General features: G+C 43.2%; 1 protein-coding gene across 1 annotated transcript; it reads left to right on the top strand.

The window, feature by feature from the left end:
• The first annotated feature begins 51,547 nt into the window (after window positions 1-51,547).
• On the top strand, window positions 51,548-69,800 carry mchr2b (melanin concentrating hormone receptor 2b). Its single transcript, XM_034092121.1, has 2 exons — window positions 51,548-51,951; window positions 69,161-69,800. Exons 1-2 carry the CDS (start codon window positions 51,548-51,550, stop codon window positions 69,798-69,800), a joined length of 1,044 nt encoding a protein of 347 aa, XP_033948012.1.
• Window positions 69,801-72,089: the final 2,289 nt, after the last annotated feature.

Genomic DNA, 72,089 nt, shown 5'->3' with positions numbered 1-72,089 from the left:
GTGTACAGATTCACAATGAAAGTATTATCCTACAGAACAGTACGGCTTCAGAGAAGAGATACAATTTGATAATTTTACAACAAGCACTATCTGCTCTTTTTAGGTTTTGAATAAGATTGTAATCCTGAGTTTCCCTATTATTAGAAAAGTCAAACTAATGCGATTACATCTCTTCCTATGTATCTAAGGATTACACTTCCCTTTTTCTCTATACGATCTTGATTCGTGTTCGATGTAATCCATTACTATCTAAGCCAATACAAGTCATCACTTTTGGAAAATGGTCTCAAGTTATAAATGATGCCTTCAATGTCTTTCACGTGGAGAAGACATCCCATTGGCCGAGGCGTTGCAACTTCCCTCAAGCGTCCTACATGAAAGAAAGATCACATGTTAGAAATGTGTGCACAAACTATTCAGTATGACCCGTCTTAGTTTAAAGCCCAAGTGTAAGAGTGAACAGAGGCAGAGTCTGTTTGTTGGCTGCTGCTACCCAAACCAACATCATTACGCTCCACATGTGGAACAACAAAGGCTTCTTCAGGTGTGCCTTGTATCATAATGATATTGCTCTGATCAGCAGCAAGACTGTTTTCACCACTACCATGGTCTACATCTGCAACCTCCTCCTCCTTGCTGTTAACAGTCGAACTAGGAGTGTCACTGACCTCGTCATTGCTACTCACCTGCTTCTCCTTCCAGGCTGTTGTTCTTTGGTGAAATAGAAAATGGTGGGCACTGCAGTGTTTTTCAGGCATCTCCTTCCCTAATAAAAATAATAAACAAAAACACATAAAATAACTTTTTGAGGTCTGTAGATATTCAACTTTCTTTTGAATAATGTTGTTTTAAATGTAAGAGTGCATTATAAAAGACAATAGAGGGCCAACATGTTAACTATGCAGTTAATCTATTCAACAATTACGTGTTTCCAAGATTCAGATTCAAAGGATTGATGTCATAGCACATAGGCTACAGTGTAGGAATGACAATGAAAATCATCTGTCCCGAGCTCCTCCAACAATGCAACATAGTTATATAAGACATAAAACAATAACAGAAATTCAAAATTAAATTAAGAATAATAAATTAGTGCAGGCAGAAATCTATATACACGTAAATATAATAAGACATATGCAAGAACAGAATGTAAAGATAAATATTGTATAGTAAAATTAAATTAAATCTTTTTTTTTTTACAGTGATAGCTGTTAAGATAAATAAGTTATAAGATGACAACAGATGAATGAATGTTGCTATTAAAATAATGTAAAAAAGGTAATATAATTCATCTGTTTTTAACATAGAGTATGTGGGGGAAATGTCAATTCTCTACCTATGATAAAGAGTCTTTGCATAAATTGAAGAGAAATGTGATGGTTTGCAAAAAAAATTCGATTTTTATGTTTCTATACTTAACTGGCAAAATCTTAATTTGGCCTTTAATCAAAAGAACATTACTCATCACTGATGTGCAAGCTGTGCCATAACAATTATTTAGCATTGTATGATGTATAACATGTATTTAATTAGTAACAACAATTTACACTCACAAATGGAACCAAGTTATTATTTTTTTTTTAAGGATCTGTACCCAGGAGTCCGTGCTGAAGGGATGACTCTCAAAGTGTGCACTGCACAGGCGAGAAGAAACGTTGGGGGTCCATGTATTCCTCTGGATGTTCAGCACCCACTGGTCCAGCCTGTCTGGATCACCTAAAGGAAACCTTTATTCAAAAATACATGAAAACCGACCCAAAGACAACAGGAGGGTTAATGCCATATTCACTTAATAACGCATGAACAACTTTTACAAATATTTCTATATAGTCTGTGTTGGTAAATGTAATCTAGGTTGCACATTTCCTGCTGCAATACATGCATGGGCCTACCAAGTTACTGCGGGGCACTTTGGTTTTGATAAAACGTCGGGTTACGTAGTGTAACCCTTGTCATATTAGCACAGGCGGAGCCCTCTACTGGACTCTATGGGTACTCTCTTACCCCGCAAGCATTCTCCCACTGAGACTTCTATAGACGTAGCCGGCCCTGGGCGGGCCTACCTGAATGTGCGCGCATCACATCCTATAAAAGGAGGCCTCGCCTCCTGACCATCATCCTATACTTCTCTTCAGCGAGCGGAATAGGACTGACAGTGCCCCGAGTAGAGGGCTCCGTCTGTGCTAATATAACAAGGGTTACACTACGTAACCCGACGTTATATCTCTCACAGGCTCCGCCCTCTACTGGACTCTATGGGTACAGTGGGTGGAGCCACGATATATACGCGCACTGTCGTCCAACAATATTCCACCCTACTGCCCCTGACCGGCTATTATGGTCAGCAGCTGCTGCCCCACCTTCTCCTTTAACCCGGTTGTAACCGAGGAGAAATCTGGGCTGTGGCTGACAGAGCACACCCTGCTGCGCTTACCTCGCAAAAAGTGTGCTCAAAAAACAGTGCCGGGGGACCCCCCCACCCTGGATGGGGAGAGCCCCCTCGGCCCCGAAAAGGCTAACTACACGCCTGCCTCCCTGAATCCCTAAGGATAACAGGGAGAGCGCCAGAGCCCCTGCCCCACACTCAAACACTGACCCCGTGTCGAGTGTGTGGACTAAAGTGTGGAGGGCTCCCCCCCTCCTGCTCTCGGCAGGAGGAGAGCAGCCCTCCAGCCCTGTAAGGGCCCAGCGCGCCCCTCGCCCATCCCGGGACCCTCAGAGGGCCCGAGAACAGCGAAGGCGCATTACGTCCGGGGAGGGGGTCAGATGCCAACTGACCCACAACCCCCCTCCCCCCTACCAGTCCTGTGTTGCCCCCGCAAGTACAGACGAGGAGAAAGAGCCCGACATGTCCAAGAGATAAAACCTTATGAAGGGGCCTGGCGTCGACCAAGACGCCGCTGTGCATATATCCACACTCCACACTCACACCGTCGAATAAGGCTGTTGACGCAGCCACAGCCCGTGTGGAGTGTGCACGAACCCCCGTGGGGCAGGCTCTCCCTGCCTGTCCATAGGCATGTGCAATGCACTCGCAGAGCCAGCCTGCCAGGCGTTTCTTGGACAGAGCTTTCCCGATCACCCCGCCCCCGAAGCACACGAACAGCTGTTCGGTGCGTCTAAGGGCAGCCGTGCGCTCTACATAACATGCTAGCGCACGCACCGGGCAGAGGAGGTGCAGTTTAGCTTCCCTGGTCCCACATGGAGGGGAAGCCTAAAACCCCCTAACTGAATAGCCCTTGACCTGAACGCACTCCTTAGGCTCTTGGGCACAAAGGAGTGGTTCGGTCTGAGTGTCGCGCCGCTCCGGTCACCCCGAATCTGTAAACAGCTCGGGTGCACCGACAGAGCAGTTAACTCGGACACTCTTTTGGCTGACGTTAAGGCAAGAAGCAAAGCTGTTTTCCACGACAATGCTTTCAGAGAGGAGAGCTCCAGAGGCTCAAATGGCCCCGAGGCCAGAGCCTCGAGCACTAGGGGCAGGTCCCACTGTGGGGTGGAGGCGTGCACTACTGGGCGCAGCCTCCTGACCCCCTGTAAAAACCGCGATATCAGTGGTTGACTAAAGGCTGACCTGCCGCAAATCCCTCATGGCAGGACGAGATGGCTGCTGCATACACCTTCACTGTTGAATGCGCAAGCCCTCTGTCCCCCAGTAACTGTAAGAAGGATCAAATAGAGCCTAACTCACAAAATAGGGGCTCTATTCTCCGCTCCTCACACCATCGCTGGAATCCTAGCCACTTTGGCCTGTAACAGGCTGTGGTGGATCCAGCTGTAGCTGCCTGGATAGACTGCATAACACTATCAGACAATCCACCCTGTCTCAACCTGTCCCTCTCAGGAGCCAAACCTGGAGAGGACGGCCGAGAGTTGGTAACGCCCCGATTGCACCTGCCTCTTGAGACATCGCCCCCCAGAACTGGGGAACCGCCCAGGGCTGGCCCACCTTCATCTGTGTCATCTCTGAGTACCACGGCGCCCCACGCGATCCGGAGCCACTAGGATGACTGACAGACGTTCTCGCCTCACTCTCCTCAGGAGGGGGAGAATGAGACGCGGTGGTGGAAAGGCGTATAGCAGCTTCCTTGGCCATGGCTCGTGTGCAAACGCGTCCACCCCCAAGGGTGGGTCGTCGCTCCGAGCCACGGAGAACCACAGGGCACAGTGGCTGTTTCGCCGGCTGGCGAACAGATCCACTTCGGGTGAAGCACTCACTCGCCTGGCAGGGGACCGCCCCTCGACATGAGGTCGGCTCCCCCGTTCTCCAGTCCCGGGATATGGAGGGCTCTCAGAGATAACACCACCTCTGAAGCCCATAACCACAGCCTCTCCGCTGTGGTCAACAAGGCGGCGGAGCGGACTCCGCTCTGCCTGTTGATATAAGCCACTGTGGTGCTGTTGTCGCTCCTGACCATTACATGCCTCCCTTGAATTAGGGGCCTGAAATGCCAGAGGACTAACACTACCGCCCGTAGCTCTAGGAGGTTGCTGTGTCGAGACTCTGTTAGAGCCCAGCGCCCACCTATAGCCCTTTTCAGGCAGGTCCCTCCCCATCCTGTTCCGGATGCATCCGTGAACACTGTGATGTAGGAGGTCACCCGTCCCAGTGGAGACCCCCTCCGGAGGTGATCCGGGGACCCCCAAAACCGGAGGTTGCCCCTCACTGAGGGGGGGGATGGTCACCAGCCGCCGCTTGTGCCTCTTGGGATCCAAGCGCAGGCTGGAGAACCACCTCTGCAGGCGGCGCATATGTAGTAACCCTAACGGGACCCTCATGTGATCAGCCGCCATGAGACCCAGCGTCTGCATGACAGTAAAAGCTGTCACTGTTGCCCCCTGTCGCAGTCTGCGTACCCCCTGAAGAAGGGACGCACGTCTGCTCTCTGACAGGGTGGCGCGCAATGTGCCTGCATCGAGCACCACACCCAAATACAACGCCCGTTGGTGAGGTATGGGGGTGCTCTTTTTCCAATTGATCGCGAAGCCTAATCTGGTTAGGTGTGTGATCAATTGTGCTGTGCAAAACATTGCCTGTTCCCGTGACCCAGCCATGACTATGAGGTTGTCTATGTAAAAGAAAACTCTCATGCCGTGTGCGCAGCGGTTGAAGCGCTGTGGCCACACATTTGCTGAATGTGCGTGGGGATAGGGAATAGCCGAACGGCAGCCTGTTGTACTCGTAGGCTATTCCCTGGAAGGCAAAACGGAGATACTTTCTGTGCTTTGGAGCAATTTCTACATGAAAGTACGCGTCTTTCAGGTCGATGGTGGTGAACCAATCGCCTGGCTGCACAAGCCCCAGTAACTGTTTCATAGTTAGCATGCAGAATTTCCTGCGGGAAATGTGGCCATTCAGGCCGCGGAGATCTAGAATAGGTCTGAATTCCCCTGTCTTCTTGGGAACCAGGAAGTATATGGAAAAAAGACCCTCTTCCCTGTGCTGAGAGTGCACAACAGACACAGCCTGTTTCTGCACCAGAGCCTGAATCTCTGCTGAGAGGAAACTCATCCCCTCTCGAGAGGATAGCTTCACCTCTCGCATGCCCATAAAAGGGGGTGGGACGCTGCAGAACTGGAGTGAATAGCGCCGTTTCAGCATCCTGTCCATCCACCCTGATAGTACACATTTACCTCTCGCATGCCCATAAAAAGAGGTGAGTGTGGGTCGGACACCCACAAGACAGTGGTCCATGTGATACAGTGGTACAGTGTATAGACATGTGGTACAGTGGGACGCTGCGTCCTCCTGTCCCTCCACCTTGTTAGCACACAGCTGAGTTTCCATTCCCCAGAACATTGTGTTAATGGACAGGCCCTCAGCTGTGGGGCAGCAGCTATGAAGCTGTGATACTCTCTGGTGACCCGTTCCACCGCAAAAAACTCCCCGCGAAGGGAAGATTTGCCCCTGGAGGGTTGACACAGAAAGGGCCGATTATTTACTGAGGACCCTGAACGCACCGCGCTCCACCCTAATGCTGTTCTCACCACTACGGTAAACAGCATTAATCGGAGTCTTTATAGGCGTAGTGTGTTTTACTAAGGTCCCTGAACGCACCGCCACGCGCTCTTGTGTGAGTGCGGACTCCGCCATAATGCAGCCTTTACCACTACGGGTAAACTGCATTGGAGTCTTTGCTCTAGGCGTAGTGTGTTCTCTGACAGCAATACGCCGGCCATAATGTTCCTGTACTCGCATAGCGCTCTCCTTTAGATAGCACTCCCTGCGGTTCATCCCTCTCTGCGCACGCCCATTAGCCACCTCCTTTACAGGAGCTACAGCTGGGGCAGCGAATGGGGAATTTGTATGGTTAACATTGTGTGTAGGCCTAAGTGTAGCCTTTGTGGAAACAATATACACTTAGATTTGGATACAGATCAACCTCATTCTTATTAGAAAACGTAGTGATCTGTGCATTATACAGGGAGGAGGCGGGATTCGCCCCCTCGTCCCGGGCGGAGAGATGTTCTCCACCCGCCAGCCAGATCCGTAAAGACGGAAAACCCGTCCCCGTGAGTGCCGGCACGCCGGTTCCACGGGGTGGGCCGAAGAGGTGGAGGGCGCCGCGGGCACGGGATCTCCGTGCCTGCACCTCTCCCTTCGTCTCACCTCTCTACTGAGATCTTTGAACGCACCGTGGCCCGCCCTCGGGGGAGGGGGGCCGCGCGCGCCTTCACAATGCCGTCTCTTTGAACCGGACATTATGGGGGAAAGTGGAATTGTGGAGAGAAATGACTCTTACTCTGGGATAAATGCAATAGTCTTTACTGAATGCATTTTTCCCACACACACACACCTCCCTCCAGAACTAGAGTTTACAAACGTGAACCACCGTTCTCCTGCGGGGGTTCCTGGACGCACCGCGGGCCACTCTCACGAGGGCCGCGCGCCCACGTATTAACGCTGTATTTCCCATTGCAACGGTGAAATGCATTAATCGGAGCCATTATACTAGGCAAAGTGTGTTTTCTGACAACAGCACGCCGGCAATAGCGTCTCTTGAACCCGCACAGTGCTTTGACAGCACTCGGTTTATTCCACTCACGTGCACACGTCCCACCTGCTGGCTCCCTATACTGGGGTTTACAGCAGGTGCGGGGAGTGTAGGACAGTGTTTCTTCCTCTGGGAATGGGCAAGAAGCAGCTATGCTGCGACTAATCCTCATCCCGTGAGCAAAGAGCCCTTCCGTAAACACGGGGGCTCCCAGGAGATCAACACGATCCTCTTTGGAAAGTGTCACGCGGCGTGATATCCCAGGGACATCACACGGCGGGCAGCGGTGGCGGCCTGTGATGAAGTAGGGGCGACCCTATATCACGTGAAGCCACCGAGCACCAGTCCCTGGGGAACCGGGCCTGGGGCAAGTCCCGTGGACCAAGCTACTTATTCGGCCTTGCGGCCCAATAATCGCTCTGACCTGGTGAGGCGGGGGCATCTCTCGCAATAAGTGAGTAGCCCACACATCCGCCGCCACGATCATCATCCAGGGAGAGTACAGCCCTGGGCGGTGGACTTCCATGGACGCCAGACCCGGAAGGAATGGCGAACGTGAATGGCACCGCCTCAGCCATATCCTGGTCCCCCAACCACTCGAAGCAAGGTGGTGGGGATCGGCGCCCGCTATTTCAACCAGGGCACGAAGGACAGGCCCGGGTCTCTAGCAGTGGCGACTCCCTGGAGGTATGATAACTCTTTCTTCTTCTTTCAAACGTCTGCAGTCTCTCGTGGAATCACTTCCGCTGCTGAAGAGAAAAGGATGATGGTCAGGAGGCGAGGCCTCCTTTTATAGGGTGTGATGCGCGCGCATTCAGGTAGGCCCGCCCAGGGACGGCTACGTCTATAGAGAGGCGAAGTCCCTCCCTTTCCGGGAGCCTCCATGGGACCCCGGAAGCGTAAAATTATACATTGAAGTCAATGGAGAGAGAAAGGTTATCTTTTGATCCCGTTTGAATTGTGCCACGAATGACACATATGATGTTTGTCAATTTAAAAGAATATTTTGCAAGTCAAAAAAATTAAAATGTGTTTTGTTTCAGTAACTAGTGTTCTCCTTTAGAACTTCGTGGTCTGTGTGTATGCTGTGGATAACATTAGTGTTCACAAGAACAAGGTAAACTCCCGTGTTTTGTTTTAGTTGCTCTTCAGATTGAAGCGGCCAGTTTTATATCGACTATACTGTATGTGTGATCTCGTTGTGTCATTTGAGTTTATTTGCTGTGTGTAGATTCAAGGGTTTTGGTTATCTTGTCAATTTGTTTGGTTATCCAGGCACAGCTGTGCGGGACTCCCTCGGGTACACTGGTATGTGTTTTCCTAATGTAGAGAGCATTGATTAATTAATAAACTACACACTGAGTCTAGATCCTGACCAAATCCTTTTTTATTGTTGATCAAATGTTTTTAAAAAATGTATTCATACACATTTAGAAAAATACAATGTACAATCACAACCAGTACAACACACATTACAAAAAATACAGAAAAAACAAACAATAACAACAATCAGACAAAACTATGGAAAAATAACCCCTCCCACCCCCAGATCCGGACCATCCTTGTATTATTGCTCATTCAATCTATTATAGCATGCTAACAAACATAGTACTTACTTTATTTGTACAGATCTGCATGGGAGACGATGGCGCGATGCAGAGCGCTGTCTGTGATTGTGCACGGGGGATGTACAAATGCAGCCACGCTGCAGCATTGGCAATGTTTGCCATGTGGCAGATCGCTCCACAGATGTTGAGTGCCAGTGGAGGAAGCCTGGCACTTCCAAAGTAGTCCAGCCGGTGTCTCAACTCTACCAACAGTGAGAGGAGACATACAACCCACTGGCCAGAGACATCGCCACTCAGGATGTAGACTGGTTCAGGTCTGTACTGAGGGGCGCACAGTGTGGCGCACAGTGTGGCATGGCATGGCTTTTGTCACCTGAGCCAGAGCCGCGGCCACAACATCAGGCCATTGTCACCGTGCCGGAGCTGGTGAAGGGGCATGGGGGTCGGGGGCTTGAGGCAATTCTTGCCTCAATGCGACTGAGCAGAGACCAGCAAGCTGCCATCCAGACAGCCACCGGAGGACAGCGGACAAAGTGGCAGTTACACAGGCGGGGCAGGTTGACAGCCAGCAAGTTTGGTGCTGTGCTGCGGTCGGGACTTTCATCCACTCCATGCGTGTCCCTCATGAAGAGGGTGCTCGGGGGGTACAACTTGGACGGAGTCATGGCTGTCAACTGGGGGGTTGTAAACGAGGCCGAAGGGGTGAAGGCTTTTGTGCAGGCCTATCAGGAGACAGTGTTCGAGTCTGGTCTCTTTGTGAGTGAGTCGGTGTTTTGGGAGCATCCCACGATGGACTTGTGCAGCCATCTGCCCTGCTGGAGGTGAAGTGTCCACCATCATTATATAGGATATATATATATATTTGTATACATATCTGTAAATTGTATAATTTTATTTGATTTAAAAGTATTTTTGATCTCTGTCTATAAACACAAACTGAGTAAGATTGACAATAAAGTTGACTTTGAAAAATATATATATTCTTTATGAAAATAGTTGACTGTTGGAGAAATGAATCCAAATGAAACGTTGGACTGAACTACAACTACGCCTTTAAATCTCTACGGACTGTTTTTCAGTGGGATGGCAAGTTCCTATCTTTAAACATTTATTATTTTTTTCTCAGAACAGATTTGATTTTCTGAAGTTAATTTAACTTAACCATGTAAGGTCATTATTAAAAAGGTACAATCAATTTGTTTAGGGTTGAATAAAATAATGATAAACATTTCATTTGGATAATTTACTGACAGAATAAGAAACTCATTGATGCTCTACTCACCTGTTCCTTTTTATAAAGTGAAACAGTTGAAACGATAGATTTTAGTAAACTTAAAAACAACCTTCTCCAAAAGCTATCAAGGAATATACCGAATACTTGTTTTAGAACTTTATTTTTATATAAATAGTTTGAATGATCCATAATTGACAGAAGCTGGTGTTTACACTGACCTGTTACTCATATATTAATGTCTTTGTAACTTCTTTAAACCACTACCTCACTAATTTCTTTCATTCATCACGGTTCAGTAAACTAAGTGATACATGAACCAGTTTAATAATTATAATAACGTAGGATTGCAACTCTTTGAAACTGTAGGTGGCTCTTAAAAGAGCCGTTGTGTTTGGGTGTGCTGGTCTCAGGTCAGTCTAAGCCCTCTCTCCGCGGATGCGGCGCGCCAGCTGGATGTCCTTGGGCATGATGGCGACCCTCTTTGCTTGGTTCATCTTACTGGGAGGGCAGCTACATGGATGTCGGTGCAGTCCACAATCATTGTGCAGTTGAAGGCAGAATGAATTTATTATTGACTCCGAATGAAGCACAACTTCATGTCATACAATACATTGACTTTGTTTGTAATTGTGTACAAAAATAAAGCATTGATTAGCAAGCAGGACCTGCAGGAACAGAGCATGGTGATGGATGGAGCTGGGAAGAGAGAAGAATAAAGAAAACAGATCAACTTCATTATCGGATATTAAAAATTCTATTTCAAAACAAGTTGCCACTCCTACAGTTTTCTAGTATGTAAAGATGATTTCACTTGACCTATGCACAATATCACACTCGATACATGTGTGTCTCTGGGGGGTGCATTGTGCCTTTGATGTATATAAATAATATACCATAACCAAATACTATTACGTACAGTGGAAGTCAGGTTGCCAGAGCAGGTCAGTGTGCATGTTCCTCAGGGTCTCAGCAGTTACAGGTGAGGTAAAGAAAATAAAAGAGAAAAAGGTCAGTAACAACACTTTAAAGTAACAACACTTTGAATAATTATCTCTTTTAATAATGTTCTATCAGTAATCACTCAACTACTGTCTTTCCAACAAACAGATTGACTCACTATCATCACAAGGAAACACGTCCAGAAGAATGGACCACAGATGGAAATTAGCTATTAGCTATAATCTGGCATATTGCATCTCTTCTCTTTGCTGAGATTAATGTTTTTGTATGCATGGTCCTTCTATAAATAAATAAATGTCATGCAAAGCTGCCTGCCTGCCTTCCTTCCTTCGACTCTCCCTGAACTGCCTGATCTTTTAATGTTCAATGTTAACCATTTGAGCAGATAGCATTAAGTAGAAAAGATCGCAGATGCTAATGTGCCGTTAGCCTACCTCCCGCCCCCTTAGCACCTGGTGGAGGGGGCGATAGGCTCCTCTTCAAATGTTTCACAAAATACTTACCATCATGACTACTCTTACTGTTTAACATTTGGGTTCACTTCATGTTAAGGCTAATACAAATGACAAGGCTAAGTAATGTGATGCTAACTAACGTGCTCGCTACTAGCTATGTAGCTAGCTTGACTGTGTTCCATGCACAACATGTGTATTACCTGATATGTTTGGTCCAACGACTCCTGGTCCTTTCATCAGACGGGAAGCGATAGAACGAGCTATGATCTATAAGTATGATCACTTATGTGATTACAACCTGGTACAAAGCACACAGGCATCTTGTAAAAGTGAATTTATTTTTAGCAATCTCTTATTTATTGGAGGGAATAAATCAGTTATGAGATCTTCTTCTTCTTCTTCTTCGCTTTAATTACGAGTCGCAACCACTTGGAGCATTATCGCCTGTGACATCACTTACGCGAGCCAGAATGGGATTTGGGATTTGTAGTCTTTGTAGTCGCGTATTTTTCATAGTCTTATATTTCAACAGTTTTACGACAAAATGTGACTTTTTTGACATGGAACTTATTGTTTAAGATTGACAAACATCATATGTGTAGTTCGTGGCACAATTCAAACGGGATCAAAAGATACGTTTTCTCTCTCCATTGAATTCAATGTTAATTTTTCGCTTCCGGGGTCCCATGGGCCGGAAGTAGATGGGCGTGACTTCGCCTCTCTATAGAAGTCTCAGTGGGAGAATGCTTGCGGGGTAAGAGAGTACCCATAGAGTCCAGTAGAGGGCGGAGCCTGTGAGAGATATAACAGTGTAGTTCCACTATATAAGCGTTACATTCATAATCAAACGAGACAATATGCAAGATAAATAGCTATTTGTTGTTATTCTTAATGCTTGTCATTCACACGTTAAGAAAATAAAATAAGTACCGATACATAGCAGAACAATTGTGGCGATGTTCAGCTTAATAAGCCTTGTTCAACATAATTTCTTTAGCTAATACTATAGCGGGCTGCAGGCGAACCAAGTCCGCGTTTCGCTGCATTCCTTGATCTCCAGTTATAACGCCGGCCTCCGCCGCTGGCCGAAGCTAATGGAGCTGCAAAGGGCTAGCTACGGCTCCGGTTAGCTTCTGCGGCGGACTCCGGCGGCCACCACTGGGATAATTGGGTCCTCTTTTAACATTTGCTCCCATTTAGCATTATGGGTGTCATAGCCATAGACTATAAAAGTCTTACCCAAGGCTGAATCATAAACTAAACTGTATATATATATACACATGTATAAAAGGTTACGTCCTTAGCTGGCTAATAAGCTACATAACAAGCTAAGCTAACAAGCACACAAACACCTGCGAACGGGGTTAACATGTATAATATTATCATTTTACTCACCGAAAAAAGCTGAGAGTAGACTTCTTGGAAGTTCTGTTAGTACATTCAAGTGCACAGCACGACATCTTAATTGTCTGGTATATCACCACGAACACGGCTAAAGCTAAAGGGTCAAGTACAGTACTATGACTAACTAACGTTGTAGCCTCTATGGTTGTAGCCTAGCAGAGTGGACAAGTTGCTGTTAGCTGACAGTGAGGCATGTACGTGTCCATCAACGTGACCACGCCCTAATTAATGCAAAAACTTTAAGACCTAATATAAATAAAAGGGTCGTGTTAGAAAACAATTCACTCACAGATCCATAATCATGAAGGTGGAATCTAACTATATCGATAATAAAAATGTATGGAGCCAGGGACAGAAATATGTTTTTTTCTGCTGTAAAGTTGGGCATTTTAACATGGGGGTCTATGGAAATTGCTCCTTTCTGCAGCCATCGCCTATCGGCCAATATATGAACTGCAGTGTGTGGCACTTCCGTATTGGCTTCCCGGCTGTTCCCCAGAGTTTGCCGCTTGGTCCCGACCAATCAGAGCACACAGTGCTCACAGGGAGGGTGGGGGCTGGAGCTATTGGAGCTACAACGAGCCGTTAAAGGCAGAGATTAGGCTTGTTTGAGACACACTGCGGCTCGCCTCGAAAGTAGACGAGAGTAGCCGATCGCAGCCGGGGGAGGTGTCAAAAAGCTCGTCTTAGGTCGGACAGCTCGGACTCGGAGTCGGCTTGACTGGCTGGGTTTGCAATGGCGGAAATTCCATTTTACCCACTGTCGACAAAGGTGATCTCCATTGCTTTATATAGGTTTGTTAATTCAGTCATGATGATGAACCACACCAGTGACCGGGTTCCATAATTAGAAATGCTCCTCCCTCTTAATTTTTGCAAAACTGATAGGTGGACAGACTACAAATGATCAGTCCCTTCAGATCCGCACACATGAAGCTTCATGAGCATGAATTGAACAGACCTGCTGCTGTGTTAATTCTTTAGCTGCCACTTAAGCTTTATGATGTGTACAACATGGATGTAATTTGATTTAATCTTGCCATTTTAAATGATGTATTCAATAAATAAGGTTAAACCAAATCATTACATTACAATAGATTTTATTTTAATGATTTGGTTTAACTTAAGAGAAACTTCATTGTTATTGCACATATTACAGGTACTGAGACAACGAAATGCAGTTTAGCTTCTAACCAGGTGCAACAAGCAGTGAAGTGGAAGTAATGTACACAATCTACAGAATAACATATAGAATGAATTGAATGATGAATAAACAGTGGGGTATGAATACACTAGATATCAGCCTGTGAGCAGTATGAACAGTGTGTATGAATATGCTAAGATATATAAAGTATGAAACGGTAAGCAGTATAGTATAAATATATAGATATTAATTCATGATGATAAACATTGTGGAACAATGATGAAAAATGGGAATGGACTGTGGCGACGTAAACTGACACAAACAACAAACTTTTGCCAGCCAATTGGAGAGTTTCATCAGCAGCACGTGGTAAAAACCACCAATGAGCGCTCAGCTCGAGATACCAGCGAGCCGTTTCCCATCAAGCATTTCGCTTCCGCAGCTCGTGGAGAGCAACTGCGCCAACTCGCCTCGCCTCGCTCTCAAGGCTGCGGGCGTCTTTGTCCCGCGAGATTTCAAAGTCTCATGTGGGCGAGCCTCCAGAGCAAGTCGGACCAAAATGGACTAACCATCATGCAAACGCCAGTGGCGAGCCGTGACTTTTCTACCTAGGCCCTCTGACCCCACCCCCCTCTTCCCTTGAAAAAAAAAAATGTTATTACGTCACAGCCTATAGTATACTTCTTCAGCGGAATATCAAAACAGCGGCCCAGGGGGCAATACGCAAATGTAACGCGTGCGCACCCACACACACACACACACACACACACACACACACACACACACACACACACACACACACACACACACACACACACACACACACACACACACACCACACACACACACACACACCACAACACACACACACCCACACACACCACACACACACACGCACACACGCACACACACACAGCCTTCTACTTGCTACAAACTTAAAAAAAAGACGACGCACACAACACATCATCTCGGCTCGCGCAGCACACACACAGACAGACATAGATTGCGCAATAATGTATTGCGCACCTTGGAGGTGCAGCGCAGGCATATTGTCACTCAAGAGATGCGTAGTTCATTTGGAAAACATGTTTTCTTTTAGCCTATTTACCTCGTTAACGTAAATAATTACTCTTTCATGTATCCGTCATTACACTTGCGACAGCACTGATCAGGTCATTCTGAATCCTTGAAGATGTGCCAGTAAAGACTGTTGATGTGGGCGAGGTGTGTGTGCAGGTCGCTGTCATATTCTGCCACTAAATCCAGGCAACTCTATGTAATTCCCCTTGTTTGATGAAGTTACACTCTCATCGTGACCTCGGAACGGCAACTCCTGCTTGCCCAAGTACACCACACAATTTATGAGGCGTTTCAAAATTCCTCGGTTCCTCTTCACCTTTTCATTATGAATGATGACACCCCGGCGTTGTTGCTCATCCAGCTGGAGCTCTATCCTGGTGTCCCCAATGTTTTAAGCCGAATAGTAGCTCTGAGGTGACCTGAAGCATTCTGATGGCGATGTGCTGATTTGGATAAACTTCCTAAATCAGAATATAAATCTTTGGCCCATGACCCACTGTCCGCTCCAAACAGCAAGCAATCCCAGCAGTACAGCTTTTGTTCCCTGGTTGATCCGGTCATCCAGTTGTATCTGGCGTAATTGCCGATATTAAAATGCCTCTCGAACCGTTTGGTTTTTTGAACCAACAATAAGCTGTGGTGTTGGTCGCCCTTTGGTAATTAACTCCAATTTATCGTGTAACTCATTCTTGAAAAAGACTCAGTTAGTAGTTTCGCAACGATGTCATCACTATCACTAACGTGAGCCATCGTGAATGAACGTATGCTAATTATCTAATTCCTAGCTTGACCCGTTGATATATCACATGCATAAACTTGGCAGCGCAGCGGGCGGAACCTGTCATAAAGTCCGCGATAATAAAGCCCTCCCATTTAGAGGGGAGATATGATTGGTCAATTGGACTGTCACTTGACATTACTCTCTCGTTGAGTTTACTATAGCGGGCCCTCTGTGAATCGCAGAGAGGGCCAGACGAGCTTTTTTCATGTAACGGTTAAGCTAACCCTTCACATTCAAACAGAAACTGAACAGGCAGATTCGAAGGATTTATTTCTTTGGAAATGTTATTTTAAATACAATTAAATCAAGTTTTTTTCGGTAAAACTAATGAAAAATATAACAAAAATAATATTTAAAAAATATATATTTAAAAAAAAGATATATTTTTTAAATGTTTTTAAATATTATTTTTTAGAATATCTTAGGCCCTCACAGAGGGCCTAGAGGGCCCTGACCGCTCGCCACTGTGCAACGCACTAGCAAGACGTTGATCGCAACTGCACAGGTCTGCGCAGGTCTTGCTTGTCTCAAACAAGCCTAGTGAAATTCAGTGAATACACGTAGTTTACAGAGATGCTGTTTGAGAAACCAATGTGAGTTGCGTTTCTCTTTACCCATGGATGCACAATAAGAACGGACCCATATTGTCTTACTGCCAGCCCACGGAGCTGTAATAATGGATATATTGCACATGTTTGCTGTAATTCATTATCATACTACATGGGCTGTATGATTAAATCTTGTACCGTAAATGTTGTATTAAATAAAGTTAATATTACTTATTATTATTATAAGTATATATTATTATATATTATATATATACAGTGCAATCATTCTTTCATGCTAAATGAAGCTCTGTTGCTAGATCCTGTTACAGCGTAATAGTACATAACGATTGATGCGTACATTAGCATAATTACTAGCTAGCCGCTAGCTGCTAACTGCCGCCTCGTTAATATCAAATCCATCATAATAACAAATCATTACCATGCTGTCATGAACGCACGGTGCTGTTACGTGTATGCAAATTGACGTGCTTGATGTGAACGAGCATTTTGGTTAAAGTTGCGCATGCGCTATGAGCGCACATACGGGTACTTCTCAGGCATGCCGGGTAATGTGTGACGTTTCGCTCTCTCAAAAGTTGGGCCATTTTATCATCATGCGCCAATGAGCAACTCTCATAGGAATGAATGAGGCCCCGCCTCCCACGCTGTATCCAGTTCTTAGGCCCATTCCCAAACCGCCCCCTACACCCTACCCACACCCTACCCCTCCGTTTGCTCGTTCACGCGGAGGGCCCGCCATATTGAGGGCTGTTCCAAAGCAACGAGTGTGGAGGGGGAGTGGGCTATCAATCCCTCAAACAGCGAGTCTGCAGCATGGATGTATAATAAGAACTGGATACAGCGTGGGAGGCGGGGCCTCATTCATTCCTATGAGAGTTGCTCATTAGCGCATGATGACAAAATGGCCCAACTTTTGAGAGAGCGAAACGTCACAGATTACCCGGCATGCCTGAGAAGTACCCGTATGTGCACTCATAGAGCATGCGCAACTTTAACCACGCCGCCCAAAAGGCTCGTTCACATTAAGCACGTGAATTTGCGTACACGTAACAGCACCGCGCATTTATGACAGCATGGTACTGGATTTATATTAACGAGGCGGCAGTTAGCAGCTAGCGGCTAGCTAGTAAATTATGCTAAATTACACATCAATCGTATGTACTTTTATATTACGCTGACATCAGGATCTAGTGATATCCAAGCAACATAGCTTCATTTAGCATGATACTTGTGTGGGTTGTATGAAACCACTTGGTAATATATAAAAATGTATATGTTGAAGCCTGTTATGATCAATTGTGAGTTCAAACTTTATCTAAAAAGTAAAGCTGATGATGGATTACTGTAGTGGAGTTAAAATAACAATAGCCTATTTCTTTTTTAAATGTGATGGAGTAAATGGATAGTAACTGTGATTATTCATGTTAAGTAGCCCACAAGTAACTAAAACAATTGCAAGTGCAATATGAAGCTACAGAAACGTTAATCTACGTCGGTAATAATAACTTTATTTAATACAACATTTACGGTACAAGATTTACATACAGCCCATGTAGTATAATATTTTACAAATGATGAATTACAGCAAACATGTGCAATATATATCCATTATTACAGCTCCGTGGGCTGGCAGTAAGGCGATATGGGTCCGTTGTTATTGTGCATCCATGGGTAAAGATAAACGCATGTAGTAATGAACACGTAACATGAACGTGCCGGGCAGCGCGGTCCCGTGGGTTAGATGCGCGCTCATAATGCAGAGGGAAATAACTCTCAGAATAACATTATTAGCACATTTTTACAACTTGAGGAACGAATGTTTTTAATAAGGGCTATACAAGTGTTCATACTGGGTAGTTTATTTAGTTGAAAAAAAATTATCCAGCGATTTATAGACCACTCTTTCCCCATGTAAGTCAATGGGAAAAAGTGTTTCCGGGCCCAGCAACCTAAAGGAAGTGTAGTACCGCCGTTTGACCAGCAGGAATATTCTCATCAGACTCCGGCGCACTTCCTGGGGGCTTGGTCTGCAGCGGTGCTGACTTGAGACCGGTCTCCATAGCTATATATATAAACCTTTATATATACAGGCTGAAGTCGAATAGTCCATTTAGCTTAGGAACCTTCCTAAAGGAGTGAAATGACCCGAAAGTCCCTCAGTGGCAGCCATGATAAGTGCCGTTCGAATTCTCTAGAATGATGAGAATGATAGGAAAGGAGGTTTCAAACTTCCTTTATAACCTCCTTTAGCTTAGGAACCACTGGACCTCCCTAACTGACAGGAGAAGCGAAAATGCTGCCCCACAATGCCTTGCAGCCGCAGCATTTGCCGCCACTCAACAGTCGGCCGTTCACGGAAACAACCGATTATGACCGAGAAATGATATCATGAAAGTTACGGTGCTTATTAAGCTTTTTAAAACATAGGTGGTAAGTTGCCAAAGTGCTTTGTTTTGAACGTTCATCAGTATTATAATCAAAAAGAGAAATATGAACGTTAGTTTTTTACTGAAATTATCAAATAAAGTCAACATTTCACTGAGCTGTGTGGGTTTGTTCAACTTTTAAAAGATGTTTGAATGGTGATATACACAGTGATAGATGTTAAGGACTAACGTTTATAATAAATACATCTGTATTGATTTTAAGATCTTTAGTTCATACAATCATACGTATTGGGATCATTAGTATTAATGTGGACCGGAGGGAGAGGGTGATGAGCATAAGTTTCACTTTCCTTTTTTATTTCAATTCCAACTTTGGTCATGAAGAATATGTTTCTCTGTTGTCCACGTTCATAAAGCAAAGCAGCAGCATCAGAGCACGGTGCAGAGTCTCTAGATGAGTCCGTCGTTCTTATTAAACATCCATGTTGTAGTCCGCTGTATAGAAAACTGTGGTTTCCATAGTTTCCCCACAGCAGCAGACGCACACAATGACGTCCGCTGGCGCATCATATACACGTCGGATAGTGAAAGTGCATAGAGAGGCGAAGTCACGCCCATCTACTTCCGGCCCATGGGACCCCGGAAGCGAAAAATTAACATTGTATTCAATGGAGAGAGACCACGTATCTTTTGATCCCGTTTCAATTGTGCCACGAACTACACATGATGTTTGTCAATCTTAAACAATAAGTTCCATGTCAAAAAAGTCACATTTTGTCGTAAAACTGTTGAAATATAAGACTATGAAAAATACGCGACTACAAAGACTACAAATCCCAAATCCCATTCTGGCTCGCGTAAGTGATGTCACAGGAGATAATGCTCCAAGTGGTTGCGACTCGTAATTAAAGCGAAGAAGAAGAAGATCTCATAACTGATTTATTCCCTCCAATAAATAAGAGATTGCTAAAAATAAATTCACTTTTACAATATGCCTGTGTGCTTTGTACCAGGTTGTAATCACATAAGTGATCATACTTATAGATCATAGCTCGTTCTATCGCTTCCCGTCTGATGAAAGGACCAGGAGTCGTTGGACCAAACATATCAGGTAATACACATGTTGTGCATGGAACACAGTCAAGCTAGCTACATAGCTAGTAGCGAGCACGTTAGTTAGCATCACATTACTTAGCCTTGTCATTTGTATTAGCCTTAACATGAAGTGAACCCAAATGTTAAACAGTAAGAGTAGTCATGATGCTAAGTATTTTGTGAAACATTTGAAGAGTGTTACGGTTATCTGAGAGAACCCAAACGCAGGACACGGCAGTGTGTTATAAAGGTTTTATTTGGAGGAGATAATCCGGCTGGAGAGTATCCACTGGAGCGTAATCCACTGAAGAGTATCCTCCGGAGTTTTAATCCACTGGAACGTAATCCACTGAAGCGTAATCCTGGAGCACAAGAAGAACAGGTAAGAATAAATTCAGGTGTAGCGAAAATAGTCACTATACTATAAGAAGGCTGAGAAGGCTAAGAGTTTTACCACTGGGGTTTAACAACAATCTGGCGCTGACAGGTTGTGGAGCCTCCGCTGATATACCATCTGTAATGGCTGATGGGAATCAGGTGTGTTGCAGTGGAGAGTGCTCAACTGTTTGCAGCTGGTGGAGATTTGAGCCGGGAGCCAGGAGTGACAGGCACCACGCCCACACAGACAGGGAAAGGGAAAACACACACACAAGGAAGGTGGCTGGAGAATGCAACCACCACAGTACCCCCCCCTTAAGGGACGCCTCCAGGCGGTCTACCAGGTTTACCAGGTCTTCCAGGGTTATCCCGGTGGAAGTCCCGTATCAGAGATGCGCCCACGATGTCTCGCCGGGGAACCCAACACCTCTCCTCTAGACCATAGCCCTCCCAATCCACCAGATATTGGAATCCCCTTCCACGGCGACGAACGTCCAACAATCGCCTGACGGTGTACGTTGGATGATTATTGATGATGCGGGGGGGTGGGGGAACACTCACTGGAGGAGACAAAGGACTGCTGGCAACAGGTTTCAACAGAGATACATGAAATGTTGGATGAACCTTCATGTGTGAGGGAAGTTTGAGTTTGACTGCAGATGGATTAATAATGGAGTCGATGATGAAGGGACCGACATACCGTGGGGTACGTTTTTTTGACTCTGTCTTGAGTGGGAGATCTTTGGATGAAAGCCAAACACTCTGACCTGGTAAGTAGTTGGGGGCCTGGGTCCTGTGGCGGTCTGCGATGAGGCGGTTGCGGGCAGCGGAGCGGAGCAGGGCTGCTCGGGTGTCCCTCCACACCTTACGACAGCGACGAAGGTGGGTCTGAACGGAGGGAACAGCAACTTCCTCTTCCTGGGCTGGAAACAGAGGTGGTTGGAAACCCATGGCACAATGAAAAGGTGAAATACCTGTGGCTGCACTTGGCAGGGAGTTGTGGGCATACTCGATCCATGGCAGATGTGGGACCCATGACGAAGGGTTCTTGAAAGCCACACAACGAAGGGCCGACCCCAGATCCTGGTTGGCCCGTTCTGTTTGCCCGTTCGTCTGAGGATGATAGCCAGATGACAGGCTCACCGATGCTCCCAGAGCCTGACAGAAGGCCTTCCAAACGTGGGAAATGAACTGGGGGCCCCGGTCAGAGACGATGTCGGTGGGGATCCCATGAAGTCGAACTACATGGTTGACCAGAAGATCTGCAGTCTCTCGGGCAGTGGGAAGTTTGGAAAGAGCCACAAAGTGTACCATCTTTGAGAATCTGTCCACAATAGTTAGGATGATGGTATTTCCTTGTGAAAGTGGAAGTCCAGTAACAAAATCCAATGCCACATGCGACCAAGGGCGACTAGGTACTGGCAGTGGGCGAAGCAGGCCAGCGGGAGGCTGGTGGGAGGACTTGGCGCGGGCACACACTGTACAGGCAGCAACAAAGGCCCTGGTGTCTTGAGCCATGGAAGGCCACCAGAAGCGTTGTTTGAGAACGAACAGTGTGCGATGGACACCAGGATGACATGAGAAACGAGAGGTGTGTGCCCACTGCAGGACCTTGGAGCGAACAGGGGTAGGCACAAAAAGACAATTAGCTGGGCAGTTACCTGGGCTAGGCTGCGCTCGCTGGGCCTCCCTGACCAATGACTCAATCTCCAAGGTAACAGCCCCTACCACGCAGGAGGCAGGCAGGATAGTGTCTGGACTGGCAGCTGGTCCATCGGAAGCGAACTGGCGAGAGAGGGCGTCAGGGTTGAGGTTCCGTGACCCTGGACGGTAGGTGAGGGTGAATGAGAAGCGGCCGAAATACAGGGCCCATCGAGCCTGACGGGAGTTAAGGCGCTTGGCAGATTGGATGTACGCCAGGTTCTTGTGGTCCGTCCATACAATAAAAGGGAGTTCAGCTCCCTCCAGCCAGTGCCTCCACTCCTCTAGGGCAAGTTTGACAGCCAGCAGCTCTCTGTTACCCACGTCATAGTTCTTCTCAGCTGGGGTGAGGCGGCGAGAGAAAAATGCACAAGGATGCAATTTTTGGTCTCGTTCCGAGCGCTGGGAAAGAACTGCTCCTACCCCGGTGTTGGAGGCATCGACCTCCACAACGAACTGGCGAGAGGAATCAGGGTGGATGAGCACAGGGGCAGTGGTGAAGAGTCTCTTTAGCTCTGAAAAGGCTGCATCGCACTCTGGGGTCCAGGAAAAGCCAGTTGTGGGGGAAGTGAGTCTGGTTAAAGGACCCACCACTCTGCTGTAGTCCCTGATGAAGCGCCGATAGAAATTGGCGAAACCAAGAAACTGTTGAAGCAGTTTGACTGAGGTTGGTTTGGGCCACCCCACCACCGCTTGGATCTTCTCAGGGTCGGACCTAAGCTTTCCTTCTTCAACGATGTAGCCCAGGAATGAGACTGTGTTGACATGGAATTCGCATTTCTCCGCCTTTACAAAGAGTCTGTTCTCCCGGAGTCTCTGCAGCACCTGCCTGACATGGATAATGTGCTCCTCCTTGTTACGAGAGAATATGAGGATGTCATCCAGGTAGACAAAGACTGATCGGTTGAGGAGGTCACGGAGCACATCGTTCACCATTGACTGAAAGACTGCATGGGGCATTCGTCAGTCCAAAAGGCATCACCAGATACTCGAAGTGACCGAGTGGTGTGTTAAAGGCCGTCTTCCACTCGTCTCCTTCTCGGATTCTGACGAGGTGGTAGGCATTGCGGAGGTCCAGTTTGGAAAAAATGGTGGCTTCCTGGAGGGGTTCAAAGGCGGAGTTAATGAGGGGTAGTGGGTATTTGTTTTTTACAGTAATGGCATTGAGACCCCTGTAATCAATGCAGGGCCGCAGTGAGCGGTCCTTCTTGGAGACGAAGAAAAACCCAGCACCGACCGGGGAGGAGGATGGCCGAATGACACCAGCAGCCAGGGAGTCATGGATGTAATTTTCCATGGATTTTCTCTCAGGGCGAGATAGGTTGAACAGACGTGAGGAAGGCAGAGGGGCCCCGGGAAGGAGGTCAATGGGACAGTCTTAGGGTCGATGAGGAGGAAGAGAAAGAGCTCGCTGTTTACTGAACATCTCTCCTAGGTTATGATATTCAGTGGGGACAGATGACAGGTCAGGCGGCTCGATCTTGAGTGGTGGAGAGGCGGCCTCTGCTGGCGGTAGGGCAGACTGCAGGCATGAGGATAAGCAAAAAGAACTCCAACTAATGATCTTGCCAGTTACCCAATCAATCTGGGGGTTGTGAGTTCTTAACCAGGGATGGCCCAACACTATGGGGGCCTGAGGTGAGGAAATTAGGTGAAACTGAATAAACTCACGATGGTTTCCAGACAGAATGAGGTTTACTGGCTTGGTGCGGTGAGTGACTTGGGCCAGGAATTTTCCATTTAGAGCATTAGCACTAAGAGGTGAATCTAACACTTCGCAGGAAATTCCTGCCTGAGCTGCAATGTCAATGTCCAAAAAATTCTCATCCGCCCCCGAGTCCACTAAGGCGAGCAGGGGTAGGGACTGTTGGTTGCAGCAAAGCATGGCTTCTAGCTGCGTTCTGGGTCGGGGGTTGAGAGAGGAGGAAGGGCTCGCCAGAATCCCCACAGCTACTGACGAGCCTGACCTTTTGGCAGACTAGGACAGGAGGAAACGAGATGACTGGTTTGGCTGCAATAAACACATTCCCCAGCATGGATCCTTCTAGCACGCTCAGATGGTGAGAGGCGGGCCCTTCCCACTTGCATGGGCTCATCTCCATGGGATGAGGCTGAGTAAGGAGTCGGGAAAGATCGGGGAATAGGGGTAGTGGCGGTTCCAATTTGGGGATCAAGTGAGAAGTCGCTGGGATTGGAGTGACGACTAGTCCTATCCCTACGTCTCTCTCTGAGGCGATTATCAATCTTAATGGCTGTGGCTATTAAATTATCCAAGCTACCTGGATCATCCCTAGCCGCTAGCTCGTCTTTAATTGCTTCGTTCAGCCCCTGAAGAAAAGCATCCTGTAGTGACTCGTTATTCCAGCGTGAGTCGGAAGCCACTGTTCTAAACTCCACTGAAAATTCGGCTACACTACGGGAGCCCTGCCGGAGAGAAAGAAGGCGCCTAGCAGCATCCCTCCCCCGTACCGGGTGATCAAAAACTTTTTTCATTTCGGAAATGAAAATATCATATGACCAGCAAATGTGTGGCTGGCTCTCCCTAACAGCTGTAGCCCAATCTAAAGCTCTCCCCCTCAACAGGCTCATTACATATGCTACCCTAGCCCCATCTGTGTGATAAGTACTAGGCTGCTGCTCAAAAACGTACACTGGAACAAAAAGGCTCTACAATTACTCAAATCTCCAGCGTATCGTTCAGGTGTGGGAATGACAGCCTCTCGTAGCTGATGGAGGAGTGCGGCAGGAGGGGGGGGAGGGGCTGTCGGCTGTGCAGCGTGCTGCGGAGGAAAAGCCTGTGAAGTGAGCAGTTCTACCTGCGTGCCGATTCTTTGCACATTAACGGAGAGGTTCCGGAGAGTCTCCAATGCCTCACGGAGAACTGTATCATGATGCCCCACGAGAGCGCCTTGACTGGCCAGGGCTTGGCAGAGTTCGTCCGTAGTTTTGGCCTGGTAGCCGGTGTCCGCTGGGTCCATACTGGCCAGATCGTTCTGTTACGGTTATCTGAGAGAACCCAAACGCAGGACACGGCAGTGTGTTATAAAGGTTTTATCTGGAGGAGATAATCCGGCTGGAGAGTATCCACTGGAGCGTAATCCATTGAAGAGTATCCTCCGGAGTTTTAATCCACTGGAACGTAATCCACTGAAGCGTAATCCTGGAGCACAAGAAGAACAGGTAAGAATAAATTCAGGTGTAGCGAAAATAGTCACTATACTATAAGAAGGCTGAGAAGGCTAAGAGTTTACCACTGGGGTTTAACAACGATCTGGCGCTGACAGGTTGTGGAGCCTCCGCTGATATACCATCTGTAATGGCTGATGGGAATCAGGTGTGTTGCAGTGGAGAGTGCTCAACTGTTTGCAGCTGGTGGAGATTTGAGCCGGGAGCCAGGAGTGACAGGCACCACGCCCACACAGACAGGGAAAGGGAAAACACACACACAAGGAAGGTGGCTGGAGAATGCAACCACCACAAAGAGGAGCCTATCGCCCCCTCCACCAGGTGCTAAAGGGGCGGGAGGTAGGCTAACGGCAGATTAGCATCTGCGATCTTTTCTACTTAATGCTATCTGCTCAAATGGTTAACATTGAACATTAAAAATCAGGCAGTTCAGGGAGAGTCGAAGGAAGGAAGGCAGCTTTGCATGACATTTATTTATTTATAGAAGGACCATGCATACAAAAACATTAATCTCAGCAAAGAGAAGAGATGCAATATGCCAGATTATAGCTAATAGCTAATTTCCATCTGTGGTCCATTCTTCTGGACGTGTTTCATTGTGATGATAGTGAGTCAATCTGTTTGTTGGAAAGACAGTAGTTGAGTGATTACTGAGAGAACATTATTAAAAGAGATAATTATTCAAAGTGTTGTTACTTCAAAGTGTTGTTACTGACCTTTTTCTCTTTTATTTTATTTACCTCACCTGTAACTGCTGAGACCCTGAGGAACATGCACACTGGACTGACCTGCTCTGGCAACCTGACTTCCACTGTACGTAATAGTATTTGGTTATGGTATATTATTTATATACATCAAAGGCACAATGCACCCCCCAGAGACACACATGTATTGAGTGTGATATTGTGCATAGGTCAAGTGAAATCATCTTTACACACGAGGAAACTGTAGGAGCGGCAACTTGTTTTGAAATTGAATTTTTAATATCCGATAATGAAGTTGATCTGTTTTCTTTATTCTTCTCTCTTCCCAGCTCCATCCATCACCGTGCTCTGTTCCTGCAGGTCCTGCTTGCTAATCAATGCTCATATTTTTGTACACAATTACAAATAAAGTCAATGTATTGTATGACATGAAGTTGTGCTTCATTCGGAGTCAATAATAAATTCATTCTGCCTTCAACTGCACAATGATTGTGGACTGCACCGACATCCATGTAGCTGCCCCCCAGTAAGATGAACCAAGCAAAGAGGGTCACTATCATGCCCAAGGACATCCCGCTGCATCCGCGGAGAGAGGGCTTAGACTGACCTGAGACCAGCACACCCAAACACAACGGCTCTTTTAAGAGCCACCTACAGTTTCAAAGAGTTGCAATCCTACGTTATTATAATGATTAAACTGGTTCATGTGTCACTTAGTTTACTGAACCGTGATGAATGAAAGAAATTAGTGAGGTAGTGGTTTAAATAAGTTACAAAGACATTACTATATGAGTAACAGGTCAGTGTAAACACAAGCTTCTGTCAATTATGGATCACTCAAACTATATACAAATAATATGTAATAAAGTTCTAAAACAAGTATTCGGTATATTCCGTGATAGCTTTTGGAGAAGGTTGTTTTTAAGTTTACTAAAATCTATCGTTTCAACTGTTTCACTTTATAAAAAGGAACAGGTGAGTAGAGCATCATTGAGTTTCTTATTCTGTCAGTAAATTATCCAAATGAAATGTTTATCATTATTTTATTCAACCCTAAACAAATTGATTGTACCTTTTTAATAATGAGCTTACTTGGTTAAGTTAAATTAACTTCAGAAAATCAAATCTGTTCTGAGAAAAAACTATTAAATGTTTAAAGATAGGAACTTGCCATCCCACTGAAAAACAGTCCGTAGAGATTTAAAGGCGTAGTTGTAGTTCAGTCCAACGTTTCATTTGGATTCATTTCTCCAACAGTCAACTATTTTCATAAAGAATATATATATTTTTCAAAGTCAACTTTATTGTCAATCTTACTCAGTTTGTGTTTATAGACAGAGATCAAAAATACTTTTAAATCAAATAAAATTATACAATTTACAGATATGTATACAAATATATATATATATATATATATCCTATATAATGATGGTGGACACTTCACCTCCAGCAGGGCAGATGGCTGCACAAGTCCATCGGGGGATGCTCCCAAAACACCGACTCACTCACAAAGAGACCAGACTCGAACACTGTCTCCTGATAGGCCCAGTGATGTAGTGGGCGTTGGACGCGGGGGTACGCCGTACCCCCACTTATTTGGAGCATGATCTTTTTTGTAATAGTCTAATACATATAAAATCATTGCCAGTCTTATCAGTTGCAAGTGTGTATTTGTTGTAATAATGACAAAAACATAATACATTTCACAGTAATTATAATAAAAAATAAAAACGATTTCCTTAAAGAATTATGATTAGTCATCACGCTCATGACCCCGCGGCGAGCTGGGGGTGTGTCAGTGACACACCCACGGCCAGTTTACCGCCCGCCGATTTTGCGGCAGCTCTTTCCCTCAAGAACGCTAACGAAAAAGCTCTATAATGGCAGGCAAACATTTTTTACTTGACTTCTTTTCTAAAAAGAATATAATTCACAAGAAGAAAGAGTCTAGCAGCACCGAAGCTACAAGTGAAGCTGCTACTAGTACTACAGTACATCATCAGAAGAGCCGCCTAAAGACGTGGATAATGCTAGCTAACGTGCACGTTAGCTGCGCTAGCAACGTTCCCCTGGCTAGCTCAAGCTCACCTTTCCCAGAGGTATGGACGGAGGAGATGTGGCGGAGGAAACAAGAGACATACCCGTGGATAGACTGCAAAGCTGGGAAACTGGGCTGCAAAGTTTGTTCATCCATATCTGATGTATCAGTCTTCAAAACGCAAGGTGTGTGTGTGTGTGTGTGTGTGTGTGTGTGTGTGTGTGTGTGTGTGTGTGTGTGTGTGTGTGTGTGTGTGTGTGTGTGTGTGTGTGTGTGTGTGTGTGTGTGTGTGTGTGTGTGTGTGTGTGTGTGTGTGTGTGTGTGTGAGTGAAAAAGCAGCGCTGTCTGCTTATTTGCAATGTAGACTAGGCCTAATCAGAATAATTTCCAGTCCAGATTCAATGTTTGCATTAGTAGGCTATATATATTTTTCGTTTTGTTTATTTAATAAGTTAATTTCAGGACAACTTTGGGAATTTTGTTTGTTTGTTATGAGTTTTAAATAGATTTTGAAAGTGGAGATAGAGAGAGAGAAAAGCAGCGCTGTCTGCTTAGTTGCAATACTGTAGTTTATGCAATTTAGGCCTATACATTGTTTATGTAACGTATGTGCCAGCGTGTCCATGGTTTTGAGTCTGTGTGTGTCTGTTGAGCACAGCGCCGTCTGCTTTTTGCAGTACAGTAAGTAAAGTAGGACTAAGCATACCGGTAGTTTCTGTGGACCTGTCTGCCCGTTTTGTGAGTGCACTGCGCGCGTGCGTACTTGTTTGGCATTGTTTGGGATGACCTAATTTAAAATAGCGTCCCCCCAGTAAAAAAATCCCCACTACAACACTGGATAGGCCTGCACAAAAGCCTTCACCCCTTCGGGGTGAACCCCCCTGTCAACCCCCCAGTTGACAGCCATGACTCCGTCCAAGTTGTACCCCCCGAGCACCCTCTTCATGAGAGACGCGCATGGAGTGGATGAAAGTCCCGACCGCAGCACAGCACCAAACTTGCTGGCTGTCAACCTGCCCCGCCTGTGTAACTGCCACTTTGTCCGCTGTCCTCCGGTGGCTGTCTGGATGGCAGCTTGCTGGTCTCTGCTCAGTCGCATTGAGGCCCCTCAAGCCCCCGACCCCCATGCCCCTTCACCAGCTCCGGCACGGTGACAATGGCCTGATGTTGAGGCCGCGGCTCTGGCTCAGGTGACAAAAGCCATGCCATGCCACACTTCGCGCCCCTCAGTGCAGACCTGAACCAGTCTACATCCTGAGTGGCGATGTCTCTGGCCAGTGGGTTGTATGTCTCCTCTCACTGTTGGTAAAGTTGAGACACCGGCTGGACTACTTTGGAAGTGCCAGGCTTCCTCCACTGGCACTCAACATCTGTGGAGCTGATCTGCCACATGGCACATATTGCCAATGCTGCAGCGTGGCTGCATTTGTACATCCCCCGTGCACAATCACAGACAGCGCTCTGCATCGCGCCATCGTCTCCCATGCAGATCTGTACAAATAAAGTAAGTACCATGTTTGTTAGCATGCTATAATAGATTGAATGAGCAATAATACAAGGATGGTCCAGATCTGGGGGTGGGAGGGGTTATTTTTCCATAGTTTTGTCTGATTGTTGTTATTGTTTGTTTTTTCTGTATTTGTTGTAATGTGTGTTGTACTGGTTGTGATTGTACATTGTATTTTTCTAAATGTGTATGAATACATTTTTGAAAAACATTTGATCAACAATAAAAAAGGACTTGGTCAGGATCTAGACTCAGTGTGTAGTTAATTAATTAATCAATGCTCTCTACATTAGGAAAACACATACCAGTGTACCCGAGGGAGTCACACACAGCTGTGCCTAGATAACCAAACAAATTGACAAGATAACCAAAACCCTTGACTCTTCACACAGCAAATAAACTCAAATGACACAACGAGATGTAAAAGGAGATCACACATACAGTATAGGCGATATAAAACTGGCCGCTTCAATCTGAAGAGCAACTAAAACAAAACACGGGAGTTTACCTTGTTCTGGTGAACACTAATGTTATCCACAGCACACACAGACCACGAAGTTCTAAAGGAGAACACTAGTTACTGAAACAAAACACGTTAGTGTACCTTGTTAGCTAATGTTAGCTAGCTGACATTAACCTTACACATTGCACTCATATTACTCACCAACACCTTGTAAAGCCGGTCCCGCTGCTCTTACAGAACCGACTAACTCCCCTTTCGTGTATGTACAGCTCTCAACGTGTCCAGACTTGTAGTAACCTCGTTTTATACTTTTATTCTCATTCTGAAAGAAACAGGTGAAATTTGCTAACGTGACGGCCATCTTTGTGATGGTGACGCGTATTGTGCGAGACCAAGAGACCTGTAGTTCACTCAGCGGTTTCACACAAAAAAATGTGTAACTTCACAGTTTTACGACACATTTTAATTTTTTTGACTTGCAAAATATTCTTTTAAATTGACAAACATCATATGTGTCATTCGTGGCACAATTCAAACGGGATCAAAAGATAACCTTTCTCTCTCCATTGACTTCAATGTATAATGTTACGCTTCCGGGGTCCCATGGAGGCTCCCGGAAAGGGAGGGACTTCGCCTCTCTATTCGGATTCTCTAAAGTACCGCAGTCTCTTCTCCTAAGTCCTTTTGAATTCTCCTATCCACTATCCCTTAACCCCGTGACGTTTCACTCAGAGGTCAAGGAATAGACGATAGGGTTAGAATTTAGGAGCTGATTTTTAAACTATCCGACTGCAGCCACAGTCTATGATATAAACACTAGATGACTCACCCGCGCTGCTGGCCAATGGAGACCGACGTTGCCACTTGGCCGCCATCTTGCTACAGGCAGTGCTCTCATTCATAACATTATGGTTTACTATTTACATAACCATAGCTTGCTCAATTTTCAACCAATTTTCAAACGTTTGTTTTTTATAAACATCAAAGATGTAGTTATGATACTGCATACTTAATACATAATCATGGACTTTCATATGAAAATAACATTAATCAGATAAAGCAATAGCTATACACACACACACACAAGGTATTTATATTAAATATTTGCCGGTGTATATATTTCCATTTATTTTATTATATTGTTAATATTTAAAATAAATTATAAATAAATTGTAAAATTAAAATACATTTATATTTTATATATAAAAATCGGTCTCATGTTACCACTCTGTAAGCCAAGAGTTGTTAATTTAGCAATGCCTTAGCTTTAAGAACAGGGACACAACTAATGACAATAGCATATGTTGGTATATTATTTAGATATTCACACCTTTATCAGAAGAACCAAACCAACATAAAATGTGCTCACAGACAGGCCAGTTCTGTCTAATTTATCACAATTATTTTTGACATGAGATCTTCATATCATCCTAGTTTTGTATTTAGTTTCTAGATTTGTAAACAAATCCAGAACCTTTGAAATATGTTAATGAAAAAAGACCAAGAATAATATAAACTGTACCATGTGTCCTTTTTTGTGTCCTTCTGTAGTCCATTTGTGGTTTGTCTTGTCTCACCCCGGCTGATATATCACTGGGTGTACCCCAGGGATCTATCCTGGGCCCAATACTATTCAGCCTTTATATAAATGACTTGCCTTCAGGTGCAAATGTACGCTGATGACACTGTCATTTATGTCCATGCAAAAACCAAGGCCCAAGCTGCGGCCAAATTAAATGATGCAATGGTTCATGTAAATCAATGGCTTACTGACTCACAGCTATATCTGAATGTTAAGAAGACAGTCTGTATGTTCTTTAGCAAGACCAATACTGTATCACACTGTGAACCCAAGGTCTATGTGTCTGGGGAGGTCATTCAAACAGTTACACATTTCAAATATCTAGGCATTATCCTTGACACTACTTTATCCTTCAAAAAACAAGTGAGAAAGGTAACACAAATAACTAAATACAATCTAGCAAATTTTAGATATATAAGGAACTGTTTGACAACACCTGTTGCAAAACTCTATATGACTGCCATGATCCTTCCCCACCTAACATACTGTATGACCAGCTGGACCCAGGAGAATAGCACAACATTAAGGCCTATCCTGTCACTTTACAAGCAAGCTCTCAAAGTTTTTGACAAAAAACCAAAGCTATACCACCATTGCAAAATCCTGGACAAACATAACCTGCTCAGCTGGGAAAATATATTAAAACACACTGATGCATGTCTCATTTTTAAAATTCTAAACGGCAAGGCACAACAGTTCAATCAGGAGAGACATGATGTATGGAATACATATTTATTATCGGTCACATTATATCAATGGAACATAATGATGACAGTTCATCACAAATGAATGAATGTTGTTTTGGCGATTAGGCCCAAGTTTTAGTAGGATATCAATCGGGAAGGGAAGAACCATTTCCGATGAACCCCCAAAAGAATGCAGGATGAAGTACTGAATGTGAATCTTACCTTGCGGGATGCGGCGGAAATCTATGGATGAAAAGGAGGTTAATACATGTGAGGATATAAGCGACTGATGCCTCCCGGGCATCCTTCCTGGACGTACAGGGCTTCCCGGCCGTACGGGGCATCCCGGACAGACGGGGCAACCCGGAGGGGGCTTCCTGGACATACAGGGCGTCCCGGAAGTACGGGGCATCCCGGAGGGGGCATCCTGGCCGTACAGGGCGTCCCGGACGTACGGGGCATCCCGGGTGAGCGGGGACTACCCGGACGCACCGAGCGACCCGACCAGTGCCCCGGGTGCCCGGAACGTGCAAGGCTTCCCGAATGTGCGGGGTAACCTGACTTTAGCAGGGAAACATAATACGGACCGGAGGTTTCACGACCCGGACATACGGGGCTTCCCGGAAGAACGGGGCATCCTGGACATACAGGGCAACCCGGACATACGGGCTTCCTGGCCGTACAGGGCATCCTGGATCGTACAGGGCATCCACACAGGGCTTCCCGGACGTACGGGGCATCCCGGAGGGGGCATCCTGGCCGTACAGGGCGTCCCGGACGTACGGGGCATCCCGGGTGAGCGGGGACTACCCGGACGCACCGAGCGACCCGACCAGTGCCCCGGGTGCCCGGAACGTGCGAGGCTTCCCGAACATTTTTTGCGGGGCAACCTGCTTTAGCAGGGACACATTATACAACCCGAAGGTTTTACAGCCTGGACATGCAGGTTTAAATATGCAGAATTGAACATGAGCCGTAGGGCAACATACGTGCTGACATGCTAAGAACCACCACCAGTTATATGCATACGTACCAATTTGTTTAAGGTTGGAGAGACCTTTGGATAGCCAGCACGGCATTGAGGTCAGGGCGGATGTAGGATGAGAAAGCGGAGGAGGACCACCGTCCGAGTTGTTGCAGGGATGAGGACGAGACGCCTTGATTGGCAGCGGAAGTAGCTGCGCCTATTCTGAAGGAGTGCCCCGTGTGTAGAAGGGGTGATAACCCGGATTTAATTAGGACTTGTTTTAAATAGATGTTGAACTGTCTTTGTGTTAAAGGAAAATTCCCTGAGATGAGGAATAATGGCGAGAGGGGGTTCGAGGTAGGTCTAAGCCGTAGAAACTTGATCATGGCTTTATAAGGGCAGAATTGAGAATCGATGCGGGCGGCGATGATGGAGCAGGCGCCGCCGCATTTGGAGTGTTTAAGATATAAACTAAGATGGCTGGCGTGAAAGGATAAGTCAGAAAAGCTGACGTCTCTATTGGAATTGAAAGTGAGGGAAGCGGTGGTAAATTCGCCTGGTCTAAGAAAGGCATAAAAAGCTAGGAGAAATAGAGCGTCGAGTAGTGCATCGATGTAAGGGGAGAATACCCCGCTTCTAAGCTTGGAGAGCATGAGGTGTAAAGTGGAGAGTGTAATAGGGCGTCTCCGGTCTGAAACGGGGGGGTAAGTTTTAATGAGACCTTTGAGGACGAGTTTGACAGACTGGTTTGTGAACAGGCTGGGAAAGCCGGGATCGGAACAGCGAACGTTAAACTGGATTCCCGCTAAGAGGCCCCGGATGTATTGAGGTTTGAGGTGGCGATCAGTGGCGCAGTAGCACATGAAGGCACACACGGTGGAGATGAGAACGGGTTTAAGAGTGATGCCTAAGGAAAAGCAAAACATCGCAAACGTTCTCCAAGCGAAATCGTATGTTTTAAGGGTGGAAGTGGCTAAGCCTTTCCTCATGAAGAATCTGGCTGATTCGAGGTGCCTTTCTAGGGGGCTACTATCTAGGAGAGAGAGAGGAGGTGCAGGGGAGGAATCTTGACGGGTTGAGCGCTGGCTCCTGGGCAGAGATTCCGGAACTTCTGAATTTTGGAAGCGAGAGAGGGAATCAGCCACTGGGTTAAGGTGGCCGGGAACGTGACGTGCGGAGATGAGGAAATTGTGGGTGATGGAAGACCACGTGATGCTTCTCATGAACGGCATGATGTCACGGCACGGGGAGCGTGCTTTGTTAATAATCCCGACCACTGATTGGTTGTCGCAGAGTACTGAGATCCGCTTCCGGGGCCAGAGGTGCCCCCACGCGTGGCAGGCAACAGCGATCGGAAAGATCTCATGCAGAGCGGAGGAAGAGGCATGGCTGGGAAATGTCGGAGGCCACGAGCCTGCGAACCACTCTCCCTGAAAAAACCCCCCAAAACCCACGGATGGGGCAGCGTCCGTGAAGAATCTCATGGAGTCGGAGGAGTACATGAGGTCGTCGTAGAAGAAGGTGACGCCATTCCAGTGTGCGAGCAGGAGGGACCAAAATCGTAGGTCAGAGCGGCAGCCTTCGTCTAGGAAGACGTGGTCATGGAGGTTTTCTGCAGCCGACGCTGTATCCAGGAGCCGGGAGATAAAAGAGCGCCCCTGAGGGATGATACGCATGGCGAAATTGAGGTGCCCGAGCAAGGAGAGAAGCTGCTGCTTGGTGATAACTTGTTGCTCGCAGAAGGCTTTTGAGATGTCGCGAATGCGCTGCAGTTTGTCCGTGGGGAGAGATGCTTCCATGTCTACGGAGTCGAGTGTAATGCCTAAAAAGCCCAGGCGTGTGTTGGGGCCTAGCGTTTTCTCTACTGAGAGGGGAACACCTAACTCCTGAAAGCATGTTTGGAGTTTTGCTAAAGAGTCGCCTGAGTTGTCCCGAGGGGGATCTATGAGGAGGAAGTCGTCCAATAAGTGAAGAACGGAGGGGATTCTAACGACGTTCAGGAGGATCCAGCAGAGGGCTTCGGAAAAAGAATTAAAGATACAGGGGCTACTTCTGCACCCGAAGGTTAGGCGGACAGCAAAGTAGAATTTTGATTCCCACCTGATACCGAACATGTGCCACTGAGATGGGTGAATGGGAATTATTTTGAATGCGTCCGTGATATCCGCTTTGGAGAGCCACGCTCCTTGCCCTGCAAATTTGATAAGCTTAATGGCATTATCGACTGAAGCGTAGTGAAGTGAAAAATACTCGGGGGGAATAAGGCTATTGATGCTGCAGAACGGCCCAGCGCGAGGAGCGGACAGATCGAAGATGAGCCTTTTCTTCTCGGAATATTTGCGTGTAGCGACCCCTATTGGGCTTGTTCGGAACACCGGGAACGGAGAGGACTGGAAAGGACCGATTAAATATCCTTTGTTGAGCTCTTTTTTTATGAGCTGAGAGACTATAGTGGGTTCTTAGGCGGCTGACTGCATGTTTTTTGCCACTAGAGTCACTGAGGGGGGAGAGAGAACCCCTACCCTGAACCCTTGAGAGAGCCCTGACAGCAGATAGTCAACGAACACGGGATTTGGGTGAGTCGAAAGTGCAGCTGCTAAATGTGTGGTGTTAATGGGAGTCGATGGGTGATGTTTTAAAAGGTTTTTCCACCACGTTGATTCTGGCGCGGGAAAATGAGCCGGCGCCTGGGGCAGACTGACCTCGGGTGGGCCTCCCTGCACGTACTGACGGTTTGTTTTGATGTTCCCAGGATACTGCGTGGGGAAAACGCTAGACCCGGGCGGAAGTCAGGGTGTAAACGGGAGCTATCGCGCCGGTTGTAAAATCCTGGCCCGGCGGGGCCGCCAGAGAGGTTGAAGCTCCGGCCTGATTTTTCTCCATGGACTGGAGGCGAGCGTCTATTAATAGCATGGAGCTTGCCAAAGATTGCAGCGTATTGGCTAGTCTACTGTCGAACGGGGGCTGAGTGCCGGAGCTCCCGGGCTGAGCGGTGCTGGGCTGCTGAGCCCCGCTGGAGTGAACCTGGAGAGTGTGGGATTTTTTGGCCGGGCGAGCTCCTGGAGGACTCGCTTTTTTAAGCCTTTTGCCCCCGCGGCCGCGAGCGCGCCCTCGCCCTCTTCCGGGGGGGCTGGCTGGGGCTGCTGGCCTGGGTTGAGAGACCGCGCCGGAGGCTTGGTCCGCCAGATCACGGAGCTGAGACAGCAGGAGATCTGGGGCTGGGGTGATGCCCTGCTTCTGGAGGTGGGCGATGAGGAATTCTGCTTCTGCTGAGCGAGAGCCGCTGCGGGCGCTCAGACGGGAGCTGGAGCGACGATGAGTTACAGAGTTGGATGCTGCCTCTGAAAGGGTATCGGAGATGGGATCGAGATCCTTCGAAAAAGGTAAGTCCTCTGAAGAGTCTGAATTAGGCATGTTTGAGCGTTTGTTTTGTTTTTTGTATCCAGTGTTTAAAGGCGTAAGAGGAGTATAAACTACCAGCTTTGCGCATTGACACCTGGAAGACAGCTGATAGAACAGGGGAGAGCATATATAGAGGGGTTAACAGGTGCGATGATTAGCCCTGTAATGAAGGGGCGTGATAGGTTTAGCTGAGGAGAGGCGCTCCCTGTCATTTAGATGCAGGGAGCAAGTATTGCCATGACGCGCAATACGGAGTGTTAGGTCTTCCTGTCTGAACTTGCGCTAAGCTTCATCAGAACCACAAGGTCTGCCCTAAAAGGGGACTGTGTAGTCCCTCTTAGGTCCAGTTCCTTTGGCAAACACTGTTTCTCTGTGAGGGAACCTACACTCTGGAACACAATACCAATACAGATCAGGAATAACACCTCTTATCATACATTTAACCACAATCATAAGAACTGGCTTTTAAACAATCAAAAATGTGAACACTTTTAACTGAATCAAGGTATGATGATATTTCATCTGTTTGCATGTTTGTTTGTTCCTCTCTATTGTTGTACTACTGTTCCTATTTATTGGTGTACTGATGTTGTCTGCTGTACTCTATTTAATTATGTTTTTATTTTCTAGTCTTGTTGTGGTCAGTTAACATCTTGCCAAGGACAACAGTTGAAAATTAGCTTGCTGGCTAATACTGGCTCATTTACAGCAATGTGAATTAATGTGCACTGTCCTTTAAATAAAATAAACAAACAAACAAACAAAATCCATTGTTTAAATTGTTCCCTATATTGCCGCTATGGCCCTGTAAGGTGTCCTTGGGTGTTATGAAAGGCGGCCCCCCAACATAAATGTATTATTATTATTAAGAAGAACAACTTGGTGTGGTGTGGAGGGGATGTAGGAAGCAGGAGCAGGTGGGGAGAGATGGGGTTTCAAGGTTCAAGGTTATTTGTTTTAAATGTGTCTTGGAGATAAGGACCAGCTGCACACAATAAAATACAGTATAACACAAAACCAATAAGACACACAGTGACACATGGCACACCAACAATCAATCATCGTCCAGCCTCAGCTTTGGTATTCTTTCACAACCATGTTATGGGTTTATTAGACTGAGCAAACATAAACATATGTGGTGATCCCACGGGTTCTTGTTTGCAGACAGCGGTGATTGGAGAATCCGTAGGCTGCACAAAAGTCCGGCATAGTCAGGTACTTCTGTAAACACAAAGCCAGCAAATTCCTGTATCATAATGCAAGATGTTTTTAACAAGCCAAACCACTTGGAATAAATCATGTGTAACTTAAGTTGTGTTGAAAAGAAAGAGCAGTTCTGCCTCTCCCACTGGTGGAAAGTTGCTGGGTGAACTTTGTAATACTAGGTCTCACTCACAGCCTCTTGTTAGTAGCCAGCTAATAAATACAACCACATACACAAAGAAAAGCTGCAATTTCAACATGTCCAAGCATCCTGTATCATAGCCATGCTAATAATGTTTATAATAAACCAAACCGTTTGTAAATCAGTCAAGATTTCAGCGAGTTAAGAGTATTTTTGTGCAGATCACTCACCTTACAACAGCTACCATAACGCAAATCAGAGTAACTGTTGACTGTAGCAAGATGGCGGCCGGTCAGCTACGCTGGGAAATCTCCCAAGCCCCCAGGAAGTGCGCCGGAGTCTGATGAAAATATTCGTGCTGGTCAAACGGCGGTACTACACTTCCTTTAGGTTGCTGGGCCCGGAAACACTTTTTCCCATTGACTTACATGGGGAAAGAGTGGTCGGTAACTTGTTGGATAATTTTTTTTAAATTAAATAAACTACCCAGTATGAACGTTTGTATAGCCCTTATTAAAAACATTCGTTCCTCAAGTTGTAAAAATGTGCTAATAACGTTATTCTGAGAGTTATTTCCCTCTGCATTATGAACGCACATCTAACCCACGGGACCGCGCTGCCCGGCACGTTCATGTTACGTGTTCAGTACTACATGAGTTTCTCTTTACCCATGGATGCACAATAACAACGGACCATATCGCCTTACTGCCAGCCCACGGAGCTGTAATAATGGATATTGCACATGTTTGCTGTAATTCATCATTTGTAAAATATTATACTACATGGGCTGTATGATGTAAATCTTGTACCGTAAATGTTGTATTAAATAAAGTTAATATTACCGACGTAGATTAACGTTCCTGTAGCTTCTTATTGCACTTGCAATTGTTTTAGTTACTTGTGGGCTACTTAACATGAATAATCACAGTTACTATCCTTTTACTCCATCACATTTCAAAAAGAAATAGGCTATTGTTATTTTAACTCCACCACAGTAATCCATCATCAGCTTTACTTTTTAGATAAAGTTTTAACTCACAATTGATCATAACAGGCTTCAACATATACATTTTTATATATTACCAAGTGGTGTTATGTACAACCCACACAAGTATCATGCTAAATGAAGCTCTGTTGCTTGGATATCACTAGATCCTGATGTCAGCGTAATATAAAAGTACATAACGATTGATGTGTAATTTAGCATAATTTACTAGCTAGCCGCTAGCTGCTAACTGCCGCCTCGTTAATATAAATCCAGTACTATGCTGTCATGAACGCGCGGTGCTGTTACGTGTACGCAAATTCACGTGCTTAATGTGAACGAGCCTTTTGGGCGGCGTGGTTAAAGTTGCGCATGCTCTGAGTGCACATACGGGTACTTCTCAGGCATGCCGGGTAATCTGTGACGTTTTGCTCTCTCAAAAGTTGGGCCATTTTGTCATCATGCGCCATTGAGCAACTCTCATAGGAATGAATGAGGCCCCGCCTCCCACGCTGTATCCAGTTCTTACCCCGGAAGCGAAAAATTATACATTGAATTCAATGGAGAGAGAAAACGTATCTTTTGATCCCGTTTGAATTGTGCCATGAATGACACATATGATGTTTGTCAATCTTAAACAATCATTTCCATGTAAAAAAAGTCACAGTTTGTCATAAAACTGTTGAGATATAAGACTATGAAAAATACGCAACTAGAAAGACTACAAATCCCAAATCCCATTCTGGGTCGCGTAAGTGATGTCATAGGCGATAATGCTCCAAGACTGGTTGCGACTCGCAATTAAAGCAAAGAAGAAGAAGAAGATTTCATAACTGATTTATTCCCTCCAATAAATATAAGAGATTGCTCCAATAAATTCACTTTTACAAGATGCCTGTGTGCTTTGTACCAGGTTGGAATCACAAAAGTGACCATACCACTTGCTCGTTCTATCGCTTCCCGTCTGATGAAAGGACCAGGAGTCGTTGGACCAAACATATCAGGTAATATACATGTTTTGCATGGAACATAGTCAAGTTAGCTACATAGCTAGTAGCGAGCACGTTAGTTAGCATCACATTACTTAGCCTTGTCATTTGTATTAGCCTTAACATGAAGTAAACCCAAATGTTAAACAGTAAGAGTAGTCATGATGGTAAGTATTTTGTGAAACATTTGAAGAGTAGCCTATCGCCCCCTCCACCAGGTGCTAAGGGGGCGGGAGGTAGGCTAACGGCACATTAGCATCGGCGATCTTTTCTACTTAATGCTATCTGCTCAAATGGTTAACATTGAACATTAAAAGATCAGGCAGTTCAGGGAGAGTCGAAGGAAGGAAGGCAGGCAGGCAGCTTTGCATGACATTCTTCTGGACGTGTTTCATTGTGATGATAGTGAGTCAATCTGTTTGTTGGAAAGACAGTAGTTGAGTGATTACTGATAGAAAATTATTAAAAGAGATAATTATTCAAAGTGTTGTTACTTTAAAGTGTTGTTACTGACCTTTTTCTCTTTTATTTTCTTTACCTCACCTGTAACTGCTGAGACCCTGAGGAACATGCACACTGGACTGACCTGCTCTGGCAACCTGATTTCCACTGTACGTAATAGTATTTGGTTATGGTATATTATTTATATACATCAAAGGCACAATGCACCCCCCAGAGACACACATGTATTGAGTGTGATATTTTGCATAGGTCATGTGAAATCATCTTTACATACTAGAAAACTGTAGGAGCGGCAACTTGTTTTGAAATTGAATTTTTAATATCCGATAATAAAGTTGATCTGTTTTCTTTATTCTTCTCTCTTCCCAGCTCCATCCATCACCATGCTCTGTTCCTGCAGGTCCTGCTTGCTAATCAATGCTCATATGTTTTTACACAATTACAAATAAAGTCAATGTATTGTATGACATGAAGTTGTGCTTCATTCGGAGTCAATAATAAATTAATTCTGCCTTCATCCATTCTGCCTTCAACTGCACAATGATTGTGGACTGCACCGACATCCATGTAGCTGCCCCCAGTAAGATGAACCAAGCAAAGAGGGTCACCATCATGCCCAAGGACATCCAGCTGGCCCGCTGCATCCGCGAGAGAGGGCTTAAACTGACCTGAGACCAGCACACTCAAACACAACGGCTCTTTTAAGAGCCACCTACAGTTTCAAAGAGTTGCAATCCTACGTTAGTATAATTATTAAACTGGTTCATGTATCACTTAGTTTACTGAACCGTGATGAATGAAAGAAATTAGTGAGGTAGTGGTTTACTGAAGTTACAAAGACATTAATATATGAGTAACAGGTCAGTGTAAACACAAACTTCTGTCAATTATGGATAATTCAAACTATTTATATAAAAATATGTAATAAAGTTCTAAAACAAGTATTCGGTATATTCCTTGATAGCTTTTGGAGAAGGTTGTTTTTAAGTTTACTAAAATCTATCGTTTCAACTGTTTCACTTTATAAAAAGGGAACAGGTGAGTAGAGCATCATTGAGTTTCTTATTCTGTCAGTAAATTATCCAAATGAAATGTTTATCATTATTTTATTCAACCCTAAAGAAATTGATTGTACCCTTTTAATAATGACCTTACATGGTCGGCAAAGTTAAATTAACTTCAGAAAATCAAATCTGTTCTGAGAAAAAACTAATAAATGTTTAAAGATAGGAACTTGCCATCCCACTGAAAAACAGTCCGTAGAGATTTAAAGGCGTAGTTGTAGTTCAGTCCAACGTTTCATTTGGATTCATTTATCCAACAGTCAACTATTTTCATAAAGAATATATATATTTTTCAAAGTCAACTTTATTGTCAATCTTACTCAGTTTGTGTTTATAGACAGAGAGATCAAAAAGACGTTTAAATAAAATTATACAATTTACAGATATGTATACAAATATATATATCCTATATACACCATCATGTATAATGATGGTGTATGATGTAGAAGGAAGTGTGGTAGATAACAATTAAATATAGAGTTACATACAGATCCATGTTACAGAAAAATATGGAATAACTAAGAAGCACGCAGTATAATAATTACATGCAACAATTAAATAACTGCTCAGCATCTCCACCACAATCCCAATCTGCTGTGTCCTGTTTTCCTCCCCTCTGCATAACACCCCATCACACATACGGAACACAACGCAGAGTCTGAGGGTGTTAAGAGTATGTTTATTTAAATGTCCTCCTCTCTACTGGCCAACACAGGGAGCATATGCTGGGTGTAGAATTTTTCCAGGAGGAGGAGATTTCCATGCCATGCAGGGTCTTTGGGGATGAGGATAATGATCGCCTCCTTCGTGGTCCACACAACAAAGTAGCAGAGACTCCGGTCTGTGATGTGCAGCTGCCCTTGGACCTGGTGCCAGTATGGGTGATTCTCCTTGAGAATATATGACCCACCCTCCTCACGGAGACAGAAGGATGGTAACTGGACTGCCTCCGCGATGGTCATGTTCATGTCACCAAAATCCTTGAATCTACACACAGCAAATAAACTCAAATGACACAACGAGATGTAAAAGGAGATCACACATACAGTATACTATAGACTATACTGTATTGTCGATATAAAACTGGCCATCTGAAGAGCAACTAAAACAAAACACGGGAGTGTACCTTGTTCTTGTGAACACTAATGTTATCCACAGCATACACAGAGACCACGAAGTTCTTAAGGAGAAAACTAGTTACTAAAACAAAACACGTTAGTGTACCTTGTTAGCTAATGTTAGCTAGCTGACATTAACGTTACACATTGCACTCATATTACTCACCGAAACCTTGTAAAGCCGGTCCCGCATGCTGGCTCTTACAGAACCGACTAACTCCCCTTTCGTCTATGTACAGCTCTCAACATGCCCAGACATGTAGTGATTTTCACCTCATTTTATACTTTTCGCCTCATTCTGAAAGAAACAGGTGAAAGTTGCTAACGTGACGGCCGTCTTTGTGATGGTGACGCGTATTGTGCGAGACCAGAGACCTGTAGTTCACTGAGCGGTTTCACACACAAATTACGACACATTTTAATTTTTTTGACTTGCAAAATATTCTTTTAAATTGACAAACATCATATGTGTCATTCGTGGCACAATTCAAACGGGATCAAAAGATAACTTTTCTCTCAATGTATAATTTTCCGCTTCCGGGGTCCCATTGAGGCTCCCGGAAAGGGAGGGACTTCGCCTCTCTATATATATCTATGCCGGGCTGAAGTCGAATAGTCCATTTAGCTTAGGAACCTTCCTAAAGGAGTGAAATGACCCGGAAGTCCCTCAGTGGCAGCCATGATAAGTGCCGTTCGAATTCTCTAGAATGATGAGAATGATAGGAAAGGAGGTTTCAAACTTCCTTTATAACCTCCTTTAGCTTAGGAACCACTGGACCTCCCTAACCGACAGGAGAAGCGAAAATGCTGCCCCACAATGCCTTGCAGCCGCAGCATTTGCCGTCACTCAACAGTCGGCCGTTCACGGAAACAACCGATTATGACCGAGAAATGATATCATGAAAGTTACGGTGCTTATTAAGCATTTTAAAACATAGGTGGTAAGTTGCCAAAGTGCTTTGTTTTGAACGTTCATCAGTATTATAATCAAAGAGAGAAATATGAACGTTAGTTTTTACTGAAATTATCAAATAAAGTCAACATTTCAGTCTTTACTGAGCTGTGTGGAGTTTGTTCAACTTTTAAAAGATGTTTGAATGGTGTTATACACAGTGATAGATGTTAAGGACTAACGTTTATAATAAATACATCTGTATTGATTTTAAGATCTTTAGTTCATACAATCATACGTATTGGGATCATTGGTATTAATGTGGACCGGAGGGAGAGGGTGACGAGCATAAGTTTCACTTTCCTTTTTTATTTCAATTCCAACTTTGGTCATGAAGAATATGTTTCTCTGTTGTCCACGTTCATAAAGCAAAGCAGCAGCATCAGAGCACGGTGCAGAGTCTCTAGATGAGTCCCTCGTTCTTATTAAACATCCATGTTGTAGTCCGCTGTATAGAAAACTGTAGTTTCCATAGTTTCCCCACAGCAGCAGACGCACATTCATGACGTCCGCTGGCGCATCATAAACACGTCGGATAGTGAAAGTGCATTCGGATTCTCTAAAGTACCGCAGTCTCTTCTCCTAAGTCCTTTTGAATTCTCCTGTCCACTATCCCTTAACCCTGTGACGTTTCACTCAGAGGTCAAGGAATAGACGATAGGGTTAGAACTTAGGAGCTGATCTTTGGACTATTCGACTGCAGCCCCGGTCTCTACCTGACCGGAGTCATGCTGTGTGTGTCCGTCAGGAAACACGCTGTTTACAAGTAGTTCCAGCAAACATCCACTGATAAACTGCGATGTTAACAACCTCATGATAACCTCATATGTTTTTAACTTGGGATCAAACCTGTGTTTAGTCTAGAAAAAGGTAAATGTGTGCATTTTATTATAAAGTTGTGTATATTTACAGACCGTTGCAAAAACTAAGAAGCTTATAAACATCAGGTTTAAAACTAAAAGAGCTTTGAAACACAATGAAAGATGTTTGGAGTTTTATTTGAGTTATTAATTTAAACTTGTTGTCTAAGAGATGCTGATTTGAAACCGTTGTTACATACAGTTACGGCATTTCCTGTTTCTGCCGGAGAGAGGGGAGGCCGTCCCAAAGCTTGCTGCTGTATTTCCTCCCTCCATCTGACAGGAGGGAGCCTCGTTGAGCTGCGAGTGTGGCTACAGACGGAGTTCACTCCATCACGGAGGGGTAGGGTCGAGGGAGTGGTTTGGGATTGGGCCTTATTATACATCCATGCTTGGGACACTGCGTGTGACGTCATATTGCGGGCGCATGCGTGTTACATACAATGCCGAGGCTGACTCATGTTATCAATTTAATGCAACGGATTATTCTGAGTTTACAAATTTACAAAAAGTTGAAGTTTTTGTAACTCGTCTTAATGAGTTGTAATGGGCAGTGGGTTCACTCAGCATGATAACATTTGCCCATCTGACTAAAAACCAATATCCTTTTTAACAGTGTGGTGCTGCAAAGATTTCATAAAGTGAAGGAGGTTTTCCTTCTATAAAACAGCTGTGGGTCACGGACAAGAATCCCTCAATTTAAATAAAACGAGGCCACACTTTATTAACTCGTGCGCACGCTTTATTAACTCGTGCGAACAAGAAAGTAAAACGTGGCCACGTTTTATTTATTTTTCTCTCAATGAACCCTCCAGGGCTCCGTACATAACAATTGTGTCCAAAATAAAATAACATGCATTTTGGCAGTCTTTACGGTATGTTCAGTTGGAAAAACCAACATGTATGGCACACAAAGCTATCTTTAACATTAAAAACATCAGTCGTAGCACAAAAACATTTAAACAAAAGAAAACAGGACATGTTCGGAAAAATGTTAATTCTAATGCAGGTGTGTATATGCTCATTGGTGAGGTGATGGAAACAGGGCAAAGCTCTGTAGACCAGGGAACAGTGAGAGATACGGTCTGTAGACAGAGAGTATCACTTTCTGTCATCTCTCACATCTTTCACTCTGTCACTCTCTGCAGCGGACTGTCGTGGTTGACAATAGATCTGATCTGAATCTATTGAGTGAAGCTACTGTGTAACCTAAGCTTCTCACCAAAGATGGCATTTCTGCCATCATTAGAATTCAGCTTGCGAGGAGAGTTAGTCAGAGTTTGATCCAACTCAACTTTGAGAGCTCTGCTGGGATCTGACCACAGGTGAGTGAGCTTTCCCCTGACTGTAACTGTTTATTCATTCCTTATGATGCTCTCTCCCAACTGATGTTCAAAGTGGACCATAATATAATTTTTTTAACTCAGCCACTTTGAGCTATTATTTCTGCTTCAGGACAATAGCTGACCTGCTTTAATTAGCCTGTTGAGCTCTATTGGCTACTTACAGCAAAAGAAAAACACAACCCTGAATCAAAATCACATAATTAATTTATAGTACTGTAGGCTATATCATTTTTCCTCCCTTTCGTTTTTTATGAGTTATAACCAGTGTTGGGCAAGTTACTTTTAAAAAAGTAACTAGTAATAGCTATAGTTACTGCTCTCAAGTTACTTTATTAGTTACTAAATTATAAAGGAACTAGTAACAAGTTACTTTACTTTACTTTAAAAATAACAACAATAAAAATACAAGTTTTTGTGTTGTTCTGTGGCACAGTAAGAGAAAAGACAACTCCCCATCGTTGTAGCAATTATCATTATGAAATGTAGTGGAACAATAAAACACAAAATATATTTTTGGACATTTTGACAGGCATCTTTATTATAGCCTCAACAATCAAGTGGACAATGCTTTCTGTCCTGCACACAGTTTACATTTGACCGTAATATTTGGTGCGTCCTTTATCCCCACAAATTGAAAATAGTGGTTATATCTCCAAGTTGTAAATGCGCTGCTGCTCTCGCTGATACTTGCATCTGCCATTGTGTGTGTGCGTGTGTGTGTGTGTGTGTGTGTGTGTGTGTGTGTGTGTGTGCTCAGCTCCGCTCTGTGTGCGTGTTCGTGTGTGTCCGACACCACCGGCTAGGGGTGTAACGATATCCGTATTCGTCCCGTACCGTTACGGTTCGGACGTCACGGTTCGGCACATGCAGTCACACGACGAATACGCCTTTTATTTTTACGAGTGGGAAAAACGTCTGTCATTCAGGGCAGTATCCACAACACTATTTATAATCCAGGGGGCGGTATTGCGCCTAAAAGCTGTTTGCCAGCCGCCCTTAAACAACAAATGAAGAACAAGAAGAAACAACAACAAAACAAACTAAATACAAGAACAAGAAAAGTTAGTATGGCGATTTCAGATAACACACAGGAGCTAGAACCCACCTGTTTCTTTTCAATCAGCTGTGTGGGAACATTTCGGGTTCCCTGTGGACTACAATAACGATGAGGTGTGCGAGTGGTGGATCGGAAGAGGACGGTGTGTCGGCGTTGTTCGATAGCGGTGCGGTATGCTAATGGAAACACACGCCAAACATGATAAATTATATCCGAAGGCATCACCCAGATTTGCCAATCACCGCAGCCGGCAAAAGACAACAGCAGTTCAACAGCTGATCCCCGCTGTTTTTAAGAAGCCAAGAGACATGAGAGCCGAGAGACCAAAAATAAATAACGGAAGCTTTTGGCATATGTTTTTCAACGACTTTGCGCTCTTGAAACACTTTCTTATTATTTATGATATATTTTCAAGACATTCTTTTTAGTTTTACAGCTTGATGAAACCTTTTTGTTTGACATCAGCCATTATAGATAATATGGCCACCTGAGTGTACTGTGTATGGTTTGTTTTTAACTGTTTATTACAGTTAATTATTCAAAATGTCAGAGTTCCTTATTTTTAAACTGAAACTTGCACTACTGTTCAAAAATAAATAACAACAAACCTGGAATTATGCATTTGGGACTTTTTTTTGCTTTTTCTTGTTGTCCCGAATTGTACCGAACCGTGACCCCCAAACCGAGGTACGAACCGAACCGTGACTTCTGTGAACCGTTACACCCCTACCACCGGCATTTGTTTTCAAATGACCACGAACAGTACTTTACACAAATCTGGTTCTCCATAGTTAAGTGTATTCCCAAGTGAAAGAAATTTGTTTAATCTTAATCTCGATGTAGTCCTGCCGGAGTGCACCGGAACGAACGATACTATCATAAACAAATGCCCCCCCCCCCCCCACACACACACACACACACACACACACACACAAAACAAGGCCACGCTTTATTAATTTGTGCACATGCTTTAGTAACTCGCGCGCACGCTTTAGTAACTCATGCGCACGAGTTACTAAAGCATGCGCACGAGAAGGTATCTCGTGCGAACGAGAAAGTAAAACGTGGCCACGTTTTATTTATTTTTCTCTCTATGAACCCTCCAGGGGCCTGTACTACGAAGCTGGTTCGACCTAACCTGGATATGTTTGAGTTAGCCAGTTGGCCTAATCCAAAACATACGCGCTCTCGCTAAACGGTACTACGACGCGGGTTATCAAGTGGATCGCTCAAGCCAGCCGTGTCCTATCTAGTTAGGTGCGCGTTCACATGAAAAGGGTGGTATTTGGAGCATTCGACCAATCACAAACATGGAGAAGCATACTGACAGCGCAGCGTCATAGGCTACTTCCTGAATGAAAAGTCAACTATAATATTAGACATATGAAGAAGTTAAACTTTAAACATCCATGACTTAAACACTTTATCCAGGATAAAAGCCACATAGCTGCACCTGCAAGGTGAACACAGCTGGTAAAAGAAAAAGTGTTTGAATGCATACATTAACAGGTTTATGATATCACTGCCCCGTCTAAAACCAACCCGGTATCATGGCAAGACGTGAACATGTGACGATTTACCATGCTGGGAGACGTGAAGATGTCACGATTTCAAACGTGACAGTTACACGGGATTGTTAACCCATGTTAACCAGTGCAGAAATAACCGGAAATACCAACCAAATGCTACTCCGACGTAATGATTTATTTTGTAATAGTCACACTCGATTACGCCGATTTTCTTGTTGCCCCAGCTGGTCCACACCTCTTTTAGCAGAAACAAAGGCTACATTAATGTATTAAATCGATGTTAATCCGTGGGTGTGAATGTGGAATTAACGGACTTGACGTTGTGCGATTGAGTTGCCAGGCAACAGCTTCAGTTCATGTTTATTTACAAACTCTTCAACTACAACCGCAGTTATATTTAAAAACATGTTAGAAGGCCTCACAAAATACCTTAATGCAAATTAAAATGTAAATGTGAAGGAATGTGTGTATAACAAAATACATCGGTCATAAACGAAACCAGAAACAGACGTAGGCAAGATCCTCAGCTCGATGATTGGATGGTTTAGCCGCAATGCATGCTGGGATTTGGTGTTTATGTGATGTGAAATCTGAAAACGTTTTTTAAAAATACAATACTACTTTATTCCGAGTGTGCTTGCTTTTCTCTTTGAAAGTCATCACATAACGGCATTGTAATACACGGTTCGGCTGCATTAAATATTACATATCTGCCGTAATTCTCTATTTATAGAGCCCTGCTGAGAAGACTTCTAGACAAACAGGAGAACTGCCGCCAAAACTGAAGATGTAACGTGGATCATAAATATATAAGCAATTAAACAACATCTTACATTTCTTTTCACACAATACGTCTCCTTGCAGTATCAACACTAATTCGGCTCACTTTTATATTTGATCCAATTGGTAGATAGGCTGTATTTACACCATAAAGGTGCACAGCTGATATAAAGGGACACCTGGTGGTTAAAGCATGTTATTGAATTTAATTATTTGTATTATTAGATATTAATACGATCCCTATAAAGTATATTCATTACTCGTTATTCTCTACTAATAGTTAATTAAAGACTGTATGTAATGACTATTTTGCACATCCCTTTCAAGATTTAAAGATTTTCTAAGGTTTATTGACATATCATATAGGCCTACACAACTGTGGTGTAGTTCTGCACTGAATGAAAAACTTGGGTTGCAGGTTCCTCAATAGTGCATTACAAGACATCTATCAATATTTGTGCATACCTCCAGCAATGTTAACTATGTTGAAGCACTTATTTTAACTGATATTATACATAATGTATTATACTCTTATAAGATGTATGTAGATATTTCATCTCCGGCCTTGTCAGGTATTGAACAATCAATAAATAAAGAACACAGAATTGTTGAATATAAAACACAGAATTTGTGTGATTATACTAAATGATTTTCAAATAAACACAACTGCATATTTAACTGTTACACATGCTGATGTAACGCAAATGTTCCAACTTGGGATCAATAAAGTATATCTTATCTTAAGCTGATCGATGGCTACTGCCATATATGCAAAATGTGCCTCTGAACCTTGACAAGTGCATGTTTCAGACTTATCAATTAATGTAATGTAATGTTATCACAGGGGTCACACACATAAGACCAGCTGTTAAATAAAGCTCTTCTGACCTTAGCTGGCATGTGGGTATATATATTAATACTGCCCATAATGGGTACAAGCCATTTTCACCCATTTATTAATTATATGTTTTAAATGTGAGTGTTTCCTGTCCCCTAAACCTCCAGGGATGTACACAGTTTAATACTGGCAACTTCTTATTATGGGAAATACGAAAACGTCTTTTAAAACTACAACTCCCAGTAGAGACGTGCCATAGAGAACATGTTGCGAAACAGAATAGCCAGCATGTGTAGTTCTGGGGACTGGGTGGGGGAGGGGGGACGCGGTGGACCCGTTCAAATCCAGTTTTGGACAGTCTGCCGTGGTTCCATCCCATTTCAAGTGCTGTTCGAGAATCGGCTTAACCCTCGGAGCACACTCTCCAATCACAGAGCTTGAGGACTATCACAGGGTTTGTCAAACAGAGCACATGGTGTAGTCCAAACGATAGCTGGGGATTCTGGGTAGTGTAGTGTCTTCTGCCATCCTTTACTCCTGGGAATGGACGCTCACATTACCTTTAAGGGCAGCCGACATAAACGAATGCCGTGCTTCCATGAGCGTCAAATCCCGACGCAGATGGGAATACATTGCAATCAGTTGAAAGCTATTTGCGTCCCTTTATGACGCTGAAGGAGCCTAGGAGCGTCACAATTGGACGCCACGGACACTGACCAAACGTCGCTATTGGACGCTTAGGGAGTGAGAGTGTGTTGTTCATACAGTCGGTGATGTTTGCCGGCCGTCTTTCCTGCAACGGCAGCTTTTCTGTATTTCCTTTCTCCTGTAATATGACTTGATCGCCTTAAACTCTGCACACTCTGATTGGTCAGCAGGCAGTGCTTTCACTGAGTTGAGCTCTTAGCCTGCAATCTAACCTGGTCCCGACCAGGTTAGCCGCTAAGCATAAGTTACCATGGAGATCTAGCCTGCTAAAAAGAGAACCAGCTTCGTAGGACCGGAAAGCCGGAGTTTTCCCTGAATTTAGCCGGCTAAGCGAAAATCCTGCTTCGTAGTATACCCCCCAGGGCTCCGTAGTTATGCACTCAGTAATTAAACAAATTCAAAATAAAATAAATACTAGGGACCTGGTAAAAAAAAAAACGTGGAATATTTAAAAGCTTTTTGGCCATGTGCAGTTTGATTAAAATTCAATAAACACACATCTTTATTTAAAAGTAATAATTAAACTCAATTGTGCAGGTATTTTCTGTCGAAGAGTCCCTTAGATTTCTGTTTCATCCGATTGCCTCAAGTAACCCTAAAGATAGCTGTTATTGATGCTTCCATTTGACTAACTTTAACATGAAATACTTGTCATATTTAAAGAATGAACATTAACGCTCATTCAGTTATTAAATAAACGTCTAGCAGAGAGTGAATTATGGGGATGCACGAAAAGAGGAGTTTGTTTTACTCTCCTTAATGATTTAAATGTGTGATACAAGGGGCAAACAATTACAATATTTCAGGGAATCAGTTTGAAGTAGCTTTTTTTTTTTTAGATGTGCTTGTCTTGTTACAAGACAGAGTGAATTATCTTTGAAGGGAGGGACTATAGTGTCCCCTGAGGCGCAAGCTGCGTTTGGTAAAGCGCACAGCGGATGCGCACAGTTAATGGTCAAATCAGTTATTTTCTTACAGAGCTAAACATGTGCCATGGACCATCGCTCTTCGTGGATTGAGAATTAATTATATTTCACGTTTTCCAGTTTTAAATCACATAATATGTGTTAGGGACTTAAGGAGTGAATACGTGCTTTTGGAGAGTGCGCGAGTTTGGTTCCCAAGTTTGGAGACCAGACGCCAGCTGGAGAGTGTCGAGTGCCTCCATCACAACAAAAACAACGTCAACAACTACTAAAACATCTAGGCTTTTTAAACGGATCTCAAGATGAATGACACGGACGATTTTTGCAAAAACAACCAAACAGGGAACATGACCGACCCGTCATGTGTAAAACCAGCTCCCGCGTCCCACAGCCAGTTCGACCTCGTCACTTTCATGCACATATTGCCTTTAATTTACGGCATCCTGTGTTCAGTGGGAGTTATAGCCAATGGACTGGTCATTTACGCGGTGAAAGCATGCAAGAAGAAAATGGTATCAGACATATACTTGCTGAACTTAGCAATAGCCGACATGCTGTTCTTGCTGGTGATGCCGTTCAACATTCACCAGCTGGTCAGAGACAGGCAATGGGTCTTTGGAAGCTTTATGTGCAAAGCGGTGGTGGTCGTGGATGTCAGCAACCAGTTTACCACAGTGGGAATTGTGACTGTATTGTGCATTGATCGGTAAGTGTTAAATAACTCCATATCACAGACTTGGTTCCAATATTATATTCTAAATGTATGACAAGGTGTTGGAAAAAAGTAAGATATATTTTTAAAGCATCCCATTATCACGTTTTGCAGATAATATAGCATATATAGGCTACCAGGGCTTCGGTTTGGGATTGTTTTCATTATCAGATAATATGACAATTATTTTCTCTATTCATCTTTTGGACTTGTTTGAAAATAGGAAAAGTGTTTTTTTAAAGTTCAAGATGATGTCTGTAAATGTATTTTTCCTTAAACCCAAAATGTATATTTTACTTTTAGCCTACATGATATAAAACTGAGAAAAAGCAGGAAATCTCCACATTTAAGAGGCTTTAAGCAGCATGTTCTGCAATCCCTGCTAGAAAAATGACTTTTAATTGATTATTGAAAAAGCTGGCAATTGATTTTTTGTTGAACTAATCATTCTTGGAATAACTGTGACAGCTGCATGTCAACATTTCATTTACTTTTAAGTATTACATATTCCCTGTTTCTCAGTGTAATGAACAGATGCCATTGTTAAAAAAAGAGGTCACTTAGCAGAAGTCCATCTGAAGATACACTTATGGAGCAGGGTAACATCTGTGCAGCAGCCCATGAAGACCTAATGTTCACCACATAAATGAAATTAGAGTCATGTTTATGATCTGAGCACATCAAGGACATTTTAATGAGTCTGTGTGCCAAGTGTTGGACTGATAAACATCTCCATTTGAAGGTAATCACCGGAGCAGGGGTTGCTCTCACAGCTTTAATGTAATACATCTTCAGTGTAACATAATGCTTTTCTGTAGTGCCATTTGACCAGCTAATTGTGTTCTGAGAGCAGCACCTGCAGAGAAAAACAGCATTTACTTGTTCCATCACATGTGGTTATAGAGCACTTAAGTTTTGTTTTGTTGTTTTCATTTCATAAAAAATATTTTGTAATCTAGCCTTGACATTTCAACAATTCAGCTCTATCCTTTTCAATAACTTCAATTATAAGTTTTAAAAAGTCACAAAGGTTTGCTGAAGCAAATACTGGAAGGAAATCAAGAGGAAATTCAGCTCCAACGTGCTCAACACAAGAACTGATAGGCAAGGCAAGGCAAGGCAAGGCAAGTTTATTTATATAGCACCTTTCAGCACCAGGCAATTCAAGGTGCTTTACAAAAATGAAAAACATTCAGACAAAGGCATTTAAAAACAGTAAAAGATAATAAAAGAAACATTAAAACAAAAACAAAAAATGAAAGACATTAAGAAAATGGCATTTAAAATCAGTCATTAAAAAGAAAAGCTAATAAAATAAACATTAAAAGATAAAAGTTACAGTGCAGTCTAAAATATGAATAGTTCAATTATTTCGGTTCTTGATTTTTAATTTATTCACAGAACCTCCCTTTGGAAATCCGAACATTTCCATCCCGATTGTTAATTTAGACTGATTGTTTTTACAATGTTATGCTCGCATGACATCCACAATCGGACCCTCAGGAGGGTGTACTAGCCCCCTACTCTGCTTTGCGTTCCATAACAAAGTCTTTAAGTGTTACCTGAACACCCCGTGTTACCAAAACACTATTTTTCACCCGTCGGTGATGTGATACTTGTTCCTCAGTACAAATCACCCAAAAACTGCTCGTAAACCCTGGCTACGATGGATATCCCAAATATCCTACTTTCGAGCAGTCCCTCTCATAAATGTCATGGAGAAATTAATTACGTTTAAATTTAAAACATTAAAAGAAAAAATACATGGATAAAAGTTACATTGCAGTCTAAGATATGAATAGTTCGATTAAAAGCAGCGACAAAAAGAAAAGTCTTCAGCCTGGATTTAAAAGTAGTCAGAGTTGCAGCGGACCTGCAGGTTTCTGGGAGTTTGTTCCAGATATTTGGAGCATAATAACTGAACGCTGCTTCTCCATGTTTAGTTCTGACTCTGGGCAACACACTCTCACTCCCTAAGCGTCCAGGAGCGACGTTTGGTCAGTGTCCGTGGCGTCCAGTTGTGACATATTTCTCGCATCAAATGACATCAAATGACATCAAAACGCTTTTTAATGGCCAAACTAACTTTAAAATAGGCATTTTTCACCGAGAATAATACGAAGTTCGGCCATGTTTTCTTTTTCTGCAGGGAGAAATTTGAAGATCATGTGACATAGACGCCAGCCATCGGAATGAATGGAAAACGCGGTTTGTCAAACAGAGCACATGGTGTAGTCCAAACGATAGCTGGGGATTCTGGGTAGTGTAGTGTCTTCTGCCATCCTTTACTCGGAACAAATATTTGTTTCTCCGAATCGAAGGGGAAAAATACAAAAGCATTGCACACAATTTAAGCCAATCAATGTTGTGTAATTAACAAGGATAATCTGGTGTTTTTTAGTCGATGAGTAGTGCAGATATCACTGTAAAATCAATCGACAGTAAGAGGAATACTTACATCCGGGTGTACAATTCTCCGTTATCCAATGGGAATGGACGCTCACATTACCTTTAAGGGCAGCCGACACAAACGAATGCCGTGCTTCCATGAGCATCAAATCCCGACGCAGATGGGAATACATTGCAATCAGTTGAAATCTATTTGCGTCCCTTTATGACGCTGAAGGAGCCTAGGAGCGTCACAATTGGACGCCACGGACACTGACCAAACGTCGCTATTGGACGCTTAGGGAGTGAGTGTGTTGCTCTGGGGACAGAAAGCTGACCAGTCCCTGAAGACCTGAGAGATCTGGATGGTTCATAATTTAGCAGGAGGTCAGAAATGTATTTTGGGCCTAAACCATTCAGTGCTTTATAAACCAGCAGCAGTATTTTGAAATCTATTCTTTGACACACAGGAAGCCAGTGTAAAGACTTCAGAACAGGAGTGATGTGATCCACTTTCTTAGTGTTAGTGAGGACTCGAGCAGCGGCGTTCTGAATCAGCTGCAGCTTCCCAATAGATTTTTTAGTGAGACCTGTGAAGACACCATAGGTACCATACACCCTAAAAAATAAGACCATTGGTTACTTAATAAAAATGTGGTGACAATTAATATAATTAGTAGAATTTAATTTCAACGACTTTGATTAAAAATGATTGAATAAATTGACTAAATTTAAACAAGAAAAATAAGTACAAATGAACTAAAAAACAATTAAAATGTGTTGGATCAATTTCACGAGGAAATTTGATTTTTATTAACCAAGTATCTGAGCAAAAATAAGTTACATTTATTAAATCTCTGTTGAAATTGTATTTACTATTTTTTATAGTACAAATTGTTTAGATTTACTAATTAACTGGGGGAAATTGATTTAGATCTACTGAATATCTGGCTGAAAATGATTTGGATTTACTAGATAAAATAAGGTATAACTACTCATATTTTAGCACATTGGTTCTTAATTCAACACAATTACAGTGCCAATATTATCTACCTTAACATAAATTAGTTGTTTAAATACAAGAGTTAATTGATGAAAAATTACTTTAAGTCTATTCAATACTATTAATTGTCACTTTGTTACCACAATAATTATATGTCTTATTTACTCAATATTCTGCATTCTTAGTGCCACAGTTTACTAAAGTACAGTCATCACGACAATGCATATAACGTACAGGTAAACATTTATTTAAACGGTTTTTTGCAACTTTACATAAAAATACCATATATAATCTAAAATAAGAATTTAAATATTACTATGCATATTAAAATCTCTTATTCACATCCTGAATTACAATGGAACTAAAGGTACAATAAATGTTGCTTGTGCAAATACCGATTTGAAAACACGATGGCACTTCCAGGAGCCCAGTAAGGCCATAGACAAACCATGCAGTATCCTTCAAAAGGGCGTCCTTAAATAAACAGGAAGAAACTTCTCAAACATGTAACAAAACGCCAAAGGTAACCATGTGACATTTTTGATGGAGACATAACCATTGTTCTCAAGCAAGAAGCTTATTTTTCAGGCTGTTCAACTTTGGGGACAGCTTTGAACAGTCCAGTTCCAGAAAGAGTTTCTGGAAGGCTTCGAACGTGTAGTTCAGGGCTCGAGCTTAAGGACGTCCTGTCGTCCCGGGGCCGAACAAAATAGTGTCGGGGAGGATAAAAAATACTTTTGGGACGAGAGTTAAAATAAAAATATCCTGCTAACTCTACTACAAACGGCGATGAAAATGAAACCGACTGCACGTTTTGTGTAGCACACAGTTATTAAACCTCCTTGTCAACATAAACACACACGCACAAAACATTTAGCAACCCGCAAAATACACACACATGTAGCCACTGCTGTGCCGCTGGCTGTCAGCCAGCCGCCCAGCTGGCTGTGCCCGCGAATTCCTGGTCCGCAAATTCGCGCTCTCTTTATTTACTTACTCCTCTTCATCCCCTATGGGTAATAAGGCTGAGAAGAGAACCCTCCATCGTATTTAGTCCTTAGCAATATGCTGCGCCTCTCCCCATGTAGGGATGGGTACCGAGCCCCGGTGTTAAACGGGCCCCGGGCCGGAATTATTAAAGACAGTGGTAATGTCAAACTCCGACGTTATCAGACTTTTTATCGGTACTGGAGACATTTAAAAAATATATGTCATATGTATTATTGCTACATACACATTATATCGCAGTTTTAGTTTCACCAACTCCGTTTCTAATATGCAATAAGACTACAACATGCGTCTATGATGTATTTTCGAGCTTTCCAATCCAGATGAGATCTCTCTGTCCCGTCTATGTGCGAGGGGGCGGGGCCGTTTGTAAAGGTCTCCTGACTGTGTTACAGACTGTCATCCTGGTTAGTGGTTACTCTGGGTTCTGTCTTCAGGACACAGTGTTGGATTTTTTTTGATAATTGGATGGGACTTGATTGAATTCAATATTAGAGTAATTTTCTCGTTTGTGTGTTTGTTTAAATATATTTGGCCTTTGTTTATGTGATTGAATGATTTACTAAAATAAAAAGGTTGATGAATTATCATCTAATGATTTGTATGATGTTTTATTTATGTTAAAGGTCACTTTGAATGATTTTAACTAATGATAATGTAAAAAAAATTCGGGACGGTCCACATTAATTTCGGGACGGCTTGGATTGTATTTCGGGACGGTTCCGGGAGGATGGGGAAAAAAGTTAGTCGAGAGCCCTGGTGTAGTTTAGCTGCTTGGGATAGGCAAGATTGACTGCATATGCAATCCCAATGAGCATGCAGCAAGCCCTTGGAATGGTCCCCTGAGGAGTCAGCACTCGGATGCCCTCTACAACAATGCCGATGTCATGGGAACCCTCTGAAGCATTTGTCTTGATGCTGATCGCCATCCCTTGAACAGCAAGGTCCTGTGATGCGCTGTCTGCATCCTGAAATTACAAAAACATTGTATATGTCAGACTGTTCCGCCAAAGGAGAAAGTGATAACAATTAATATATAATAATTTCTTACAACTTACTGGATAAGAAAACTTGAAATGAATGCTCCCTAATTACATCAGTGTTTTAGAAAAATAGAACATAAGGCATTTTGCAATAGCATATTTTTATCCCAGCTAAGTTAAGATTTAGGTGATTATTTCACCAACAACTATCAACAATTTAATTACAACATAAATTATAGTCTGAATTGAGTCAAATGTTTTTAAATTTAAATAAATCCATAGGTATTTTAATGTATAAATAACACCTGTGTATTGATGAATATCTTATTTTACATTTTCAAGCAAAAGCTTGCCACCGGTCAACCAATCTTGATAATTCACTGTAAGACCATTTCTGAAGATGGCAGTCAATTACAGCAACTGGATCAATCCTGCTTGTTTCTGGTAAAAATATTTATCATTTTATTTTATGATTAGACCTTGCCAAGACATACCAGGAGAGAAGACAGAGAGAGAGATGAGGGAGATACACTTACATCATACTCTTTTAAGAGCTGATCAGTACGTTCCCCAAGGTAAATCATCAGACAGCGAATGACAACCTCTCTTGTGATGTTGATGTTAAACATGGTTTAATTTGAATGAAACACGTCCTATCAGCCAGTGCTTTATTACAGAAAATGTTGCCTTATCTGCGAGTGTCTCAGTCTGTTACTTTCAAAAATAAACACTACCTTATTTTATTGCTCATTACTTATACGATTAGAGTTTCAGGGTATATGCAGGAATCCTGAAGTCAAATGTAATACCTTTTAAGACCTTTTTTAAGACCCTTTCCATACATTTTAAGACCTCATCGCAACTTCGAGTTCTAACCGGTTACATTGGTGACACACTTTACCTCACATTTACTATATTGATTGTAAGATAGCACAACTAAACAGAGTGCAGACAGACTACTGAAGACTCCTCTCCACATGAACTCCAACCTGTGAAGGTCAGGTTTAATGCCGTATGCTGCTTTGTTGCTTCTGTACTCTGTGCTCTTTCATTCCAGTAAACTCCTCAGAAACCATTAGAAACCAGTATTTGACCAATAAACAAAACAATTGACAAAACTTTGAACTATGAAATATATTAAACTTTGGTGAGCTTCAGCGGGGTAATGCCATATAGGAGCTCCCTCACAAATACCCAGGGGTTAAATTGGGCTGGGGCTTTCCGGGGCTAAGCCCGGCACATAGGACGATGCTCTGACGTCATCACCCTCACACATTTGTCATATGTTTACAAAAAACAATATATATTTTAAGACTTTTCTCGTTCTTAATATAGACTATATTTAGGGTCGATATGTGTTGACCTTACTTTAAAATAGCAGATCTCTGTGACTGGATATAGTTTGGCTTAGACCTCGGCCCCACGAGGACGCATACAGTAAAACACATACGCAAACGCAAAAAAGTCTTCCGTTCACACGCATTCGATTCATTAACGTGTTTGTTCACACTAGACCGCTGGAAATGCTGGAAACGCTGTAGTATATATGCCAGGCCTGTAAGTGGCGCTGCTGCCGCCACAAAATACACCAAAAGCAGCGAAGAAGACCCCGGAGCATGGTTGTCCTTCGGTTTATTCTCCGCGGTGGACGGCGTGTTCCCCCCCCCCCACAGAGCAGAGCAAGGCAACGAAACTTAAAATAAGAAGCAGCATTTTATGGCACGCTATCCATGGGGCCACCTTTGCGGCTTTCACACCAGCGCTTTTCAGTTTCTAGCTCCGAGCGGGAGCTTTTCTGGTTCAGCTCCGGTTTCCCTTTTCAGCTCCCGCTCTGTTCACACCGCCCACTGGCGCCCCAGAGCTGCCCCTGCTGCGTCATGACGTCACCGTTTACATCGCTGATTTGCCCCCCAACGGCAGCCATTACGGCAGCTCACAACAACAACTGCGTCGGGTCGATGATCGTGTTGCTTTTAATCACACGAAGCCAGAATAAATTGAATAACGACTTCTTCAACCTTATACTTTGCTCCAGAGTGCCGTGGTTCATTGTTTATTAATGTGTTTCTGCAGCATTTACCGACCGCTGCAGTGTTGGCTGCTCTTCCACGGGAGTTTATTCTCCCGTTAGCTCCCGGTTAGCTCACACTGCAGCGGCCGCTCTAAAGTATTCACTGTCCGACTCACACAAGCAGCTGATGCATATCCCCAGTTCCCCTTAGCCTAAGTGAATGTGTGTCAGTCTGAATTGACACTGTTTGGTATCACAACGCTGTTATGAAAGTTTCTCTGGTATAAAACGGGTGATGTTGGCATAGCAACCGAAGCTAAACTGACTACTTGCATCCGATAGCTGCAATAATACAAAACAACACGTCTGCCTCTCTCCACAATGATCGATAACAGTGAACGGATGGTCAAAGTAAGGCACAAATAAACAGAATCACACGAAGCCTGGTTAGTGTTGCCTGACTTTATAAAGTGTGTTTATAGGCACTACTGCTTGTAGGCAGGCATAACAGTCGACCCATGTTCAGGGGAGGTGGGTTTAGTTTCCTGCACGCCTCGACGTAAGAGAGACGTAAGCGACGTCACCTCTTAGCTCCAAAGCTCTTGCCTCTGGACCGAGAATTTTTTGGAGCTGGAAATGAAGCGGATTCCGGAGCTAAGAGCCGGCGCAGCTCCGGTGTGAACTGGAAAACCCGGCGCTTTTCAGGCTCTAGCTCCGAGCCGGAGCTGAAAAGGCGCTGGTGTGAAAGGGGCACTTGAGGGAGTTTTCCGACATGTTGTTTCAGTAAATTAAAGGGTGTTTCATGTTGTCGTTGCTGTGGACCTTCTTAATACCTTGGAAAATGCCGTTTAATACTTTTTAATATCCTTAATTTTCGCTAAATTGATTTATCAACTTTTAATACTTTTTAAGACCCCGCGGACACCCTGAGTTTGATTTAAAAAAAAACAAAAAACAGAAACCCATCAGTAAATGACAAATGTCAGTTAAGCTGTTGGCATACAATCTAACAAGTTTAAGTACACCAGACATATCTTTTCAATAATCATTCAGTGTTAAAAGCAACCCCAACCAACCAATGCTGTAAATAACATATATATATATATTAGTGCTGTCAAAATTATCGCGTTAACGGCGGTAATTAATTTTTTGAATTAATTGCGTTAAAATATTTAACGCATTTAACGCATGTGCAGAATGGCCCGCCCCATACGTGCCACCAGTGGCAGCGCCAGGGTATGGCTGGGGTAGGCTACACCCATACCAATAAATGGCTTAGCCCCACCATGAAAAATGATGTTAAAGTAAGCAAAATAAAGTCTGCCAACTCGCGGAGTAAATTGCACAGACAGCAGTTAGTAAGATTGATTTCAGTCGCCACGGTTTTGAAAACTTTTGTCACGTAGTGATCGTCTTCTCAATAGAACATCTTTGATAACGGCGTGGTGTTGTTGCAGGAAGTCCCGACGCAGAATACTTTTGCTGTAGTACAGGGCAGAGCCATATAATAGTAATAATATGGCTCTGGTACAGGGGTGCACATAACTGGTACGCAGGTTATGTGCGTAATCTGAAATGCGTACCGTCACTTGTGTCACAAAGCGCATTTGCGTACCGACGTACTTGTGAAGCTTTTCCAGAAGGCGGTTAGATCACCGGACGACAGAGTCGGTCTCCGTGTGCACAGACAGGGCTGCTGTTAACGTCGGTCTGTACAACGGAACTGAGCCAAAACTACGCCAACCGGCTGCGGAGGGAGACTCCCCCCTTCACTGGAGAACTGCGCTAAAACAGCTGATCACAACGTTCACACTCTGTGGTCACGAAGTACTTCACTAGCCCCCCCCCCCTCTGTCGACTTTCCTGAAGTACTCCCCCGTTGATAGAAATCAACACGTAATGAATTAAGACCCCACGGTTTGATGATTGATAGGTGTGTGGGTTGTCTTTCATTTTGACATGCAGAAAAATGTTATAATAAACATAGATAGCCTACTGTATGTTAAATTGATATATCCGCCTTCTTTCATTTATCTTTCCATTCCCACAACAATATACATAAATAAATGGCATATTTTGGACATAGTTCGAATGGTGATTTATCATGATTAATTAATTTTTAAGCTGTGATTAATCTGATTAAAAATGTTAATCGTTTGACAGCCCTAATATATACATTACAAATAGTTACAATGCTGTAATTTTGGTAATTAGAGACAATGTACACTCAGTGGCTACTGAAAATACATGCACCTGTTCAATATGATGCAATTCAATTGTTCTATAATGGGTAATTGTTTTGACACCCTCAGTGTTTAAGTATATTTTTTAACATTGAGGTCTATTCTATTGAAAATATTGTCCTGGACAATTTTCAGAGGCATTTCAAATGTTCTGACGCCCGCTTGAATATAAATATGAAGTACTAAGAATGAGAAACACCCTTCAATATAATTGTGTCAAGTAGACTTTTAGCCTGACCTCGATTAAAAATCTAATTGAATGCACACATTTCTGAAGATGTTAACTTAAAATTAACATTATAAACCTGAGTAAGTATTGATCTTAATAAATCTGAAAACTATTACTTCTTTTGTGAGAATTACAGCCTTGCATTACATCCTTTTGTCATGATAATATTCATTGAAGGGTACCTGGATAAGGATAGCTTTCAACTTCAACCCCATGGTTCCTCCCTTGGAGTGGAACAGTTTCAGAATGCCAGGAGTATATTCATCCAGTTTGGACATTAACTTCGATTCCAGGTGCACCATCGTGATTCATGCTTTTTAACAAACAAAAGTTGATAGAAATACTGTAATAACCACATTTTGTATTGCAAAACAAACTGTGCAAAAACATTTACTTGAAATGTTGTATCATGGCATGCAAGTGTGAAACATACCTTTGATAATACTCCACGATTCTTCATGCACCTGAAACGAAATTCATATTACCTTTAATTCCATTGGATTAAGTCACATTTAACAAACACATAACTTTAAATTCAAACATTCAAATCTTAGAAGTTGCTAAACAAACACTTGTATTACAACAAATGCATTTAATAAAAGACGGACTTGTATTAATCCCTCGTGGGGAAATTGTTTCTCTGCATTTGACCCATCCTAATTTTAGGAGCAGTGCTGCCATTTTGAACGGCGCCCGGGGAGCAGTGTAGGGAACGGTGCCTTGCTCAGGGACACCTCGGTAGCACTTGGTCTTGCCGGGACTTGAACTGGTGACCTTCCAGTTGCCAGGCCAACTCCCTAAGGACTTCTCCACCACCGCCACCCATTTATCATGCACATTTGTTACACCGCGTGTTTCAAACATGTGATCTTTCTCATTTAAAAGTGAGCATGAGGTTTCCGTCGCAAGTAATTACTGGTGATATAATAAATAAGTTGTTAAAGGATAATTGCTATATTTTCTTTCTTAATATTAAAATGACCATTTTAATACCACTACATTTCCATACTACAAAAATCAATGCGAACCACAGAAAACTAACATCAGCCGTTAGCTGTTAGCACTCAGAGCCACAGCTCCTCATATCTGTTCAGAAACTAGACAAAAGTTAAACAAGTACAAACCACAGACTGTCTGTGTCATGGCGAATACAGTCGCTGCTTTATTAATGCAGCGGAGCACACATGGCGTTAGCTGAGCTTACTCAGAAACACGCATTTTAAAAAGGTGTTTGGCCTGCCGTCTTGTTGCAGACTTGTCTAAGCATTAATTCATGGTTTTTACTAACCGGTATCAGTATGTTGTTACTTCGGCATCATTTTTGAAACGTGTATTACAATTAAATCACGGTAAAATATGTTCATTTTGTTGTAGTTGTAGCCCCCTTGCCAGCGATTCTCTCACTAGTTTAGCATATTCCGCCTGTTTGCTGGCCCGCTTGTTGGCCCCGATAGAACCAAGATTTTGTCGGGCCAGAAAAAAGGAGAAAAAGTACCCCCGGGCCGGAACTAGGCATAGTGTTGAAAAGTTGGTTTAGCCTATATGCTACTTAGCAATCAGGGTTGGGAGGGTTACTTTGTAAATGTAATCAGTTACTGATTACTGATTACATGGCTCTGAAAGTAATCCGAATACAGTTATAGTTACGTGTCTTTAAAAAGTAACGTAATCAGATTACTTTTAGATTACTTTTGGATTACTTTCTTTTTCCATCACAGATGGTATGTTTTGGTGAACAGGAGACACAAAAAGCAAAACGAAACTGAACGTGTTTTTACTGTTTTAATGGCTTATCAAGAGCACACTGAAACATCACATCTGAAACGATGTAACAACATAATACACTTGTTGGGGATGCAGCTTGGGATGTGAGGAGTGAGGGACACGGCTTAGAAAGGGCGTGTCGCCTTCTGTCCTGCCAGTGTTGGCAGGACATGAATTAAAATGTCGAACTTCATTTTAAGGACATTTCGGCCAGGGGTGTAGAGCTATATTTGTTTAAGCACCTGATCGGCAAAACAGGAGAGGAGAGTGTGTCCACCAGTCTGCCTTGATCTATGAATTCATGTCTGTGACTCTCACGGTATCTGCTGCCCGCAGCTGTTTTATAGAAGGAAAACCTGCTTCACTTCATGACATCTCTGCAGCACCAGGAGGCAGCGGGAGGGTTAACTCAGCCTCTGAGAAGACGAGCTCGCACCGCCTTTCGCACCGCCTTTCACGCACCGCCTTTACTGTGTATACCTTCAGAAATAATCATTAGAAAGGCTAAAGAGCGGCCGCAGGCTGATGTGTTTTAACCACACACACCTCTATATACACACACGCGATTTAAACGCAGACTTTTGTTCCTCCATGTTTCGTTGTTATGGTTTCACTGAGCAAGCGGACCCGCGATTTTTTTTTCAAACGCTTTTTTGGCCCATCTGCGGCGGTAAAAGGTTTTGTGGGCTGTGATGATTCCGCTGTACCTTTAGTAATGAATATTAAATGTTGTGAGGAAATCTTTCCACCAATAATTCCAATAAGTAATCCAAAATGTATTCACTTCAGGTTTACGAAAGTAACTGTAATCAGATTACTCGTTTTTCAAATGTAACGCGAGCTGAATACAGTTACTTGATTTTTGTATTCTGATTACGTAACGCCTTTACATGTATTCCGTTACAACACAACCCTGTTAGCAATGCACACGCAAATAGTGCCTCAGTACATTTGGTATAACAGTCAACAACACAAACATCATTGTCACATAGTACCGACCTTTTTTCTCCTTACAATGCTTTTAGTCGAGACAAAGACAACACAGACTGACTGAATCCCTAATGCTAACATTAGCTACATTTGAAAAGTTAGTTTAGCCATGCACATCCAGTAAAGTTGGCATGTTTGGTAACTTAGAGTAACACAAAACGATGTTCAACTGCAACAGCAACGTAATTTAAAAAATGTGTGTTAATTAACAACAATAAAGCAGGTCTTACCTTTGGTAAACTGGCAGTCTCGAAGTGAAGTGTGGCAGACGCACGATGAACATGACCATGTGCCGCAAAATGCCTGGACGGAAGTGTAAAGGCAGTGGAACTGACAACCTCCCAATGAGTAAAATGTATCAATATTTTGCATTTTTTATGCTACTAAAATTATACCATTAATTTCTACTCAGTAATCCACAGCTGATTTTATTGAGGCAAAACTAAGTAAAATGCAATTAATAAATTATTCAAAATTGTTTGAATTTAGCTTAATGTGATTCCAAACTACACAAAGTCATTTATATTGTGTATAATTTACTTGGTATTATTTATTTAATATTAATTGACCCCAATCCCAGTTTTTACAGTGTAGATAGGCTGTTCTTCTGCTGAAATTAGGTCACTAATATAACCAGCAGACAAAAGAAAGCTAACATAAAGATTACTGACAATACAAAGAGAAAACATAATTACAATTCTTTCGTAGGGCTGTTTAAATAAAAAAAATGTAATCCTAATTATATAAAAAGGGACTATTTTTCCATTTGACAGCTCTAATAACACTTTTAAGTAAAAATTCTTCAATATGGTGCACTTTGAGCACACAATTACTAGACTAGATCTAGGGGGTACAACTCTAAAACACCCAGTGTTGGGAAAGTTCACTTTCTACATGAACTAGTTCAGTTCACAGTTCACACATTTTAAAATGAACTAGTTCAGTTCATAGTTCATAATTCAAAATGTTGAACTAAAGTTCATGGTTTCAAAAATGAACTAATTTATAGTTCATAGTTCTTTTTTCAATAAGTTGCTGCGAGCTATTATTTGTCTCCTGTACGATGTTAATGGGCCATTTCAATGTTTTCAATATCCTCAGAGGGCCGTACAAGTTATTGACCTCTGCTTAAAAAAACTAAAATCACAACTCATTCATTTCATTCTGTGCAAAGAAAAAGCAACCTCTTAATCCAGATATCTCACCATGACTCGCGTATGCATGCACGTGCAGGGTGTGGCGTGACCACCAAAACAGAAAGATATGGACACAAGATGTGTGCAAATGTATTTAGTTTCCTATCCATGTGAACATGATTTAAGTGGGGGGGGACCTAACCTCCGGAGGGCATGCTCCCCTGGGAAGATTTTTTTTTAAATGTTGAAGTTAAAAGCATCAATCTGGTGCACTTTGAGAGCAACATTAGGAGATCTATGGACACATCTCTCAACACCCAAACACAACTGTAAACAGATTTTCTTTTAATTTATGGATATTTGACAAATCACTCCCCTTTCAAACTGTATTCTTCTTTATTAATAACTGTCATATAGTATTTTATACCTGTTTACTTTATTCTCTTATTTTTTTGATAACTATAATGATCATATAAAGATGTGCCTTTACCTCACTGGTTGTAGACAAAGCTTCTTATATTCGTTAGCATAGCTAGCTAACCAGATGCTAATGATAACAACACAGTTATTGACTGTCTGATCAGTATGACAGATGAGCAGATCGCAACTGGGCTTTCAACTAAAGACACAGACACGCAGAAACTGCGGCATGTGTATGGACTTATCGGTACTGCAATTTCTGAAGTGCTGGAGTGGCGTTCTGGTGCTCTCCGTCAGAACTGCACCCCTGTCAGTCGAGACATATACCACGTGATGACACGTTAGGCTCGTGTTGTGTTCAAGGACCCTAACCTTGGCCAGGAAAAACAGGCACTCTCTTGTTTAATTTTTTTGCGGTCTAGATTTCTTTCATTTTTTTTTTTTTGCGTGTGTTTATAAATTACCTCGAGAGCCGTACCAAATTGTCTCGCGGGCCGTATACGGCCCGGAGGCCGGAGGTTCCCCACCCCTGCCGTAGAGTCTCACTCTGAGCGAGTGCTGCTGCAGCTGCTCTCGGCTTCGTCCATACTTCATTCAATGCTCGCCGGTTCCGCGGTTCCACATTGTTTCTTGTGAGGAGTCTGATATATTTAGTATATTTATATTTTAGTGCGACAGCCAGGGGTGACAGACGTGTACGCGTCACAGGCAGCTTGCTGTTGCCAGATTGGGTGGTTTTCCGCATTATTTTGAAGCCTGTTTACGGTGTGTTTTAACTGGGTTTTCGGCTGAAAGGCATATGAAATCTGGCACACTTTTGAACGCCGTTATAATACAGTGCTGAGAATGAACGTACTTTTGAACGCCGTTATACAGCGCTGATAATGAACGCGTTCTCAATTACGTTCATCTAGCGGAAATACAGTACGTTCAGTTCACGTTCGCCCAAAATATGAACGCGTTCATGAACGATCGTTCATTGAACGCGTTCAGGTACATCACTGAAAACACCCATATGAAAAAGATCGGTTTACATTTTAATAACCAAATAAGTATGTGAACATAACCAATGACCTACCATAGCCAATAACAAATAAATGTAACTTATTTTATTTTTGTTGTTCATTTATATCTTATTTTACCTAGTTAACATTTATTTATGTATGCATATTTTTGTATCTCTCCAACTATAAACGATATTTTTGGTTTATTGTCCTATAGTATACATTGGAATTATTTCAAACCTGTTTTTATTTATCCTAATAAATATAAAGGAGTGCCTTGAAAATATGTGTAACACATATTTGTTTGAGACCCAATGAGATAACTTAGACTTAAATTAACTATCTAAACACTCAGAGTCCTTTACCTCACTGAGCCTCTCAGTCTGACGGGAGAGCTCTCCTCCACCCTGGTTGTAGAAACATCTACTTCTTATATCCGTTAGCGCAGCTAGCACCAGATTCTAATAACAACAGCACCGGTACCGGTGCGCCCTCTCTCTCTCTCTCACCCTCGCTCTCTCACTCCCACGCTCGCACTTTGGCTGTGAGCTGCGGGCGCCTGATAAGCGAATATCCCCCACTTTCATCACTTACAGCGCCCATCGTACAGGGCAAATGAAAAGTGTAACCCCGCTGCGCCACCGCTATTTGTGTATAGAGGAAACACTGACATGTACCCGTTTCCAAATCAAAGAAGAGTCACGTATAAACATTATTAGAAGAGCAATTGTAGTAATACAAGAAGTAGAAAGAGAAACTTTCACAAAAAGAAAAAAAACGTTTCACCTGAACCTATTTGCTCAAGCCTAATGCCTTTCCTCACACAACATACAAGCACAGAGCATTACATATCTACTGCACTATGGTTTGGGCAGTCCAAAGTGCACATTTTTGAACATATCAATATCTTAGCTTGGCTGATCAGCGGCAGCACATCTGCAGGCCTGCCAGATTTGGTACACACATGATTCAACTATCACACTAAAACTTTATTTAAGTTACTTTTGTCAAGGATCAGAATTCCAAACACTACATGAAACCAAATAAACGAATAGTCTATGATAATTGAAATTTAGCAGGCTGTCCTGGAACGAATCACAAGAATGTCGGAGTCTTAACAGGACTGCTAAAGGGACGGATGCGGATAAACATACTGTAAAAAGGAACTGGAAATAGGTAATTTGCCCCACCTAAATGACACTCGCTGTTGGTGATGACAAAGTGGTCATTCATTTCCAGCAAATGTCCTCAAGACTGTCAATTGTGTCCAAACTAGCTGAGCGGCTGTCAAGGGGTGAACTCAGAGGCATGAACTCAAATGCACAACTCAGACTCAGACTCGGGTGGTATTCAAAAATAAAGACTTTACTGGAATTAACACAGTAACAAAAACAAGAAACACAAAATCACTCTTCCGAGGAAAAACTAAATGCAATAATCGTGATCATGAGAAAACAGGATACGACCATGGAGCAGGCTTGAACGTGGTCACGAATAAGAAACGAACTGGCACTGGACAGGTGGGGACTAACACAATATATACACAAGGTGAGGGGAACAGGTGGAAACAATCAGGGCGGGGTAACCAATCACGAACACAGGAGACACATAGGGGCGGGGAGCATGGAGTTCTGAAACGAGAGGAGGAATTACTTTTCACAATAAGACAGAGGGCACAGAACAAAGGGACATGACAAAACTAATATAAAGAATAGACTTTCATGATAAGTTTCCGAGACATGACAGCGGCTTTCGAAATGAAACAATCAAATGAATAATCCAAAGGGAAATGTGTTCATTTTCCACTGCTGCTATCCTGGGTAAATTATACTTATTTGCTCAAGAAATATATTGAGTGCATGACATTCTACTTGATGTAATTATATTCCTTTACTTGATTTGAGTCTCTGAGATTGTCAAAAATGAAAATGACCACTTGAAGAAAAACTGCCCTTCAGTGATGTTGCTTCAGTCATTTGTGTTACTGACAGGACTCACACTAAAATATCTTCTTCCTCCTTTAGTTACATAGCTATTGTCCACCCCACCTCCGAGAAGAGGACCATCCAGTGGACCATCATCATCAACATGCTGGTTTGGCTGGGCAGCATGCTCCTCACCGTCCCCGTCATGCTGTATGCCAAGGCCGTGCCCAGGAAGCAATTTGAGGTGTGCATAATAGACCTGGAAGGGCCTGAGGACATGTACTGGTACACTCTCTACCAGTCTATCCTGGGCTTCATCATCCCTCTTTTCATCATCAGCACCTTCTACTCTCTCACCCTCTACCACGTCTTCAGCTCCATCCGCCGCGTCAAGCGCAAGCAGTCCGTTTGGGCTAAAAGAGCCACCAAGATGGTCCTCATGGTCATCGCCCTGTTCCTGATCTGCTGGTCGCCCTACCACGTCATTCAGGTGATTAACCTGAGCAACGACAACCAGAATCTGGCCTTCATCTACGCCTACAACATCAGCATCTGCCTCTGCTACTCCCACAGCTGCATCAACCCGCTCATGTTGCTAATCTTCGCCCAGAATTACCGCGAGCGTCTTTGCTCCAGGAACGCGCTCTACAGCTCCCAGCACTCCTCCAAGGTCACGGTGGTCAAAACGGACGGCTCAAGTACGACCAACGACCCCAACTACCGCTGCACTGTCATCTGATCACAGTGGACTTTTTCCCTTTCTTGTTTTTTGTACATACACATGTCAATGTTCTTGCCCAATAAGGAAGTTACTTGTGGCCTGTGAAGTCATATTTTTGTAGCTTTGGAGATTGATACCCTTCAAAACAAAAACAAAAAAACTGGGTATGAAGCTTTAGCATAAAAGTCAACCGTGCCTATGCCTAAGTAACATGTATTTTAAAAGTGCAATTTTTTTTACATTTACAGTGCAATATGCACTTACTTACTCAACATAAATTATTCAATTCACATTGCCCTACAGTCATGATGATAATGATAAATTATACATATTAATTGGATGGGAATATGTTATAATGTAATATTTATGCATGTTAAACCATTAAGTGATTGTTACTATGTAATTAGTTTTATTTAAGGATTCATATTTGTATTATATTTGTCTCCTAAAACTTGGGCCGAGCCAAGCACACCTGAGGTATCACACACATGCTTAAGATCCAGCCACTGAGTCTTTCATTGGTTCATTCATTTATATACATTTCTGTAAGTGAAGTTATGTTATTTGTCAATGCCACTTTTTGTTTTCCTTTTTTGCCATACGGATCATTTTATTCTCTGATGGATGGGACCCCAGAGGCCCAAATTGCAGATGTTACTTGCTATGTATGTGTTGGTGCATTTTTTCAGTTTTCTTTCCATCTTATATATTTTCCTTTTTCAGTTATTGATACAAGCAGACTTATACACAAAAACCCTACATAACCACTCTTAGCAACGGAAACTGGCTTGCATAAATCCTTCTTATTTTTTGGTTGGTGGTTCAGTTTAGTTATATTAGTCATATTTCTGGAGACATATGACTAATTTGTCTATATTATAAGATGATTGTCCCTATTTCTATGTTTTATTTGCATGTCTCTACCTCTGTCTGTGTCTGTTTGGGAACTGTCTTTTCGCACAAAAAACTCCCCACAAAAACAACCGAAATTATATTGCAAACATAAATCCACTCCTCAGACGAAGGTTGGAGCGGTAAAAAGGAAAGCGGCTGTTTCTGAGCCAATCCTACAGGGAATAACAGCACTGACTTTCAAAGATGCACAGATGAGAAAGGACTCTGAGAGAGCAGCTCAAGTGTGAATCTATTCCCTTTTGGACTGAGAGCTTTCCATTAACCTTTATCTACTACAGGGCGCAGCAAGTGTCCTGCTGGTTTACTGACAACACTGAAGTGCAGCCTTTGAGATCAGTCACTGACAAACATCAGCATGTTCAAGTGTGATATGTTTAACATTTCTTATTATCAGCCAGCCTCCTCAGGGCTCACCATGAAATGTAATTCCACTTAACAACAGTGGTTTGATTTTATCTTTACTCATTGTGACGTCCTTAGATTGCCACAAATGACTGCATGAAAATTAAGGGCTTAGAAATTGACATAATAATGGCTGATAAATACTGCACTCGTGCTTTATAGATCAGTTATTAGCCATTAATTACAAACTCATAATGGAATTTCAGGTTGTAAAAGTTGAGTTGGTGTTTATCATTTTTATATTTGATAAGAATGAAGTTATTCATGTAAATCCACAAATAAATGTTTAACTATGAGAAAAGACTGCTATTATTATTGATATAATGAAGTATGTCACTGTTAAAGTTAATAGATTGTTGTTATTGAGATTTTGGTCAAACTGCTTAACCCCAAATTGGTACCTATCAATGGCCCATAACTGATTCAAACAAAAAATGTAAATGATTTATCAACCATTACTAGCAGTAAATCCATTTAAATCCCAATTGTTAATAAAGGAATTGTTTCATAGGAAAGAGAGAAGGCTTTTTATGGTATATTTCACGGTAGTCAGACATCAGAGTATTACTGGTTGTTCACCATGCGCACAGATTGAGAGTCTGTTGTTTTACTATTTCTAGACTCAGCAGAACAGTCCCCTCCTGATTGTTTGAGACTTTAATCTGATGCAGCGTAAAACACCAGTGACTGCTTTACAGTCGGTGTCGCACCAAAATAAAGGCTAACAAGAATCTGTCAGATTATCATGATAGGCCCACGGAAGGGAGGTTTATCCCAATGGATGTATTACAATCTCAGTTGATGGATTTTAAAACACATCTGACATTCTGTGCTTTTTGTCTCTCTTTGTTTATTCATCCAAGTCCTTAAGCCTCCTGAGATATTAACTCACACCTATCCACAATTCACCCAAATTGCTCAGGAGCTGCTTAAGGGCTTTGAAGTGTATTTTTTGTGATAAAAAGCTATTTTCAAAATGGACTCAAGGGA

The sequence above is a fragment of the Pseudochaenichthys georgianus genome, chromosome 10 (genome assembly GCF_902827115.2).
Source record: "Pseudochaenichthys georgianus chromosome 10, fPseGeo1.2, whole genome shotgun sequence".
Taxonomy (NCBI): Eukaryota; Metazoa; Chordata; class Actinopteri; order Perciformes; family Channichthyidae; genus Pseudochaenichthys; species Pseudochaenichthys georgianus.
The sequence above is the reverse complement of the archived record's forward strand: the minus strand, read 5'-3'. Positions and strand labels throughout refer to the sequence as shown.

Excerpts from the sequence above, each read along its gene's own strand:
- mchr2b (XM_034092121.1), top strand. The coding sequence starts at position 51,548 with ATGAATGACACGGACGATTTTTGCAAAAACAACCAAACAGGGAACATG. Across the intron at positions 51,952-69,160 it reads ACTGTATTGTGCATTGATCG|TTACATAGCTATTGTCCACC; the intron begins GTAAGTGTTAAA and ends TTCCTCCTTTAG.